This window comes from Catharus ustulatus, chromosome 7 (genome assembly GCF_009819885.2).
Source record: "Catharus ustulatus isolate bCatUst1 chromosome 7, bCatUst1.pri.v2, whole genome shotgun sequence".
Classification (NCBI taxonomy): domain Eukaryota; kingdom Metazoa; phylum Chordata; class Aves; order Passeriformes; family Turdidae; genus Catharus; species Catharus ustulatus.
This window is the reverse complement of record NC_046227.1, coordinates 12379688-12440635: the sequence shown is the minus strand read 5'-3', so window position 1 is coordinate 12440635 and position 60948 is coordinate 12379688. Positions and strand designations below refer to the sequence as shown.

The following is a 60948-nucleotide window of genomic DNA, read 5'->3' as shown; positions in this document are numbered from 1 at the left end:
TACCTCCCAAAACATAAATTAAGGGAAATATTTAACAGTCAATGAGTCAAAACAGTCAAGGAAGGGCAATTGGCTAATACATTATAAAAGAGCAGCAACCATTTGTGGACCACACGCTATTTTGTTTCATTTCTAGACACATCTTGTAGGGATGGTCCGCAATATACAAAATATACAACCTAATGACCACCTGCCTGCTTGCATAGGCCATTTTTATGGTCCTAAATGCAGTCTTTGGAGTCAGGGCCAGTGCCAAATAGGTTCACATACAAGTTATGGCAATACATTATTTAGGTTTTTTTTTTTCCTTTGTAATGAAGACTTTAATCCACTTTGAGCCAAAGAAATCAAATTTATCAATATGACGGAAGGGTGAGCATGAGACCTCCACTTCTCCATGATGATTCACACCGTAGGCCAAAATGGACCTCTAGGTTAGTAACACTTTACACCAATCATCTGGAAATGCCTCACTGCTGTATGTAAAATCCCTTCCTTCACAACTCACATGGTTACATTTTTTCACATAGGAGTGGGCCACAGCATCAACTTGATGAACAGAAAAGCAGGGCTTTGATAATTTCTTTAACAGGCTAATGCTGAATGAAGCCATTGTACTTGGAAGAGGTTCTTGATTTCCTACTCAGAGACTGGAGTAGGATTTTTGGCTTGGGGGGAGGTTTTTGTGTGTAAGATGCTCAATAAACAGGTTTAAATTAAATCGTCTGCAGGTGCTCTTTACAGAAACAAAAGGGTAATGTTTTAAATTGGTTAATAGAAGAACTGCAAGAAAAAGCAACATAATTCACCACTAAATCACTGTGGGTTGTGGCTAATATGCTCACATGATGTGGAAGGAATCCTGTAGTCATGCCTGTGTGGCCAGTCCCAGACTGATATCCAGGTGAAGACAAGGAGTTCTGAAGATCACTTGTTTGTGGAGAAAAGAGAAAAAAGGTTTAAGCTTCCAAACAAGCTTTTAAAGTTTTTTGTTCAAAAAATAAAGAAGAAGTCCTAGCTATGGCAATAAGGTGAGGCTTACAGAGATATTAGGTGCTGTATCTCAGGGGTTTATCCCTTGGCTACTTAGCCATCGTGGCAGCAGCATCCAGAGTCCCTAGTGCATATGTTGTGCAATAGCAAAAAAAAAAAAAAAAAAAAAAAAAAAAAAAAAAAAAATTGAAATAAAAACAACCAACAAAAACAAAACATAATCCTCCGTGAAGTCTACATAAACCATAAACTCAGGCCAAAAAGAGGATGTTTGTGTCACAAGTGTCACTCCACAGTCTACTGCCATTAAGGCCACTGGAATTGACTTAAAAGGATCTCAATAACTCAGTTCTAGGAAGAAGAACCAAAACCAAGACAGGTCAAAGTGTCTGTGAGAAGTCCGATGCACTGAACATTAGGAATTCTCAGAGAAAGAACAAAAAAACCAAGAGGTTAATTTTGGCTACCAAACTGGGATTTGGTTTTCTAGGTCATTGTTTTTCCCCCATCTATTTAAAAAGAAAGTTAGTGCTACAAATATGCAACTTCAAGACGATGTATTCTTCTTCTGAGTTGCACTGAGAAGCAAGTTAGATAAGCCCCTCCTACTGCCGTCCACTGCAGGGAAGCCTCCTCTGTTTTCTTTGATTTCCACTGGCAAAAACGGGAAACAAATCCAAGAGGGATGAAGTACTGTAAGTAATTGTTCTTTTTCACTGACATCACCTCTATACCATCTCCTCGCCTGCATCTTCTCCCATCCAGCTGGGGCAAGGCATAAAAGAAATGATGTAGGTATTGAAGTGTAACTGGGTGTATGACACTGTGAGCATGTGGTCCCTGTACAGAGGATTATACGGGATCAAGTTCTCTTCTCCTGTAAGGTAGCACGTTGTAACTCGAGTTCCACTTTCATCTCACAACACTTAGCCCAGATGACATCCACGCCAAGCTGACTGTTATTTAGATGTGTCTCTTCATGTGGAGGGCGAGGTGATCTGACCTGGAAAAACACCTGCAATATAAAGCAAGCAAGAAATGAAATAACTATAGGATTTTGGAAAATAGGGTTTCTGCTCCTTCCTTGTTATATACAGGAGAAAATCTATATCCCAGTTTAGAGACATTCCTTGCGTTATCCATGGACTGCCACCAAAGCCTGTGTGATTGACCTCTGTGACCACAGATAGGCAACTACCCTGGCTCTTCAGCAGCTAAAGAGACAACTTTTATCCTTTCCCCATTCCTCTCCTTCTCACTTCTTTCACTGAGTCAGATGCCAGGGAAGAGTGCTCATTTATGCATCTATACTATAAAACCAAATTTTTAGTATGCATGTATTTGCATATTAAAAAATAAATAAATCAAATCAGTTTTATTCTAGTACTCAGCAACATCATTTTTTAAAATACCAGCTTTCTCAAGTGCCCACTCCTTGCAAAAAGCACCAAAGAATGATGCTAGTTTTGAAAGGTGAATTCTCATTTCCAACTCCAAACTGGAAGGAAAATTGGTTCAGAGTTTGGAGGCTGACAATCCATCAGGCTTCATATCCCTTTCTCTCAGCTGGGAATCTGGGTGCTAGGTAGTATGTGGATACTGATGAATATTATCTCCCTGAAGGATGTTGACAGAAGATATTATGCCTATTTTGTAAGAGTGACAATTGAAAGACACAGAAGGCAAGTAAGCTGTAAATCACACAGGTGTGGTAAAACCAGGGGGAAAAAAAGAAAGTCAGGACTTGAGCTTTCAACTTCTGTGTTTTATCCATAAAGACTTTTCCATCCCATAAGAAAACATAATGTTTTGTCATTCTGAACATGTAGCTGGATCCTGCTGAAATAGACTCCACACCCATGAGCTATGGGATTGAAAGTACTAATCCATTACATCCACCATCACAGTGTCCTTTAAGATACGTATGGCACCAGAAAGCAAACCACAGGAGTAGCAGGCAGTGCTTCTGGCTGCCTGCCCCACAGCCCTAAGATGGAAACTGTCACAATGGTGGGACTCAGACACACTCAGAAATTAAACTTCTACCAGAAACTTCAAGTTGAGCATTTAAAACCAGGAGTTTTTCAAGTTCTCTGCAAATTCTGGCCACAAAATACTGGCCTATTTATTTTAAAAACATTTACTACAAATATCACACCAACCCCCACATACCTGTGGCTTTTGAGTAAGCTGGTTCTGTAGGCTCCAAGAACACTAGAAAAAGCTACTTACAGAACTGATTTGCCTGGCATGTCTTTTCAGTGCTCCACAGAACTAGAGTATAAAGCAGTCACCAATAATGGTCTGAAGAATATCCAAATGGCTTATTGTGAGAACCAAGATAGCTCACATACGGGTGCGGAGTGTGTTTTTAAAAAAGCAGTAGTTGAGTGTTTTGTAGTTTTCAGAAAGAAGAAGCAGAATAACAAACTGAACAACCCCCCAAAAAAGCCAATACCGATAGAAAAAGAAAAAGAACAGTCAATCTAAATATCCAAAGGATAAACACCCTAAGCAGAGAAAGGCTGAATAAGAGAACTATAAAAAATGAAGCTATTTTAAATAGTTAGGGGACCTTTTCTGTCTTGCTGTAGTGTTCCACAGCACATGTAATTGATCTGCATCTACACAAAAAGATGAGCGATCAAGAGGTACATTTTTAAGACAAAGAAACCTTGAAACAAGACAACTTCCACAAGAAAAGTAATTTACTCATCTTCTGTGAATGAACAATGAGCATAGCTCTGCTCAAGTTATCTCTTCTCTACTGGCAGAGCTTTACAGGGGAGTTAATACTTTCAGAATGCTAAAAACTAAAGACTTCAAAATAGGATGGAGAAGGCATTCCTCCAAGGTCCTACATGAGGCACAGCAAGACACACATGAATCTGACAATGGACACTGGACCTTCAACACAGCAGGCTCTGCACAGCTAGAATTTTCTAGCCCTAGAGTGACAAAATACATCCTTGGACCAACATCTCTCTCATCAATCTTAAACTGAGAAAGCAGCATGCTCTGGCTACAAGGGCTGCCAAAACAAAACAACAGCTTGAGTGGCTGCCAAAAAGACAAGCACCAGCTGGCACTTCAGTCTAGGACTAGTCATAAGACCCCCACCCAAGCACAGCTTTTCCTCTCCAATTGCCTATAGATGCAACCCAGGGAAGTGTATCCTAAGTCACACCACAACCAGATCTATTAAAATTATAGATTCAGTACATTGTTTCACATTAATAACTACCATATTAGCATCTATAATATTTTTATAGGTAATAAAATGGTGCCATATTTACTAGTTTATAGCTAATAAAATGGTACAATACTAATTCTTCACATTCTCCTGCTCACTAATTCAGTTAGTTCTATCTCTTGGTAAGATTGGTGGATGGGGATATTTATTTTCAATTGTAAAACAGTCCATACAAAATTTTTGCAGCTAAATCACACTGTCAATATTGATTACTGGACATGTTTTCTTTCTGGGACTAGAGGTAGCAGTGGAAGATGCTCCTCAGGATAAAGGAAAGCCACTCTGTCAAAGGAAACCACTCTCTTCAAAAATCAAGGAACAGGGGCTTGCTGGTCTCTAGTCCTGCCCATGACACAAGACTTAGCTCTGCACCTCTGGTTCTGCACCTCTTTCAATTCCAAACCAGCTCTTCACATCACACATGGGCCCATCACAGCCTCCTCCATCATCTCTCCCCCAGTCTAGCTCTTCCTAGAAAGAACAGTTTATGCTAGAATAAGACACTCTAATTATAAAAATCATATAGGGATGTGTGATACACGAATTCCCTGCTCCCAAACATGATTCCTTCCTTTCTCTTTTTGCTGTATCTCCTTAGCAACACAATACTGCTTGGCACTGAAGCCTCTGAAGGAGAAAAAGGGAAGGTAAGTACAATAAGAGAATATATTGCTCAGCCATCTTTCCTACCAGCTGTGGATTTTCCACTGTGGGATGTGTTCATTCCAGCTAAGTGCACTGTTAGCTCGGTATCAACAAAGAAACCATGCACACATGTGTACATACTCAGAGAGGAATATGCATCCCAACAGTCTGGCATTAAGCTGCTGTCTCCTAAACACCTATTTATGTAGAATCAGCAAGTGCCACTACCCTGTCAAACTCTTCTGCTTGAAGTGCTGAGGGCTTGCACAGTGTGAGGAACAGCCCTAGTCTGTGTATCTGAAGAGCAAAATTCCTCGGGAATGCTAATAACCAGCATAACAGTAATCTGGAAGGCAATAAGGACATTCCGGGGTGATTCCCACACCACTTTAGCCTATTCTCCTTTCTCTCCTGCTGCCACAAAGCCACACACCATTTGCAGTACATATGATGTTACTCAAAGCAGTGGTAGTTTGCCAGCTATGACTAGCAATGTGATCTGTGGGCTGCATGGTGTTGGGATAGGGCTGGGACAGCAGGAGAAGAGAATTTCATCTTCTTATCTCTTTTGTTATAAAATTGACTTATACACAGAGGACATTAACACTCCTTTGACGTTGGTGGAAGGTGAGAGACACAAGCACATCTCAAAATAGTCTTGGAAGGGAACTGCAGCCAGACCGTATGAACATCCCCCTCTGCTATCGGAATCACCCCTTCCATGCTCTGTTTGCCAAGATACAGCCTTCAGCTCTGAACAACAGGTATAGGATTTGTGCTACATCAGTGTTGTTAAAACAGTTCCAATCAGCTCCTTAAAACCTAACAAGCCAGCATGTCTGAGAGAGTGGCCACAGCTTCTGTCAATAATGGAGAGTGCAATAAAGGGTGGCAGTTCAAATACAGAGAAACTGTTCTCCAGCTGGAACCCTGGGTCAGGAAGGCACATCTTTAAATGTCTGCCTAAATGGCTAAAAGGGAGTTTTAGGTTCATGTTTCAGTGCTTGCTTGAGGTGACCTCTGCAATAGGTGGTAGCAAAGAGCAAAGGAAAGAATGAAAAACAGTAGTATGGCAGAGTGGGGCAAAATAATAGGCACTGTCACTCTAAAAGCTTGCAACATTTAACTGGGGGAATAAGGACAAATCTGCCTCCTATCACCACGCATAGATAGCATGGGCATGGAATCTAACAGTGCACAATTGTCAGCATTCTGAATTTTATTAATAATGTTTTTCCTTCATCTACAGATTCAGCAGAAGAGCAGAAAATGCATTAGATGATTACAGGGATCTATCTCTTGACTGCAGAGACTGAGTTTGCTGCCAAAGAGAAAAGCTAGGTTGAAAGGGATAATACGTAGAGGGAGAATAACAAACACCTAACAAAGGGCCGAAAGAGACCGAGGAGTTGAAAATACTGGCTGTATTTGTTTAGATCTCTGCTAAAAATACTGTTTGTCCTGACACAGAAACCCTGGGGCTGCGTGTATGTGTATGTGTGTGTGTGTGTGTGTGTTTGTGGGGCCACTCAGAGAAAAGAAAAAGGCAATGCCTTACATTTAAAACAGAGAACATAATTGTTCTCGTTCACAGAAGTGCTTAAACAAAAGCAGAACTGCAGAGGTCCCCACTTGGTTTATCCTGTCCCTCATTCTGAGCAAACAAAAGATGATCCAGGGATAAAACAAAAGATAATCCAAGAGGAAGCCCTCCGTGGGGGAAGGGGGACGGGAAGAGGGGAGACAAGGGCAGAAGAGCACTTAAGGAGATGAAGCTCTTGGAAAGGCAGGATGTGAAAATGATCAAATTTCCTTCCCATAAAAGGATGGGGTCCCTTGTTTATGTCCCACACATCCTCTCTCCACGCATATTCTCTGTTAGTCTGGTGTACCCAGAGGCTTCCTAGAGGCTTTATTGTATTACAAAACGTTTCCTTATCACAGTCGAGAACCTTAGTGCTGCATTAAAAAGATGGGTAATTTTCTTAAGCCTCTTTTAAAAATATATATAAATAGGATTAGCTGGATAACATGTTCAGATGCAAGCACATTATTTGATTACTCAATAGTGGATCCAGGTTTCACCCAGGGCACTGCCAATCTTCAGCTGGGGGGGTGAGTGGGGGAGAAGTGCTCATTGTTCGATCCTGTCAGTGCTGTCAAGAGTCATTACAGGGGTAATTGCTTTTGCTCCACCCTGATTTCTTATCAATTGGGATTGGGGATGTGTTCTTTTGGTTTTGTTTCTAAATGGAAAGAACCCAGCACCAAGCTGGATCAAAAACACTCAGCACCAGGCAAGAATGAGCAGATTTTTCAGAGCTGATTGGATCAGTACTGATGGAAGCAGCTAAAGCAGCGAGGACTGCACACACGGATCGCGGTAGGGGCGGCTCTCCTGGGGAGCTGCTGGGTGCTCAGCTCGCACCTCATTTCTGAGTGCCCGGAGCACTGCAGCGGGACAGGCTCCTCAGGAACCGCAGCCCTGCACACCTGTCAGGCTTACAAATCATGAAATGAAGGTGCAGAGTATTTCCCATTTCAAACAGAGGTCAAGAGCGAGATTTCAAACTGCAGGAAAAGATTCACTAATTAGCAGGAATGCGCAGAGATCACCGATTTACACAAAACAACCCCATGAACTTGAACGGTAAAATGTGTCTAAATCACTCTTGCGTTTGTGAAAATGGTGCATTTTGTTGTCTTTTCTTTAGACTGGACTCAGTGCTAAGAGAAGACAATGATCATACAGAAATTAAATGTTTTTTTCCCTAGAGGTTTCCTATAGATTTGGGCCACTTGTGGCACAACAACCACACACTCCCCATTCCTCCTGCCATACACCAATGTTTTTGTGAGGCCCACCCTGCCAAAATTCGGCTGGCCAGCAGTGGTGCTTGGGGTAGTCCTTGAAGCAGAGCAAATAGAGGGAGCTCTGCCTTTGTGAGCACAGCAGGTTTACAGGATCAGGAGACAGAAAGCTGGGGAGATGCTTTGTGGAGAGGTCCATCACTGAAATGGTCAAAGGCCCTCTGGATGTCTTCTCTGCTATAAGAGTATTAACAAGAGCTGCCCTATGAACTGAATCCTGTGCCCACAACAGACACCAGCAGGTTTCAGTCAGACCTACACATGGTCCCACATTTTGTTCTGTGCTATGGGATGGAAACAGCTTAGACTGCTTAGGAAGAACTCCCCATCTGCCAGCCTGCCTGGCCACTGAGGCAGAGAGGACAGGGGCCGAGGAGAGGGTCCCTGCATGATACAGGGATCACGCAGTGGGACAGAAGGGGCCTCTCTGCTGGGAGCCAGGTCTCTTGTCTCTGGGACCTGGTAGCTCCATGCCAGTCACAAAAGTCCACAGGTTTCTTGAACACCACGTTAGGAGCTGCATTACCTGTCACAATGGTTGCATTTAAAGGGCTTTGCACCCGTGTGCTTTCTGTAATGCCTCGTGAGCTCGTCACTCCGTGCAAAACGCCACTCGCACCCTTCCCACGAGCACTTGTAAGGCTTCTCACCTGCAGAGGGGAGGAGAGAACAGTCAGCATGGCAGCAGCATTACTGAGCGAGCACTCAACTTGAAAGTCCCATGTCCTCCCACCCTGCCTCTAACCCATTTGAGTAGGTTAGCCCATCACACAATTCATGGTCAGCCTGGGATGTAAATAACTTAGGAGCTGTGATGTATTGTACTGAGGATAGTTCCAGTCCAGATTTTACCACAGCTAAAATTCTCACACAACCTTATATCTCATTTCTAACAAAACCAGCCAACTGGCCTTTTGAAGAAGCCCTAAGAATGTCCTCAAACACCTAAGCACCTGTGTGGCTGAAGCTTGATTTTCAAACAGCTCTTCAGCTCACTCTAAGCTTGCCAGATACATTAGTGTGGTACTTGAGTGACTGTGCTAACACCTGAACACTGTACAGGTGTGCACCACTCCTGAGCGACTACCATTACTGCATCACATGCTGTTCCCCAATTCTGTTTACCCTTTACCAGCCTCACATCTGTTCCCCTCAAGAATTCATGCCTCCTGCCTCCAAGGACTGCACCTTTTTTACTTGCTTCTGACAATAAAATCTACTCCTGGCACCAAGAAATTATGGAGTGTGAGAGGATACAGTTTTACTTCTTTGAATCTGCCGGTCCTTCAGGCTTCGTGCACTACACCTTCATCAACTATTATTCTGCCCCCAAATATTAACAATACTGCTCAAGGCAGTGAAATGGTGTAGCAGTAAGACAGGAGAGATTCTAGTCTGCTGGTAGCAGTTGGACTCAATAATTGTTGTGGATCCCTTCCAACTCAGGATATTCTATAATTCATGTTCATATCTAACCATCTTCTAATGCACATCAGTCTCTGCAGATCAGTCTGCCATGCTGTAACATCTGTGGAGTCATTAACACCTTCTGATGAACAACCTCAAGTCATAAGTCCCTTTTCCTTACTCAGTGCACATGCATTGGTGTGCATTCAAATATAACATCTCCCCCACAACAAATGCTCCGGTGCATCTCCTACATAAACTCCATGCCACTCTTCCCCATGCAGTCAGTTGAGATAAAATTCACACAAGAAATCACTTTCACTACCAAGCTTCTAAATGGATTATTACTTATTTATTTGTTCTTAAAATTGCTAAGAAGGTAATCTTAAGAAACCCACCACAGGCTACACTGAGGCTGCAATCTGTAAGAACCCTCCAGGCCAGTCACAAAACAATGACTTGACCACAGCAGACAATGCAGAGACACAGGTTGCTATATTTAGTGTGTCTATTCAGAAAGTAGAAGAATGAGATCTGGTTATGGGAGACCTAGGTATATCATGATGATGAACTGGAGAGGCAAAAATAGCAAGAAAAGTGAAAAGGGAAAGAAAATTGCAGCAAAATACATTAAAAAAGCTGTTCTCTGTTTTGTGAGTTTCTGCAGACTTCTTGTTGCACAGGCAGCTCTGCTGCACAGTGGTCATCTGCCCCAGACAGAACAGCAGAATGGACTGAGACCTTAACTGAAGTTGAGCCATTTTACTAGCCTCTGAGAAGTTTCTTTGGCTCAGTAGTTCAATTAAAGGATTCCTTGGGATGAAGTTGCGAACAGGGTGCAGCAGCTGGCAAGACTACACCAAAATATCCATTTATCCCACAGGCTCTGAATGAAGAAAGGACAGCCTGGATGTTCCTGTTGTGAGTCACAGTCCTCCATGGGAAAATGCCCAACAGGACAATGGACTGAGCCAACAATAACACTAGCCCACTTAGAATGCGCCTGCTTGGTCACCTCTGCAGACTCACCTCCTGTTCCTTTATTCTGTGAACAGGATTTCTTCAGGAAAATAAGAAGTTAGAATTTTCTTCTTAGTGAGCAAGGTGCTGTGTCTTGTTTCTGGGCTGGATACTCAACTGTACCTCAAACACTGTCACTAGTGCTGGTCCATGCACTGGAGCTGCAGCTGCAGCAGTCTCCCCCCAGCCCTTTGCACCCTACCTGGCAAACAGCATCTGCTCTCCTCAGAAAAAAATAATTTCCCAGCCCTGGTCCTGTGCTTGTGATGGAGCACCGGATTTGTCTGAACAGTTCATGCAGTATTTTAAAATAAGTTGTCAGTAAACAAGTCTCAATGATAATGCAGTTCCTTGGTTCTCTGACGCTCTCTAGTGCCTACCTTAGAGTGGAGACAGCCAGGCAGAGAAACTGCCTTGCAGCACATTTGCCACACACGCTGCAAAGCAAATGCAGAAGATGACTGCTCAGCCAAATCTGGCAGGTACAGCCAGTCTGAAGGATACAGTCATCTACAGAGCAGAAGGGTGAAGGAAAAGCATCCCAGGCTTTCTGTGAAACCATATAGTCTAATAGGATTGAAGTGAAGTTTGGCTTGTTAAAATTTGTGAAGAGCTTTGAAAATATACAGTGCTATATATAAATTACAAGAGACCAAAAAGCCAAGCATGATTACTGGTAAACCCACAGAATGACACACATCTCTGTAACTTGCTGCAGGGGTTCCTCTCCCAAATGTTCCAGCTCTGGCCTTGCACAGCCCCGAGCTGAGTTTTGTTTTTCCTTTGTAAACCAAGCCCTGTTCAGCAAAATGTCAGACACTACCTCTCAGTGCTCCATGCATGCTGCCATATCGTGCTCCCAGTGCACAAGGTAAATGCAAAGGAGCACGGTGACCTTTAAAGCCATGTCAGATGGCTCCTTGACCCAGAGACCTCAAAGAGGTTCGATTTCCTGCCCTCCTGCAGCTACTCAAGAACACAGGAGGGGAAGGGAAGAGAGAGACCTGCCTGTCTCTGCATGTGAAGACTTAAGAACAAACCGCTCCTTTAATGGCTGCTTTCACCTTACACGAAGATGGAATGGAAGTGTATCTTGCCAAGGTGCACATATGTAGAAAGCATGGGAATAAAAAGGGGGGGAGGGTCCTCCTACCTCACCACTTGCAGTAGCAGGGAGAAAAAATGGAAAGGATCTCTTCCATGTGTTAGGTTGCTTTTCTTTTCTTCAGAGGATTAGTGAGACTAAAAAGATAGATGATGAAATCTTCCTCTGCTGAAGGCAATGGCAAAACTCCTACTCACTTCTACAGGGCCAGGATCTCCCTCTTTTTAAGAAATTAATTATGAGCTGCAAAATCCAATTAAAAATAGGAGCATCATGGAGTTGTGCCACACTTTTTTTCTACTTTCTCAAATTAAAAACCACATTTAAAACTTGTGCCTGCAAGCCACTCCCAGGAAGGAGGCTCTACTCCTTAAGTCACCTTTATTCAATGCAAGGATCTCTGCAGTCCTTAAACAAATCCATAAATCCACATTCAGACAAACTCACTCAATGGAGGAGCCAGTACTAATCCAAAAAGAAGCAAATACCTAGAAACATGTTAAATACTCAGTTCTTTCAGTTCAGAACTTAATCCACACCATGGGGCTGGTTCAGATTCCACACATCCATAAATGCACCTGGAAAGCAGTGCAGATATATTCAAGCAGTGAATTATGCAATTTTCCTAGATGAGCACTTGTGTTTAAAAAAATGTATCATTTGCTTATGGAAAATCTGTTAGTAACATAGAATACTGGCTTTCAGCTGTTTCTGCTTTGTCCCAGGGAGTCAGAGACACTACCTAGGTACTGACTTGTAGTTTCCGTGGGCAGCACGTGCATCGGAGAGCAGCGCAGCGCAGTAAGGAGCGCTGCAGTGAGACAGTGGGTGCACAGGACCCAACATCCACACTGTGTGCATTGGAAGGGTGTTACTTATTTATTTCTGCCTGGCCACAGCCTTGTCCTGTGGCCTGAGCCAGGCCGTAGGTGAAGTATGCCAGCTGTGCACTCACACTGCAGCTCCTAGGACAGGAAAAAAACCCACGTCTACACTGTGCCCAGGCTGAACCAAATAGGGGCAACCAAAGGCTCATCTCAAAAGAGGTCACTTGATCACCAGGAAACACTCAGGTCAGACACATCCTGAGTTGCCTGTTGAGGATCCTGGAGAAGCATCCTGCACACGCCTGCTTGTGCACAGAGCCATGAGCCAAAACCTACTGGTCTGGAAGGGCTGCATCACCAAAACAGTCCTACAGAAATGCTACTAGTCCTTCAGATATGCTTTAGGGTTTCAGTCCATCAAGACTGCACACTTCTGCAAAGCAGTTTCTCTTCACTGTGGCTGTGTGCTGTGTCCATATCTCATTTTAACCTTTTCATGTTCCTGGAGCACATTTTATACCCTTGAGACTGGGATGCTTGGGGAGCAGGTTCTCTGTTTCACTTCTATTTATGGCACCTCACCCAACTGAGTTCTTCTTCTAAAAGTACCCCCAAAGCACATTTCAGTACAGTCTGGTCCAATCTGTTAACTGGAGGACAAAGACCTTTGAAAATTTATGGGAAACATGAAATAGTGAAACTAAAATTATAAGTCATAACGAAAAATCCATCAGACTTTGGCAGCTCTGAAATCGGGTCACTATTTCTTTTGTGACTAAGATGAATGCAAGACTAAATATTAGGCATCTAGTTACAAAAATAAACAAATTATTGGTACAGCTTTCTCCTGAAAGCCAAAAAATTTATCATTTGAAAGTATGAAGAAGCCAAGCAAACCATGCCATTTACACTACTGTGGCAAACACACACAGGCTTCCAACAAAGCATGAAGGATAGAGCTGGGCTGGTTCTACAATGATCACCACACTGGTGTTTGGAACTCCTCCCTCCATTTTCCAGCCTCGGGCATTCTTGGGGAGTTCCGTCTCATACAGCTTTAGATATTGAAAGCCATCATCTGACACTGCCACCTACAGCATTATTTTTCAAGTTAATGGAGGCAAAGGCATGGGTGGACAGTGCCACATCATACCCAGGCAGATTGGAATTGGAGGTGAATTTCTCTACTTTGATGGTGCAGGGGGGCAGGCAAGCAGCTCAGCTGCATGCACCTGTCTTTGCTCTCCAGGTACAAAATAGAGACCATCACGCTTTTGCTCCAACACATATTTAAATTGTGAACACTGTACAAACCTTCACAATATTTCCTCACAAAACACAGCAATGGGGATGTTGTCTCTTCTCAAGACCCAGAAACCCCCTGCCCGTGCCACCTACATCCCACAGGCACCCCTAGGTCCCAGACATATTTCTCTTGTCCAAGAAGTAAGGCAGTGTTTGCTAAGTCATCTCAGAGAGGCTGTTTCAGCAGAGTGATTAGACACATTAGGTTACAGGACACAGAGGTACCTACTCAAGATCAGCTGAGGACATGATCACAAAATTACAGCACACAATGGGCCATTATACTTCTTATAGCTGAATTGTTTACTGCCAGTTCCAAGGGTTAAAAAGTCATAAGTGCCCTCTTCTACAGAAATAATGAGATTTTAATGAAGAAAACAATAATATTCAGACATCATTTGCCTTCTGCTTTGTAGATAACCTAGGGCCATGGTTTTAAACCTCTCTTTGCAGCCCTGTAGGCTAGAAACATTTATTTTGAAATACAGAGGAAAAAAATTTGCTCTCTATTCCCTGAATTTCAACAGCAGGGACTTTAATAAGAAAACCCTCCAGATTTTGGGGTGTGCACAATAAGATCACAGAGTTCCAGTGTGATGGGGTGAAACCATCCAAGTCATTAGAAAAATGTTCATTAGGCTCAGGTTTCACCCTGTATCTTCATGGAATTGAAAGCAAAGATATTATGATTACCCATCCATATCTATTTCCTTACCCCTCTCCAGCACTCTCCTGCAGGGCACTTAGTAAAACAATCAAGTGTTCAACCTCCCAGTTCTGCAGTGAACTTCAGAGGAGAATCACAGTCAAAATCCTTGCTGATACTTCTCTGTGCTAAAATGTGGTAGTGTCATGGGAGTCCTTTAGTCCCTTGACACTCCTTTTTGATTTAGCCAAAAATGTTTGAAGAAACTGAGGCAATTTCTGTCTATATGCATATTTGGAAGGCCATTCAAAGCAGACATTCATTGCACTATGTTTGAAGAGCTCCTTAATATTACACAGCTACACAAAGCTAGCATGCGAAAGTGTGCTTAAGAAAATAACAGAAAAAAAAAAACCCAGCATGTGTTCTAATCCACTGAGAATTTTTTATATATAGTTTCAAAATCCAAGAAAAAGTTGTCTGAAAGAAACATGAATATTCCCTTCCTTTTTATAATCTGCAATTTAAAAATAACATTTAAAATAAAACTAGTTCTAAAGTCCCAATGTCTAAAAATATGTATTGAAAGACAGTTTCAGCTACACTTGTTTCAAGACTGATGTTTCCAGAGAACTAGACAAACTGTAAAATTACAACTGAAAAAAAGAATTAAATGCAAGATTTCTTGCTTGTATTTTTCCTATAAGGAAGCTCTGGGGGTCTGAGCCATATGAAGAAATGTGTGAAGACTCAAGTAGTGCTTTTAAGAGTGTTCTAATAACTTTCCTTGCTACCGTAAGAGTGTTTTAATAATTTTTCTTGCTACCCTTCCTGAAAAATCCTTTTGGGAACTACTGTTCCTGGGCTGGTGAGTGGGAGCATGCCTTTGCAGGAACAGCAGTGTCACTGCAGGGTGAGCCCAGGCATCCTTCCGAGGCCAGTGCCTGTGGGGTTGCTGCTGCTGGAGACACAAATCACTCAGAAGTGCCAGAAGCTGGTGTGGTTGTGGGGCAGAAGCAGCCCCCAGAGCACCTCACAGAGAAATGCCAGGCAGGCATTCCTAGCTGCTCTGCAGTTTGTGATGAAAGTCTGCCTCAGCACAATGAGATGCCTAATGTGGAACTTCACATTACCAGTATTTTATATTTATGTAGCACTCTTCATCTCCAAGGGTCCCTGAGAGCTTTACAAGCTACATACATGGCATACCAATGAAGCCAAGCCATAATTCTTTTAATTAGCTGAACATCAGCACATGGCACAACAGAAAATGTTACTGGTCACTCCTCTCTTCCTATGTAAAGTGCTATATGAGATTTAATAGAAACATGTCTCAGAAGGACATTTGGGTTTAAGGACCTCTGAAAAATGAAATCTAACACTTCTCAACACCAGTGCCTGTCTTCCCTCATTACATATACAGGCTTTGTCAAATATGAGACACAGAAGAGGAGCTGCCCCAGACCCACTCCCCAGTTTCACATCAGATTCAGCATGTTACCATCACATGGCTCAGGCAGCTGCTCTGCTAGTGAGGCTACAAAAAGCTGGTGAGCAGCTGCAGTCCAGAGCTCAACAACATCAGACTCTTTTTAAGATTAATAAGTTCATTTCTTAAGCAAAAAGGAAGAACAGGCTATTTAATACACACATCCTCTGGAGATCAATGCTAATATCTAAGCGTATGTGCAACCCATCAAGCAGTAAAACTAATTACAAAAATCAATTTCAGATACTTTTCTGAGCCTTTCATTCCTCAATATACTCCTAATTGATTTTTGTTGGAGACTAGAAAGCCTAATTAATATTTTTATTATTTAAAAGGAATGCAAAGGAGGGGGCAATGGTCAGTGCTTAACTGGCCCACCAATGTTTTCTACACAAAAAAAAGAGAAAAAAAAATTTAAATTGGCATTTTATTCAGTTTTGCCACCTGCTGGAAAAAATGGAAAAGCCTTTGAAAGGGTGACAAAGCACAAGAGAAAAGCTGGCAGAAGACAGTATGGGGCAGAAGAGGAATGTGACAGGATTGTGAAATACACAATGTGAGAAGGTTGTACCTATTTTTAGAAGGGCAGGGATGATCAAGTGTAAAAGCAGTACATTTCCATGAATGATGTACTGCTCCTTTCATCCAAAAAGGTCAGCAGTGCCCTTATAGAGAGGTGACTCTGATCATATCTATATTAGAGATGGGGGAAAAGAGGTTAAGAAGCAGACCCAATGTCCAATCAGTCTTTCTACAAACTTCAAAGCTCCGGATTAGTTCCTAAGGGCCTTGCCAAGGCTTGTCTACCAAGCCAGCAGCAGTCTTCAGCATGTAGCCATTCAGGACACAAAAAGAAACCAATTTTTGCAGCATTATGTCTTACGCACACACAAGCACCTAACACATCCACAAAGCCCACTTGCCTAGCTGAAAAGCAGAGAAAAGCAAAGCATGTAGCAACATTCAAAGAAATGGAAATGTTCCATTTTCTGCTCAAGAGGCTGCATTTAACAAGCATACATTGCCCTCCATACTGAGCCCTGAAGGAGGGGAGGAATGCCAGGCTTTATCTCTTTGGGTCTGTGCAAGACTCCCATTGAGAGTGATAAAGCCTTTGCAACGTGCTCCCCGTTCAAACCCCGCTCCACAGCTCCTCTTGGAAGGAACTCCTGGATGGTGGGTGGGGAGCAGGGCTGGGGAACAGATGCTGGTGCCAGCCTGAGCACACAAGCCCAGCTTCTGCCCCATGAATTGCTGGCACATCCTCCCCTGGGCCGGGCCCTGGGGACAGCAGCAGAGCAGTGGGGACAGGCGAGCACCCGGCAGCAACAGCAGCACCAAAAGTACCCAATGAAACCTCCAGAATGCGAGTGTGGAGGAAAATGAAAAAAAAATGAGAGGAAGGGAGAAGGGAGAAGGGAGAAGGGAGAAGGGAGAAGGGAGAAGGGAGAAGGGAGAAGGGAGAAGGGAGAAGGGAGAAGGGAGAAGGGAGAAGGGAGAAGGGAGAAGGGAGAAGGGAGAAGGGAGAAGGGAGAAGGGAGAAGGGAGAAGGGAGAAGGGAGAAGGGAGAAGGGAGAAGGGAGAAGGGAGAAGGGAGAAGGGAGAAGGGAGAAGGGAGAAGGGAGAAGGGAGAAGGGAGAAGGGAGAAGGGAGAAGGGAGAAGGGAGAAGGGAGAAGGAAAGGAAAGGAAAGGAAAGGAAAGGAAAGGAAAGGAAAGGAAAGGAAAGGAAAGGAAAGGAAAGGAAAGGAAAGGAAAGGAAAGGAAAGGAAAGGAAAGGAAAGGAAAGGAAAGGAAAGGAAAGGAAAGGAAAGGAAAGGAAAGGAAAGGAAAGGAAAGGAAAGGAAAGGAAAGGAAAGGGCTGGAGTTGCTTGGCAACGGGCGGCAGAAGCAGCTGTGCAGCAGGTCGGGCTGGTACCCAGGCGGCGGGGCCGGCCCATTAGCACTCCGCATCTCATGCATTTCGTGCCGGGGTCTCCTAGTAACAGCCTGTGCACGCCGGGCTGTTGCGCTTCCCCTCCTCTCCTCCTGTTTCTCCCGATCACACGAGGCATCGCTGTTTGCCCTAATTACACATTCTCTGCTGCTTCAAGCTGCCATTACTTCAGTCCCCAGAGGAGCAGCAAGAAATTTTTAAAAATGTCCTCTAATAAGGGCTTCTAGTTTCAGATTCTGTGGAGCTCCGCAAGCTCCAAGATGCAAAGCAAGGTAGCAGCAGCAGAAGGAACAGATGAAAAAGGAAAAAATTTCAGCAGCTCACTGGCTCAGATTTTTCCAGCACTCTGAAACATGTTCTCTTCCCTTTGTTTTTTGTAAGGTATCTAAGAGGGTGGACAATGAGATAGCCTTTAAAGGACATGGTGCATATTTGCATAATCCAGAGCAGTGTATTGAAGATGTGTTCCTTGGAAACCTATAGTTTAGGTCAAGAGTTTCTGAGAAATTCCAGACTATATATAAAGGCAGATAGGCCAGGAAAAATATGAGATGCATGTATCATGGAGCGTGTTCAGAAATGAAAAAAAATTAAGAGTAACATACTTCGCCTTTCCAGATGCTAACATTTTAAATGGTTTTGCTCTATATTTTTGCTAATGAATGTAAGGTTTGCTTACTCCAACTATTGCAGTGCTGATGTTTTTCAGCATTTACCATCTTCTCCCTTTAGTTGCTAGAAAATCAGAAAAAAGATGATTAAAAAATGATGCAAACAGGCAGAGACAGCACAGGAATAAGACAAGAGGGGAAAAGAACATACATTCCTTCTGATTTCCCATTTTTGTCAACAACAAAAATGGAAAAAGATCCAGGATCTCAATCATTCAGATACTGAATTTGATTTGGAGATAGATGCAAAAGGGAAATCATGTGCTTGGGCTTAAAGAACACACTGGCAAGTTCTCTCACTAAAGGCTGCCCTGGTGCCAAGGCAGAGCTACTCACATGCTGGCAGGCATGTTTGAAGGAGATCCCACTCTTCTTGGTGCTTTCTCTGTCCTTGGGCACAGCTGGCAGGCTGCACCCAGCAGCAGGCGAGCTCCTTGCTGCTCCACACTGAGCAGGGCTCAGTAAAAAGGCCTTGGCAACGCTGCTGGGCAAACCTTGGTGAACCAACCAGACTAATCTCCAGAGCACAAGGCAGCAAGTAAAGGTAATTAACTTTACCAGCCAGGAAGTTTCCCCATCTGGATTTCGTAAAAAGCACAAAGGATTATCTGTCCTTAGCTCTATGTGGGTTACATGCAACCAGTTGGAAACCACCCAGATCAGTCACACTGCCAGGTGAGTGTAAGTAACCAAAGGAGAACACAAATGTATTATAACATTCCATTGCTGGGTGACACTGTGTCTTCAGGGAGAAAAATCAGAAAACAAAGAGGTTTTCTGTATGAAACATGTTTACTAACACACATTCAAAGCCAAACAAAGCCCAAGAAAAAGCCACCTTTGGGATTCTACGGGTCTCACAAAGAATTAATGATAAAATATCACTCATATGGAAGTCAGTTTACAATGGATTATAGCTTAATCCATTCAAGTTAATTTTTACTCAGATAATCACAGATAGAAGTCTTCTATTATTTTCAACTACATGGGCCAAGTTTTTAGCTAAACTTGTTACACTGTGCACAGTTCTTTTCTCCCTGACTCTCTCCAACACATATGCTCCAATTTCTAAAATAACAAACAATAACCATACTGGAAAAAAACCCAAATGTGGAAAATTTCACTCTGAAGAAGGAAAGGCTTTGCAAACTTTACAGGTGACCAACAAGATGTACAAATGGAAGTTTATATTAAGTAAGCTATTAAGACCTCTCTCTGTGTGGTGAGAGTCCAGATGTACAGAAGGAAGGAATAAATCCCCACTAAGCCTCTGAATGTGCATGGCCATACAGTTGAGTACACCTTTCTTTCAGAACTCAGCTTGGCATCAGCTTTTATCTTGAAACTCATGTTTGTCATCATTACCTTAGCTAGCATGCCTGCAAATGTTTTTTCAGCATTCAGTTTTTTCAGCCACAATTTTCAGTTCTGAGTTTCAAAAGCCAGACATCTTCAGGAACAAATCTACCTAACATAACATTTGTGTGCTTATCTGCAAATGGGGACTTTGGGGATTGCAAACTGGCCTGCAGTGTTCTAAAGACTTTGATTCTTATTAAGCCTTCTTATCGTGTCTAAAGCTGACCAGTGGAAAGATTTTGGTTGTGCAGTCATTGTCCTGAAAAGGTGGCTTCACCCACTGTGAAAGAAGTTGATCCACACAAAGAGTTGAGGTATTTGTTTACAGTTCTGTGCAGAAAGGGGTGCTGGGTGGCAAATCCACAAAGGTGAGTGTAGATGTGTTACCTGTTGCTTTAGTGAGAATCTGAATCACCACGTGTTACAAAGGGAGTAAGCCTCTTTGAAATTTTATACAGTAGATTGTATTCAACTGACATTGTGGTGGTAAAAGGTGATTAAACACATGTGAAAGGTAATGGTATGTTGAGAATGAGCTGTTACTCCTCTTACAGGTCAGTTGTCCAAGACCCTGCTCAAGAGGGGTTAAGATTTTTTGTCACAATGCATGAATTTTTTGCTTTCCTTTTAGCATGGGTTGCCACTTTGCTGTCAAGAGGGTTTTGTGTGGAAACATACCATGGCTGCCCAGCTGGGGCACAGCACTGAGTGCAGTTTGGATGGAGTCTGGGCACAGCTCACAGTACAAATCCTGTGCCACTCCACTGCTGAGCTCAGTGCCTGCCAGCAGGCATAGCAGTGGGACAAGCCTTAAAAATCCATCTACCCAGTTCCTTCCCAGCTCCATTCTGGTGTTCATTCCCTGCTGGACAGGCAGAAAACAAGTTGTGACATCACAGAGCCCTGTGTGACAGCAGTCCATGATGTCACACTGCCAACATGTGCAAGCACATGGAGACTGGCAGCCTGGAATGTCACAGTCTGAACTCTGACCAACATGGCAGGCCGAGGCAGCTCACGTGCCAAGATGTCACCCCTGCAAAAGACCGGGATCAGGCTCATCCTGGTGGTCCTCCTGACCATGGTGCTCCACAGGCTGTCTCTGGCATTCATTGCTGCCACGTGTACGGCTGAAGAATGGAGCAGCAGCCTCGACCCTTGCAATCCCCGGGACTGGGTACGGTTCAGGATGGACATCATTCCCGAGGATCCAAAGAAACCTCCTGTTGTCACCAAGAGCATGACTGCGGAAAGGACCAGGACCACTGGCCTTTGCAATGCCCAGGACTGGACCAGGGAGAGGCTGGACATCGCTCCTCAGTGACTGAAGCAATCACCCATTATCCCAGAGTGCAGCCTCTAGCCTGCCCTATCCTTTGTGGCAGTTTTGGAACCACCTTGCCCCTCGATATGACCTGGTTACTCTGTACAACGTGTGGGGCTGCTCAGCATGGCTTGTATTGCCTTTTGCATCTGCGGAAATGTGAAGAAACCTCAGGGACAGGGAAGGTGATGGATGTCCTCATCTCCAGTAGGGACAGACTGTGGGGAAAAGAGCACCTTGAGATGGTCCAAATTGTTCTACAAGGTGGAGGCCAAAACCAGCCTGCCACGCAGGGCCATGAGGCTTTTCTACCACCTCCACATGAAAGAGCCCTTCTAAACCAAGGAATCAAAGACATTTGACAAAACAATCAAGATAAGACTGGATTACAAGGAAAAAACAATGCCAACTCATCAAACTAGGGAAAGGGTAATTTTGGCAGAGGGAGATTATGACCATCGACTCACAGTGCACTGTTTCAAGAACTCAAAAGAAGAAGTAGACTGAGCAAAAGAAAACAAATAATTTAACCAAAAGAAGATGGAATAATAATTAATGAATTAATAATACGAACTGTGACTTGTAGCCAAGTTATAATGCCATTAAAGTCATAATGTCATTGATGCCTTTGTTCCTGTCAAATGTTCTGTGGGACTGGCAAGACCAATTGGCAGCGCAGGGGTAAACCCATGTAGGCTGCTGAATTGTGGCAAGACATTGCTACAGGCAGAGAAGCTGGTTGTAAAAGTACACCACGTAGATGTCCACATACCCAAGAGTTGGCTACTGAAGAATATTGCAACAACAAACAGGTGGATCAGGCTGCCAAGATGAAAGTGTATCAGATGGATCAGGACTGGCAACATAAAGGTGAATTATTTTTGGCTTGGTGGGTCCACGATGACTCAGGTCATCAGGGAAGAGATGCAACATCATGGGCTCATGATCAAGGAGTGGACCTAACCACAGATGGTATTTTCCAGGTCATCCCTAACTGTGAAACACGTGCTGCAATCAAGCAGGCTAAGTGTAGTGTAAGGCCCTTGTGATAAGGGGACAATGGTTGAAATGTAAGTATGGGGAGGCCTGGCAGATCCATTATATCACACTCCCACAAACCCACCAAGCCAGGCACTACATGCTGACAATGGTGGACACAACTGAATAGCTGGAGATGTACACCACTGCCCAGAGCACCATCCTGGGCACCAAAAAGCAAGTCCTGTGGTGACATGGAACCTGACTCAGACAATGGAACTTATTTCAAAAACTGCCTCACAGATACCTGGGTTAGAGAGCACGGGACTGAATGGATGTCTCACATTCCCTATCCCTATCAGGCCAGTCTCCCTGCCTGCAGCTCCTCTTTGCTATAAGGTGGGCACTGATTATGCCATTGTGCCCATGATTGTATTTGGGACCCCACCACCCTTGGCAAAAGCATGGACACCTCTGCTATCTTTAGGTCAGCTTCCACGAAGCCTTGTAGTTCATCTGCTCCTGCTTTCAAGTTGCTGCAGCTGGTATGTAGTTATGTGGGACTGTGTCCACATGGGGTGTGAAAGACAGGCTCTGGATTAGGACAGGCGCACCCAGGCTGCCCAGATATGACCCAGACTCAAACACACACACTGCACTTAGGAAAAGCCTTTAACCCAGCACTGCTTTTAAGATGAGAGGCAGTGCACTTGGCTTTTCCTGCCCCAGAGTACTTCAGGTCTCCCAGTCATGCCCACCTCAGCCTAAAACAGCAGGTCTGAGCACACATCTTCAATTCAACCCTGGCATGACTTCAAATACTTTAGAAATGACAGTGCTTTTGGACAAATGGACAAGAAAATAATAGCTTCTTGTTGTTAACTTGCCAATTCTATCCAGTGTGGGACAGCAGCAACACTAAGGGAAATGGGCAAACGACAAATTGGTGGGTTTTTCTTTGAGTCTCTTTTTGTGATCTCTGTCATTTGCCCCCTGGCTGGGTGCTTCACAGGGGCTCGGGAGTGGATGGATGGGTATAGGAAAACACTAAATTACAAACTCAAGAAGGCTCCTCTGTGCCTTACCAAGGCAGACTGCCGTAACACTTGGAGGCACCTGCACTTGCCCTCTTGCAGCTACTGAATAGGCAGAAAGCATCTAGGTCTACCTTGTGCCAGAAATCTTTTCTAATGGCAAACAAACAAACAAATAACACCTATTTACATTTTCAAACCCAAACAAGAAGATTGTTCCATCCTATTGATTTGGCAAATGATGGAGCAGAAACAGGACTGAGAATTCAAGTATTGACCACCAAGCTATGGATGAACATCACTGGTGTTTTAAATGGCAAGGGCTGCTTTTGGCAGGGGCCATCCTCCTGCTGCCTGGGTGGTTCTCAAAGATCATTTTCTAAGTCTAAGCTCTTGCTGTAATCATTAAGTGAGGCTCTGACTCTCCACAATGAAATCACAACACTCCCCTTCAAACTGGCCAAATGGCTAAAAGGCTTCAAGATCAGAAAGTTATAAGGAGCTCAGGATTAAGCTGGCTTATTTTAATCAGCTTTGATATAAACTTGTTACGTTTTTACACAAAAAACTTTTTAGAAGTCCAACATCACAACAAAAAAACAGATTTCCAAATTGGCTAAGTAACTGTACTCCCCAAAAAATGCAGCCCTGAATGAAGGTCTTCCACATACTCTTCCTCCTTCAATTCCCTGTCTCTCATTTCCAGCAGGGTATCCATCTGTTGCTTCAGCTGCTGCCATTTGAATTTCAGGATCCTCCATGTCCCTCCATGTCCCCTTGGCAGGTTTCAGTCCTGAGCACAGAGCTGTGGAGTCGCCACAAAGCTATGCGTCTCTTTATAACAAAACGTCTTGGGCTTTGGCTTTAATTTCTCCTATGCCACCAATGCTGCTCTCCCAAATGCTTTTCCCTAAATCATTATTCAGTCTTGCATCGTGCAGAATTGGTGCTGTGCTTGGCAAATTGCTTTTTCCTTCTCTTCATTTGCTTTCTATTCACAGATGCTACTACACTAAAACAATAGAGCAATAGAGCAGCTTCCCATTCATGTGCTATCACTGACACAGTCTTTATTTTCTCTGTTATTCCTTTACTTTGTATCAATCTTCTTTACCTATCATCCAGCCTACTCTCCTGAACTTTATCCCCTCCACTAATTTCCAGATATTTTCTCTTTCATCTCCAACACTTGGGGAAAGTTCTTCTCTATTATTTTATATGCCATCTCAAAAACCTTCTGTTGGTTAATGCTCTTTCTAATCTCTCACGTGTCTCATCTTTTTCATGCAAATGTAGTACTTTCTTTTCCTGCAGGGTGGATTTGTTTGTTTTAGTTGCTCTCATCCAGCATTTTGGATTAAAGAACTATGTAATTTAAAATAAGATGTCCTGACAATGTGAAACACACCCCACTTGAAGAACTGCTATCTTAAGATCCTATGTAGACTAGTAACACCTATTTACATGAGTATTTCCTACTTGTTCAGCCCTTAGAAACCTAAATATAGATGTGAGGTGCCCAACTGTTGTTCCTCAAACTTGAGCAAACTCCATAAGGCTAATTTTTTTTATCACTGCCCCAATCTTAAGGATTTCCTGGCCGGTTTTTATGTGATGCATCATCTGTGGTCAGAAAGTATCCCCGCCATCTTATACCTTCCCCTGCATGTAACTGCAAGGAAGGCTGATAGGAATGGTTTTGTCAGGAGATAGAAATCTCCAGCAGTCTTTGATCTGGAAGACACAGTCATATCCTATGACTAATCTTTCCATAGGTCACAGGCCAGCTCACCCTTAGACTTACTTGCATTCAGACACTCTCCAGCAATATCCTGTTTTCTAATTTAGGAAGTACTGATGATTATACATGGAGTTTGGCTCATTGGAATTCCTCCCATCTCCACTCTCCATTACACTGACAATTCATCTCCATGCATGTGTGAAGGCAGGATGAAAATTTTCTTCTCTCCAAAGAGAGAAAATGCCATTGTTTGCACTGATAACTGCTCCACGAATGTGAGAAAATGTGCTAGGGTCGAATTACCATGCCAGTCCTGGTTGCTCCATCTTTAGATGTTTTTACCTCACCTTCACATTGGCAATGTGGTTTTTCCAAACCTACAGCTTGCCTTTTGCTCCTGTGTACAAGCTCAGCTGCTGTTTCTTCCCTGAGGGGCTTCTTTGCAGTCTGACAGTCAGTCCCACCACTGCTCTTAGCTCCTTTACACACCCTTAACTTTAGATGCCCCAGCTTGCTTTGAGTTCAGTCAAATATTTTCATTTCCCTTTCCATACAGACAGTGTTTTTCCCTTTCCCTTCCAGATTAAATTCTCTCCCACACAGATGATTGTTTTTCCCTCTCCAAAGGTCATCCAGAAGGTGGTTTCATAACCAGTTCAACCACTGATAGGCCTTATAGTGCTGTCCTGATTCTCCTGCAGATGAGATGTGGGACAGTAATGTGGAAGATGCACCAAGTGTAATGTGGGGTCTGATGGGCCCTGGGCTTCCTGGCAAAGTAAAACCCCAAGAGAGGATTCCAAATCTAGCAAGCTGCTATCAGCCTGCACTGCCTGCAGCCCAGCCTGGCTCATCGCGCAGCAGCGGGGAACAGCAGCCAGCGTCTGTCTGGTCAGCCTTACATACGAACGAAAGGAATGCAGCCTCCTTCCGCTGCCTCCCACCCCCCACCCGCTCCCCAGCCCATGGTTTCTTGTTTTCATGCACTGCAGTAAATCTCTTTGATCCAGCAAGTGGACTTTGCACGTGCAAGCTGAGTGACCAGCCCACATCTGCCTCTCTGCCTGCGAACCCCACACTGGGAGCTCTTTGTCTGTTGGGGCACTCACACCCGTTTACAGAGCCCACACTGGCAGACTGCTCTCACATGACACACTACCAAACCACCAGCCAAAGGAAAATATCTTGCAATCATTTCAGACCCTCTGGCTCAACCACTGACTTAGCCAAGTGGCCAGTAGCCATTGGCACTGCTGGGTGCATTCGCAACCCACAGCACACTAAGTTCAGGCATGAAAAAAACAAAGCACCCATGGAGAAAAGGGTTCCTCGTCCCATGCCCTGAAGGCTGCATGGGAAACAGCCCTGACATTTATAATTCAGTCCCAAATATCCATAGCTACTCCTCTCTGTCCTATCTTTTTACCAGAGGCAGGAGCTCCCTGTGGGGAACCCCGCTGAAGAGGTCAGTGTGAACACATTAAACGTCTTGATTATACCAGCTCTCATTTAAGGCTTCCAATGGTCAGTGAGTTTTTAGGGAACAGAGCATTTAAGCAGTATGAAGGGGTCTGAATGACTTTGTGCTCCAGACTCAAATAAGCTGTTAAGGTAAACCTATCACACTCCTTCCCTCCATTTACTCAGGTTGTTCCCAGGATGTAAATGTCACAGGTATTTAGACAACCTGTTTTCCACAGACAAAAATGAGAGACAGGTTTCCTGCTCCCAGCTTCTTCATCAAAGATGTGTTTTAACAACAAGACTGCATTCAGACCTCATCACATGCTTTCTACAAAGCTGCGCTAAGCTAGGACATGGCAGGGTGGTTTCACAGTTCTTAGGACAGGAGAAATCATCATTCCAGGTTTGTAGTCCCTCTTGGCTTTTTGCCTTTCTGCTTTCCTAACAACCTATGCCATCTTCTCAGGACATGGTGAATGGAAACAGAAACACTCCCATAATTTGGTGCTTTTTAAACCACTGACGGTTTAATATCAAAGGAGTAGCTGATCCCACCAGGTGAGGTGCTGGGATTGGGAGGGCTCTGCATCCAGGCAGCTGCAGTCTCATCATCTCATAAAGGTTTTCCTTATTGCCCAGCAAAGGCAGACGTGCCTTTCTCACCATGTCAAGCACTGCTGTGGACAGGTAGGCTCAGCACATCATGGCACTATGTACAATCCAAGGCTATTCAACAGAAAGATCACACGGCCAGTGAGAAACTTTTCTCACCACGGATTAATTGTAAAATGTACAATTTTGCACAGTAATGTTAGAGGAGAAAGGTTTTGGCCTCAGAAAATTCAACCAGGCCTAAGGCTGGGTTCAAAAGCATGCAAACTCTCAGAAGATTTTGACACCAAAGGGTAAAGGTGCTGAGAGATTAGCAGTTTTTGCAAGTGCTCCTCATGACTCCTTGTCCATATCCCTATTTGCATAATAGCTCCAGGAAACCTTCACAAGTTCACCCTTTCCAGGCTATCACGTCATATCCCTGACTAACTTCAGGAAAAGCTGTGTAAGACCCATCACCTCAACATCCTGAGTATGAACATGGGGGTCATATCTGAACAGACAAGATCACAAGATCATTGGGTCAACAGCTCTCACCCTCTTCATTTGTGCTTTCATGGACGCTCCATCATCTGCTGGAAGGCCTTGGCTGGGATGTCCCACTGGCCAGCCCCAGAAGGGACAAGCCCTCACAGCAGCATTGGCGCTACAAGGAACCAACATTCTGACCATACTGATACTGATTTTAAAATTATTGTACTACTTTCACTGGCTTTCAAATCACTGAATCACAGGTGAGGTCACTTCTGGCAAGGTGGCTATCCCCAGTAAAAGCACTAGAAAGCCCATATAAAAAGATCAATGTCTTTTATGCCTTACTATGATTTATACTTCAGACCATGTAACTTTTACAGTGCTGCCTAGTATGTGATGGATGCAGCTCTCTTAACAACCCACATATTTATCTGATTTACTGCATTGGTCCAATGTGTTATTTTCTGCCTTGTAAGAAAAACCTTGCTTCTAGGAATCTGCCTGCATGATAAGATCGTGAACTAAATGTGCAGTTGTTGTAAGAGACCACACATTTTACAGTAAAATTGAGAAAACTGATTATAGCAATCCCTCTGGAAACAAGAATAATCACATGATAAGACAGTGCTAATGGGAATTTATCATCTCTCATCACGTGTGAAGCTTAGAACAAAGCAGCAACGTGTGTGAACTGCATAGCTATTAATGCCAATGAACACCAGCTGAAAAGCTTCTGGGGACTATGAAGAAATGAGAGGGAACCTGAACAGCCATCCTAAGCCAATTCGGTATGCTTCAACCAGCTTACACACAGATATATAACATTTGTAAATGTTACCCAAAATAAGAGCCTCACATCTATCCATACATCCTATTCCCTCTCCACCCACACTATTTCATTCAAACTCCGTGTCATTCTTTTCTCACTATAATTTAGCACTGAAGAAGTCCAAGATCATGAGTAGCTGAAGGGTATGTGCCTCTGCATGCCTACCCGTCTGCATCTACACACGCTGCCTCATGCACAGATTATTCCTAAACAGTGTATCTAAGATCTGAAACACATTTCTCTTTCTCCCATACAAAAGGCACCAAAAACCTACCCACGCTATTTTCTATTTGAAGAAAGTAACACTTAACTAAACTTTACATTTTTTAAGTTGTCTTGGGGAAGTGAGTGCCAAAAACCCAAAGTGATATGCACATAGTTTTAACATGATGATACATCTACATCCCTTAGGTATCCTAAAATTACTCTGCATGAAGCCCCACAAGACATATGAAACCCCAACAGGTTAATGGTCGATGGTGAATTCCTCTGTTCTACTGAATAATGAGTACATTCGCTGGCCTACCATATTTTCCACTGCCCTGTTTCATAGACAGAAGCTTGGACTTTCAGAAGAGATTTTTTTTTCCTTTTCTAAATGAGAATAAAAGGAGATGGTTACACGTAGGTGGCAGGAGGACAAGATGAGAGAAGCATCCTACATAAGTACCTGTATGAGTCCTCTGGTGAGCCTTTAAGTGGGAGCTCTTTGTGTAAACTTTCCGGCACCCATTAAATTGACAGCGATGAACCCTCTTCTTGTTTTCTGGGGATGCTTCTGTCCCTGTACCTCCTTGCTCACTGTCACTTTGCCCGCCTTTTATTGTCCCCGCAGTCGCTGTTGCTACACCCACTTTCACAGAGCTGAGTGAAGTTTTCTTGGCTACCAGTTTCAACGTCACTGTGCCATCCACTGCTGAGAGAGTCTGTGGGGTTTTGACGAGGTGGCGGCTGAGCTCCGGAGAGGAAGGGGGGGTTAATGAGGTTACTGCATTGAGCTGGGCCTGGTTGACGGCCGTGTAGCCTTCTGTGGAAGAGCTGGTGGACTGCGAGCTGAGGCACGTCTCAGACAGCAGTTTGTCACGGGAGAGGATAATGTCCATGCTGGCGCTTTTGTCACATGTACTCGTCTCCACTGGTAGAAGGATGGGGTCCAGCCGTTGAATATTGTCCTCTGCATCTGGGGATGAGGAGGCATGAAGGAAGCAGTCCAAATCCTCACCAAAGGTCTCAGAGATCTTCCGCGGTTCAGTCTGAAGGTATCGCTCCAACTCCAGGCATGTCTGCAGAAGGGGAAGGGAGAGGGGAGGGAGAGAAACTGCTATTAGAGAGAGATTACAGCACAGCTGCCACCGAGGGCAGGAGAACATGGTCCAGCGGCATTCCAGGACAGCACTCATCAACATCACCTTCTCGTGAGATGCTCACACACTGGGAGACATGAAGATTTGGCACTTGTTTGAGGCTGCTCAGAGACAGCCTGGGAATTCCCACATATGGCAGCAGGTATTATACAAGAAGTGAAGATACAACAACCAGAAAGCATCTACTACACTTTCATTAAAGTCTGTACATTGTTCCATGGGTACCAGGGCCTTCCCAACTTTAGGTATCATCGGTCCAACAGTCACTTCCTATGAAACTATCCTAATAGACTCATCATTTGGCCATGTACAAACAAAAAGTCACCTCTCCAAATAACTGCTTCCTCTTCCTTCACAAACATTAACTTTCTCTCCAAATTTAACTCAGTGTAGCTGGCTGGGGCCCAATCTTCCTTAAACAGCACAATTCTGAAGCGTGGCATTTTAAGATAGGAGGTAGAAAAGCTTCCAGTGAAACCACAACTTGTTTAAAGGGCCTGAGAAAAGGAAAGATGACAGATAAAAAAAGGAGCTACTGTCAGTTTTAGAGGGAATTTTGGCACATTAAAAGTAGGTGAGGTTGCAGAGAGGCTGCCACATAAAAATGTGCTCCTACACCTCCACAGCAGTGATCATCAGCACAAGAATGGGATGAGCCTCTTATGGGCATGTGCTGTATTATGAAGTGCCCTGAGCTTGCCCCAATAAAGCCTTCAGCCACCAAAGCACTGCCCCAGTGTCCTCCACAGCCAACATTATAAACTTTTATTGTTTATAGAGAACCGTTTGCTGTAGTTTCAGGAGCTTTTAATGGAGTTTATTAGCACTGTTTTTCATTTCTTGAAGCTTGAAACGGTAGCTGGTTTAATGCCACCATTGTGATTTCACAGGGCTTGGAGAAAGAGACATTCTAACTAATACATGCTAGAAACCTCTAAAAACTATTCCTCAGAGAACACTTCTACCAATATTAAGAAAGGGGTTGTAGTAAAAAATTTTTAATCTATGGGAGCTGGTGACCCAACTACATCTCAATCTGGAGAGTGCAGCATCTGATCAAGAAATAAAAGCTTCCTATGACCAGAGGTGAGACAGAGACTTGCTGCTTTCTGAGTATAAAGGTCCATCAACAGGAATGTAAGGAGACCCCACTCACAGCTCTCTAGGAACTGCCAGGTAATTTGAGATTATTACTTTCAAAGCGCCCAGGAAGCAGCACTGTTGGTTGCAGATACAATGTGGTGGGATGATTTTCAAGTTCACAACAAAATCTGCCACACAGTTGTTTCTTTTTAAAATAATAGCTGATTATAGATCTGAGCTGTAGACATGGACAAAAAGCAACAGAACAGAATATATGCAGATGAGACATGCTATACTTCAGCATGTATGTTATATTCAGAGGTATGAGGCTGTCTGCACACAGGCCTGGGGGTGGGACACTTATCAACTGTACCTGCCTTAAGAAACCTTTCCATTTTCTTTATTATAAAGTGCATTTATGGGACTATGAGAAACAGCTTTATCTGGGAATCTGGTCTCTCCCCAGATAAATCCTAATGGGTTTTGGGAGAAGCTTTCCAACATGCCACATAGTTTTTCAGTAACAACCCCCACCACCAGGAGAGTTCTCCACATCATGTAATTTGGGCTTTCTGGTCTTCTTCCAATGGGGCACTTAGCCTTCATCCAATGGGGCAGAAACAGGTTTAGAGGCCCAATAAATAAAAGGCTTCCAAAGGAAAGAGCAAGCATAATGATAAATTAGGGGTAGAAAGGGGGAGGGCAGCAGCAGGGAGGAGAGATGAGGACTCAAGGCCATTAAATCTGATGACAGTGACATGAAATTTCAATTGCTGTGGGATCAGAAAGCTGCATGCCAGCTCTGGGCAGCCCATGGAGGGGAGGCGAGCAGGAGGTGCTGCTCCTTTAAGGCATCACTACCCCATGACAACAATAGTGGGCCTGACAGTTTTTCCAGCTTCACTATTAATTTTCCATAAAGAGCAGTTTCTCGATGAGCCCTTTTCAGGCAAAGCCTGATGCTTCACAAACCTGTAATTATTCCTGGCTCCCCCCTCCCGCAGCCACTGCACCTGTGCCATTTCAAGACACCAGCTGGTCATGTCTTGCCTTCTGCCTCTGAAATCCAAAACCAGTGGATCAAGCCCATCTCCCTATAGAAGGGGGGAGAAAAACAACTCAAAGAAACAATGTAATGCAGTCCCTCCCACCCACCCCCCTCAGCCTCTCCACCAAGTCAATAGCAGGGAAGAGCCTAGCAACGCTGAGCCAGAAAAGCCCTGCACCTAATCTGCATGGCAGACAAAGCCTGGCGAGGGGCTATGGCCACAGCCCTTCCCTTACCTCCTGCCAGGGCCCTACCTGCTGCTGCACTTTTTTTTTGGTGGCAGAAACAAAGCATCTTTCCCCATATGCACTTCCCAGCTTGTGCCAAGTACCTTATGCGACCTTCTCTCCTTGTGGTCCAAATCTCCCGGGGGTGAGGGTTTAGGAACCAGCCTGCTTTCTTCACTCCTTGCCCTGGCATGACAATTTTTAGGCCACACCACCTTGTCTTGAGCTCTGACCTGGAGAAACCAGTCAGGCTGAGACCACCAAGGTCCCTTCTCCAGGCTGGTGAACCACTAGAAGGGGCAGGAAAGTTCTTTGGTCTCCATTCCCACAAAGCTATTTGCCACTGAGCACATGAAAAACTACTGGAGATTTTTTTGTTCTTTTGTTTTTTGTGGGAGAAGCAGGATATTGACCACTGTCTACAGAGATATAAACCCAAACTGCTGAATTCAGATGATGGTGAATCCCTATAGATCTCCTACTTCCACTAGTAGCCTGGTAAGAAAATAGTTCAAGAATATATCAGACAGGAATGAGCTGTTCTTGTTCTGCTCTTATCAAAGTCCTGCTGGACTTCCAGCTTCTCCTCACCACTCATGCAACAGAGGAAGCTTTGTGGAATAGATGGAGTACAACACACCCGACATGAAGCCCCAGCACCCTTCAGTTGCTACATTGCAGGCAACATGGTGAGTATTAAACTTTCTTAACCAGTGTCTGTAGGATACTCAGCAATAAAGACTTTTAAAACTGCAAAGGGAAGAAGAAGATGATTCCCTTCAGGAACAAAAGAAGATCTGTAAGACTGCTGTTGGCTGTCAATCCAGTTCCACTGGCTAGGGAACTGATTAATGAGGGTCATTCTCCTTGCACCTTGCTCCTCAGTTTAACCAGTTAAAAGAAATGATGATTCAAGGCTGACAAATAATAGGATGTGATTTTGTGAGAACCCACGTACTTGAAGTAAGCCAGATAGAAAAGGACAACAGTCTGGCACATGGACAATCCTGTCAAGGCCTTCCTCTGATTTGTCAGTTTCAAATACAATTGCAAAAAGCCTCACTTCCCCAGCAGAGGAACCTTTCCATCACCTGCAAGAAATGCTGTGTGTTCCCCCCAGTAACTCAAAACATCTCTTTGTTGCCCATATAAAACGTATCATCCAAGTCTGAGGCATGTGTAGGGGCAGAATGCACACCATGACACTTCCATGTGCAGTACCAGATCCTTCAGACAGTACAGGACCTACTTCTTTTTAGTCCTTTCAGAGTTTGCAGTAGCACTGGTCCAGGAAAATTCAGTGTTCAGTACGTTTGTCAATTGAGAAAGGTATGACCTGCAATCTAGTTGGATTCTTACCTCTAAAGCTCATTTACTAAAAGTAAAGATTATTTATGAAACACATTGAGTATGCTCACCACTATGAAACAGAACACAAGAGAAATCCAGAGTGTGACTCTGACAGCAGAGATGTGACACGTGTGTACTATTTTCAGCAGAGCTTAGTATTCACCTACCTCTACAGTCAGCAGAAATCAAGATAGTTTAGCCACTAATTGCAACAAGACAAACCTCAGACTCTGCAATCCCGCCCAGACTTGCAGATACTTGATTGGTTCTGAGTCTATATTTTAAGGTGTCTATCAGCTATCCAGGATAAAGTTGACCCAAATAATTCAAAACCAGACATGAAGGAGCTGCAATCGCCATGGTATGTGACTTCATCTCTCTCCCCAGTAGGAACCAGAAGGAAGGCTCTACCTGGGACCACCACCAGCGTCCAAGTGCCAAGCCTCAAGGCAGTGTATCTCCCCTTCAGAGAATGGCAGGGGAAAGACATGCCCGAAGGCTAGGAGCCTTTGCAGGAACACAAGTTTGGCATCTAGGTTTGGATCCAGATAGCTCTGGAAAACCTAATTCCACCTGATGAACCAAAACAGAATCCTAGTTCTCAGGGTATAAAATCTAAACTTGCTCCAATAAAATACAAAGAATTAGTCTTGGTTGACAGCCATGTTATGTATTGGATTTTCACCCATACATACAGGGTTTTGAAAAATAACAGGTTGCTTGAGAAGCACCCATCCATGTTGTGAAGTCTTTAAAGCACTCAAACTTCTGGGCACTTTGCACAGGTAAAGACAGGACAATATGGTAACAGTAAAGCTCTGCCAAGGGTAAAAAAAAAATGCCCAAACGCTTAAAATAATTTGAGGACAGAACATCAGGGAAGGCACTTTATCAATATGTTCATTGGCTTCCTCTGTTTTATTGATGGTGAAGTATTTTCTAATATCTTTATTCTGAATTTTTCTAGCAGATCATCAGAAGTTCTTATCTGGAAGTGCTAGTTACTTCTAAGTGCCATTTTACTGCAGATATAATTGGACATCAAGCACTGAACTTGGAAGTTATCCAAAACCTAATTAGGAAGTTGGATACTTAGATCAGGCTGTGACAGAAAATGAAAATGTTGAATGTGGCTGACAAGCAGGTCTGATCTACCAGGTCTGTTTACAATACTTGAAAGGATTCTCTTTGTAATTTACACAAGCAAAGCAGAATTGCACATGCAATAGTGAAGGTCAAATTTCAACTTTCAAGACCCCATTGCTTTCCACTGGCATGTAAAAAAGGGGGCTCATCTCTAAAAAATGGTGAAAATCTCAAGACTGCATTGGAGAAGAAACTGCCTTCAACAGAAGACAACCCAAAACAGCAACAGTAAAGTCAGTGCCATTTAACTCAGAGTAAACAGTGGCACCAGGTCCAGTGCCCAGTATCAGTGTTTCATTGTGCAGCAAAACAGCAAAAGCTCTGAGCAACAGTGGCACTTGCATTGCTGATTCCACAGGCAGAAATTGAACTGGATGTTGTGGGGTAGCCCTGAAGATCAGAGGAATAGAAGATTGAAAACTTACCTGCCTCCCCTGAAATCCCATGCTATTTTTTATCCTTAACCCTAAAACAAGATTTGAACGATGGATCTTCTTCCCACTGCCAAAAGCCTTCATTACTTCCTGAACAACAACAACAAAGCCCAATACTCTTGCCCATCTATTCCAAGATTGTCATCTGTTCCCACCCAGCTGCCAAAACCTCCAGCTTTTCCTCTTGGCAACTTCTACCGGGCAGTTGCTAGTCGTGAAAAAGCTGCAGCACATCAGAAGCTTAACATTTGGGACAGAATAAAATAAACAGAGCTTTAGTATTAAAATAAGTAGTTCTGCAAAATACACTTGGGAAAAATGGAAAATGGCAGCCTGAAATGAATGTATGTACGAAAAAGTTTCAGGTGATAGCAAATAATCTCTATTGCAAAGGTTTTAAGACAAAACTAGTCAGGAGCCAGCACATCTTGTGTTATATAGTTCATTGAAAAAAAAACAGAGAGCTAAAACCTCTTTTCAGATACAACAATAAGATACTTATTGACAGCTAACTTGTGGTAAGTATTTGTATGCATGTTCCTAATCCCTTGTATATATGAAGGAAATCACATTAACTGGGTTCTCAACAAACAGGCTTTTGCCAAGTGCAAAAAGCAGGCACAGGCAACAAAGAAAGCATCATGTGATATGTAAAGCCTTGTTTTCCTGTGGTAACTTCACCTTATGCCTGAGGCACCAGCCCAGTCGTCCCTAACACTGTCTGAATGGGTCACACCGGCCACCAGTCTGCAGTGGACAAGTCTATTAAGTCTTAACTCCCCTACACAGGACTAAAGTCTCTGTTTGCTAATTTCTTCAATACAATAATGGCCTGTGCCCATTCTCCCTCTTGGTCTGAGCCCAAAGAATGAACCATTAGGAAGTGTATTTAGCCAAACCAGCCCATTCACTGTTATTCATGCACAACAGCACCCTCAATAAACTCTCCTACCATGACCCAGATGGCTTTCTCCCTGCATCTTCTCCTCTTATATGTCTTCCAAGTATTAGAAATGCTGAAATCAGAAGCCTCAACTGAATTCAGCAGAGACAATTTTAAAGTAAAAATGTGGATATAAAGGACAGAATCACTACTTTCATACAAACATTATTCATTTTCCTTTTGCTCTGGGGCATGATGTAACAATGGTTATCAAAGATTTTAATCAGACTCCAAAGACCGAAAGATCAAAATCAACTTTACCAAAAATTACCAGTTTTCACCAGCAGAAATGGGTGTAACAAATGTCACAAATAGAAAAAAGGTCTGAACCCATAACTGTATCCATGGAGTCAAAATCAGGCTTTGTTCCCTAACTTGGTCATAATGAAATACATCTTTATCTAACAAATATTCTGTTGAACGGAGCCAAATTTCTTCAGTAAAAATCTGTGGTATTTGGGCCTTAAGCACAGAGAATATCACTGCACTGGTTATGAGACACTGAACAAAGGACTGCAGCTAAGCGTGGCTGAATTTGATAGGCATCTAGATAGAAAAAAAAAAAGGATGAAAGAAATCTGCAAACACTGAACCAGGGCTTTGGAGGGCTTTTGTTGGGTTTTTTTGGACCATTTAATAAAGACAGAAAAAATATCTGCGACCAGTCACAACAACAAAAAATAGCATCAATGTCAGCAAAGGATTAAGGATAGCCAAATCAGGAATTCAAAAGTGCAAGCAGTCCATTGTGCTAGTATCAAAATATGATAAAAGCCATGTGTGCCTGTACACCAACACATACCCTGCATGCTGCCATACAGTCAAGACAGCAAGACCATTTGAAAAATTATATATAAAGTAAGGGTGTTTCAAAATGTTTCTGAAGAGAGCATTTATTTATATAATAACCTTGGATGGCTTTGAGTGAGCTGGCTAGTGGCCCTCACTGCAAACTTTTCTCCAAACTTGATCAAGCCTGTATTTAACCTGTTGTTGTCCAGTTTGGAAGCAGCTTTGGTTTAGCATTAAAAACAGCAAAAAAGCACAATTAGCTCCTTGAATTGTCAGCCCTAGTTCCCACTGAAATCAAAGGATCAGGTTCAAAGCATGCCCCAGAGTGTGGTAAACTTCTCACAGGAAATGGATACGCAAGAGCAAATGCTGACGACTGTGGAATGTACAAAGCAGAGCAATATTTTAGGTCTCGAACCTCGATTAAGATTCATCCTTAGAAAGTATTGCAGGGGGGTTACACAGCAGAATTGGATTCCTTCTAATTACTCTGGTTAGGTTCATGAATGAAAAAATGTATTCTTTAGAGACATTTTATTAACATCCAGAGATATCAACATTTCTGACTCAGCAGCTGACACAAACGTACACAGCAGTTGCGTTCACGCTCTCTCAGGTAACAACATATTCATAAGCACAGTCTGTCACAATTAGCTTATTAAACCAAACCTAGAGAAGAGATGTGATCAATATACTCAATATATAGAACATTTCCTAAGAGTCCTGGGTTGTGAGTCATCTCATCTGCTCTGACCTAAAAATATTTTGAATAAGAGGATGTATAACACTGAATTCCAAACCCAAAACATGCAATTCCTCATACTGACTTTGCACGATCAACATTTTTGTGCCGGGACTACTGTATCTACCCTGTACATGACGCCCATTCATTATCACATCTCAGGGCTCAAAAAATCTTTTGTATGTTCCCTTTTGTATTATTTTTGGCTGTGGGGAGGAAGAGGTGGGGACCCGTCTGGGAAACAGGAAGCAGGAGGGGAATGTGTTGTAGAATAAGGGCAGAACAAAAAAGAATAAAAGAGCATTTATACCATTTCTAAATGATAATAAACATATAGGACCAAAGCCTGCCTCTAGCCATGTGGGGAGCAGCGAGCTCTTTGGCAGAAGTTTAGACTTTATTGGGAGCACAGCAACTGTCCAAGTGCATTTACAAAAAGCCATTTGCTGCTTTTTTCTTTGATTTCTTTTTAATCACGTGGGCAATTTTTTATCTTACAAGAGCAAGAAGATGCGTGTGCTACTGTGATAAATATGCCAATCTGGGCAAGGAAAAGAAGACAACAGACTTGAGTTTTGCTGTTGCACAAAAAAAAAAAAAAAAAAAAATTCAGACTAGAAACAAAGTGATGGGAAGCACAACCGGATTCTCAGTTGGGGTAAATCAGCACAGAGCAGCCCTGATTTCATGGTTCCTGTTTACATCAGCTGGGGACCTTGCCAATATTCAAAATCCATGAAATGCTGCTCTTGATTAGCACCACTTAACTCTGTGGCTTACATTAAACAGAATTCGACATGTTTTTTGATGGCTGGAGATGGTTATTTTCTATTACAAATCTGGTCTACTTTATTAGAGACAGTGTGACCTAAATGGAAAAATAGGAAAAATTTCAAAACAACAACTCTCAGACATCCTGATACTTGGATTTGTTTCTTTTCCCTATCTCTCTTTTTTTAAAGTTTAGTTCATCTATATGAGGTATTCACAAACTGGTTTCTTCTTCTACACCAGTTTTCATCATCTGTGCACAGAAACAACAGCCTCCATGTTTGAATGTCCCACTGCAGGTAAATGTGCATCTCACTTTAAAGCCAGGTGCCTTCCAAAGGATGCTACAGTCAAAGGTGTTCTCACTTTGCTTTTCATTTCGACACTCTTCTGCCAAGGCTTTTGTTCCAAAACCCTTAGCCATCAGGGATGTTGCTCAGCCTCAAAATCTCACAGGCAGTGGACTCAGGCTGTTACGCACCCTGATAAAAGCAGCATGGTCCTCTTTAACAGCAATCTGTGAGAGCACATTGGTTAAGAGCCTGCCATTATTGGCTCAAATGCTCAGCAGCAACCCAGGAAGGTGTACATAGGCATCTGAGATCTGTATCCCCAAAATGCATCAGATCCAAAAAAAGAGAGATGATCTGGCACAGCCATTTGTGGAGGTCATTAGCAGCACAAGGCGCGCTGTCAGAACTGGACAAGGCACTGCTCACTCCCTGTGGAAGGATCACAGATCAGCCTCATGGCAGCTCCCAGCAGGCCGTACGGTACTGGCTGGGATATGGCACATGGCACGGGAAGCCAGGAGATCCTGTTAAGAGCCCTGCCATTTGTTGACTTGAGAAAGCTCAGCAGGTCAGACCCTAGCTGCTCGGAGTCAGCACACCTCTGTGAGCCAATTGACACAACCACAGTTCGCACACTGGCTCACTTTCTTCAGTCTGTTGACTGTGGACACCCACCCAGTTGTTATGATTTTAATATGCTGCAATATGAAAGTGCTATTTCAGGACAAAGTTATTAATAGCAAAGCAGCCAGAAAATAGTCTAGAAGGAATGCAATGTTTTGGCATTCCTGGAAGATAGGATGACTTCCCAGCATCCAAGAAACCACCAGGGTTAATTCAAGATGTTTCTATGCACAAGCCTGTCTTTTGTCACTATATGATAAGCCATCATGACATACTTTCATAGGACCTGCACACTGCAACAGTCCACAGAGACTACAATGCAGAAAGGCCAAAAAGGTGGTACTTTGTTACTCTAAGTAGGCTGCTGAAAAGAGGAGGCTGGGTGCTGTGACAAAGCATGAGTACGAACAGGTTAGGAGAAGCTCTACTCTTCCTGAAGGGTAAGAATGGGACAGAACCTGTTTAAGCCCTTCTCAGAAACCTGTCTGCCTCCAGGACCTCAGAGAGGCTCTGATTTTAAACCTCTCTTCCCCCATCAGCACTCCCTCCTTCCCTTGTTTATTCATACTGCTTTTCCTCAGCAACACTTTTTACTTGGGGCAGGAGCTTCATAGTCAAGGCAAGTCACTGTCCCTTCTCAGGTTCTCTTTTAAACCTTCTATTCCTCCTAATAATATATCCTTGGAAATGTATTGGAGAATACTGTGGAAAACACCAGACTCTGACTTGTTTGTGTTGGTACCTTTTCCCCTACCATTAATTGTGAGGGTTCCCAAATTAATTCCAGGAGCATCACTGAGCACAACACTCAGCAGCACCTTGCAGAGATGCTGACATGCCTACCACAGGTAGGCACCTCTCCACTGGCAAGGCTCTTGGCATCCCTTCTGCCTGCACCCACACTGCTGAGAGGCTCTCTGCGAGGCTTTCAGCTTTCCAGCCCCATCCTTAAGTATCCTCCTTGCACAAACCGAATGAAATTCAACATTGCATCTTTCCCGAAGAGGAAAAGGCCCAAACAATGATGCCAGGAACTGGAAGATGTTCATGTTCATGTTCACAGCACTATAGTATTGCCCACTAAACCACCCAGCTCACTACTGAAAATGCAGTCCCCCACCACACTCCAAAAAGGAAACAAACAAAATCCACTTACTAACAAGGAAAAGAAGAAACATACTGCAGTCATTATAAGCCCAACAGTGGACATGTTATCTGGAATATTTCCAGCTCAGACATTTAAAAAATGCAGCTAGTTTACCTTAAGTGGCCTATTTTCCCCAGTTTCCCTTTTCCAGTCTACTTAAGTCCATACAGCATCTCCCAAGATAAGCCTGCCTTTGTGGGTTGGCTTTATATCACTCCTTCCCTCTATTGTCTTTCTGAGATGTGATGGAAGTCTCCAATGTCACGGCTTGGAAAACTACAGCCAGGTTCCTTGGCATGGTTTGCAGGAAGGGGATGGGAGGGAACTGAGGAAGGACAGCCTCTCCAGCCGCAGGAGAGGGGTCCTCTCATGGTACAGCCAATCCTTCCTGGCATTTTGTTTATCATTAACACTGTTTAACTAAAGTTGTTTATTAGTAGCCATCAAAGGTGGAGTCTGCAGCCAGCTCTTGTTGTCCCAAACACTGCAGATCTCTGTCACCATGCTTTGGTACAATCTCTGCAATTGCAAACATAAACATTATGTTCCTCCAAGTACAAATTACAGCTTTCAGGAACTGCAATTTTATTTTGGTTATAAACACACAAAGGTACCCTTTATGGTGGGAGAGGAGCCACATATGAGACCACAGGCTGAGTCTTTGCTTTGCAGGAACATTCCTGGGAGTACTCTGCTGCTTCACCGCCAGCCAGCTCTGCTTCCCAAGTGCTTAGCTTCCCAAGCTCTATGGTATCAGTGCTCAAGGGAAAGCCCAAATGCCTTGTGGTGGCCTAGGCTGCTGGAGGGAGCTGCTTCAGATCCTGCAGTCCAGGAATTGGGACTCAGAGAGAGACAGAAACACACTCAAACAGTGCTTCTTTAGCTGTAGCCAGCACTACTGGCAGCCTGTGCATTCAGGATAATTTTCCAGCACAACTTGTGACCTGGTTGTCAGTCTGAGCCCCCGCAGGATACACCACAGCAATTCTGAACACGTGGGCTCTGCTCAGAGCACCTTGAGGTGCTCTGACCGTCATCACAGTAAGCTTCAAGGGATTTCCTCTGTTTCAAGTGTCTCTAACCCTTCCCTGCTCTGCAGATGTCCCATCACTACCTAGCACCAAGCTCTCGACACCTGTCAAAGAAGTGTGATTATCAAATTGCTCCTCCAAGCCCCTGAGTACCCCTAGGCATTTCAGTCCTCCTGTCAAGCCTGCTAATGTGTCCCTTCTCTGCCACGAGTAATGATGCATTCCTGGAAGCAAAAACTGCATTTAAAGTCCTCTTTACATGTGAGCTAAGAGCTTTCTCTGCCTCATACCATTTTTACTCATAAATATAATATCAAGGTGATCGTGTTCTTCTCAGACAACTCAGAGTGTTCTGTAAGTAAAACCTGCAATTGGCAATTTATCAGATGGAAAAATAAAAGCCACATTCGGTTTCTCCCTACACTTAAAAATGACCACGTGCAGTCTCTGAAGCACTCTGATCTTTTTAACAAGGTCATGAATATCAGCTGAGGGCACGGGAGGAGAAACAAAACCATCCTGTACATGTTTTCCTTTCTGTGCTGCTTTCTTACTGAGGTTTTGCTCACTTTCTAAGCAAAGAGGAAGCCTCTGCTGTTCCAGTAACCCCGTGTTTATCCACATTCCAGCAACCAGTGGCTGCTCCTCAGGCTCTCTCCAAGGGCAAACAACTGGACCTTGCCACAATACAATTTTGAACTTCAGCCACATCCAGCTGTGAGTGGGAGTGAGGTGGGAGCCCTGTGAGAAGCAGTGATAGAGGCATGGGTGATGGGACACCATGAAATCTTTTGAAAATGTTGCTCCTGCAGGCTTAGACAAAAAGCCCAGCACACTCTTTGCCTAGTGAAAGGCCTGGAAAATGCACTTTAGAAGGCATAGCCTTAGGAGTCAGAATAAATCCTCCCAGATGTCCCTGGTGACAAAGCAGCCCAATGTGATCAATACAGCAGCATTATTAACACTGCGCTGCCTTACATGAGGATAGTCATATGTTCTTGCCTCTGCTGAGAGTGGGGGAAGGGGTGCAAACTCCTACAACAATTCACAGGGGAAACGTCTCTCTCAAAATCATTAAGCCTGCACAAAGAATCTCTTACCCATTTTCATGGAGGCTGCTTTTTTGGGAACTGCTTTTTTTGCTTTTCTGCTTCACTAATACTGATCAAGCTCGGGTGGAATCCTAGAAATTGTATGTGCTTTATAATTTTCTCAAAAAGAAGTTTTGTTTTTAACAACTTAGGATCTCTATCTTCAGGCTTTTGTTTCTGCAGCCATGAATACCCTCCATTGTGGGGGCTGGGTATAGACACATAAATGCAGGTGGTTAACAACAGAAGGTAGGACTTAATGGTTTGCAATTTTTAAAAAAATATTATGAGAATTAGCAATTAAGTGCCATTTGGATTCCAGCAGAAATATTAGTAGCAAAAAGGCATGTCTCTATATACATAGATATACACATATATCTTGCTGCTGCTCCTGAGCCCCAGCCAGAGTCACAGCCTTTCTGTATCTGGCTCTTGACAAACACATTTACAGACAGTTCTGGTAATTCGGGAATGGCAAGAGAATGGGATGATGAAGAAAAACAGTCCTAGCCTATCACCTGCTTAACCACAGCCAACAAATCTGAGAATTTTGTAAAAACTAGGTCCAGTGTGAGCCTGGTGACAAGTTTGCAGAAAGCTAGCTACATGCCAGGTGACTCTGACTGGGAGAAAAGATATCAGAGAAGCTAAAGGCTAAGTGGTAGTAATTGCATGTGAGGAAGAATAATAATAATAATAAACAAAATAATAGTAATTACTAATAATTTTAAAACAATGAGAAAGCCCTTACCAACAAAGAGAGGTGTCACCCACTGCTGGGAAAAAACCTACCACAGAAATGGTGCATCTGCACCAGCCACCTTTCTCTAGCGCTCGTCTGGGACAACACATTGTCAAAACCAGAAAACTACAGACTTGCTCCCTCTCCACTGGGAAGAAATCTTGCAGTTCTTTCCCTCTGACACCTCTCCACCAAAAAACACTGAGACCATCAAATCCAAACCCTGTACCAAGAAGGTTAAAAATGCTGAACTTGAGCACACCAGGCCCACCTCCACATTGTGTCTGGTAAGTGTTTCTCACCAGAGAAGTGTGGTGCTGCTGCAGAGCTGCTGGCACAACGTTCTTCCAGAAAGGGGTGCTGCAGAAGTGTCTAGACAGACTAAAATTAAAAAGAACAAATTATATGACACTGCCCACTGTCTGCACAGCAGGGCCAGATTCTCAGAGGGAGGAGTAAATAGCTGGTGCCATAATCGTAGCTAGTGGAGTCAATTTACACTGAGCAAGGATCTGGCCCAGAAAAATATTCCTGTAAACTTTGCAGCCAAAAATTCCTCTCCTAGACCACATTCCACCAGTCAAACTGCCAGTGAAGACAATTGCAGAAATAATTTAATTAAAATGGAGATCAGGGAGCTGGTATCCTTTTCAAGCTCTGCTCTTGACTTCCTCTCTCCAACAACTGAGAGCTTGGGTGTCCCAGTTTCCCAGACTGTAAAATCGGCATGCTACAGCTTCTCTGCTTTCTGAGGACAATGGCTGTGAAGCATCCTATCTGTTCAAAGCCCAACCATCAAATCAAACAGATATCTGAATGCTCTAAACCTCCAGGTCTTGGATGAAAGGGCAAGTATTTTTCTCTGCTGAAACAGCTCTGTCGTTGCTCTTGGAAAATTTGATCTTCAAAAAGGCAACTTGCAAGTTTTGCTTCCAAGACTGTAGGTGTCAGGTTCTCCAACTTATTGGGGTACTACTAAGGATTTTTACTGCTACAGACTGCTCAAACTTGCCAGCACAGTTCTGGTGCTGAAGAAAGAGCTAAGCAGAGAGTACTGCTTTCCCACCATTTCATCATTCATATTTTGTCTCTGAACTTCAACTTTTGTTCTGATTAGCATCTGAGAGGACAGTGAATTTTCTGCATATTCAACTCTTTCAGGAAGTCATTAGATGAAAAAATACACCCAGGATGCAGACCAGTGCAATCACATGATCAAGTCATAAGGATGGTGCCACGTGATGTCTCATTGCAGCAGGTCCTTTGTTTTCACTCCTCAATTTCTGTTAAAACATTTGACTTTTTATATGCTTGTCTGCAGAATCATTAGCAATGGCACATGGTTTAGGACCTGTTTTTTTACAGTCCTCATGTCTCACACAAAAATCTCTCACAGATACCAACAACTTAAGAGCTTTTTGAATAAAGGGGAAGTAGTTGACAGTTTCTGAGAGAAGTTTTCACAGAGGCAGAACCAAGCAAGAACCCAGAGAGCCCAATTGCCTGCAGCCAGCTGTTTGCCTCACTGCTATTTGATGAGGCCCCACTGTTTTTTATAACCCCAGCAGACCCTGCATGGAGCCAGCAGCTTCCCTCAGCACAGCAAGGAAAGGGAATCACCCATCTTCTGAAACGCCAGGAAAATATTTCTTTGTCCTGCAAGCAGCCCAAGTTGACTCAAAGGGGCAGAGATGGTTAAGGAGCACAGTGGATAAACACAGCAGGAAGGCCCAGAGTCCAGGGTGTCCCAATAAGCAAATGGAGAGCACCTCACAGCCCAGAGCAGCTGAGGTTTGTGTGTTCCCCTTCTATCTCTGGCTCAGGCAGGCTCCTCTGCCTTTTGTGAGGGGCTTTGGCAAATCCTCTTTTAAGGTGCATGGCCAGGGTGCAGGGAGCCACACTGCTCAAGGGCAATACAGTGGATAGTGGCAGAGTGGGGGGAACTCCAGAGGGACGACAGTGGGACCCCACTACAGATCACACAGCATTTCAGACAGGCTGCTCCCTGCCCACATTGGAGCAACTCCCTTTCTGAAGAGCTGTGCAGCCCATGGAAGGACCTCTGCAGGCTGGAGGGGTGGGCAGCGAAGAACAATCAGAATTTCACCAAAGGCAAATGCAGGGTCCTGCACCTGGGAAAAACAACCCCATGCACCAGCACAGACTGGAACTGACCTGCTGGCGCAGCTCTGTGGAAAAGGACGTGGGAGTCCTGGTGGGCAGTATGTTGTCCATGAGCCATCAGTTTTCCCCTGTGGCCCAGAAGGCCAATGGGATCCTGGGGTGCCCTAGGAAGAGCATTGCCAGCAGGTCAGGGAGCTGATCCTGCCCCTCTGCTCAGCCCTGGTGAGGCACATCTGGAGTGCTGTGTCCAGTTCTGTGCTCCTCAGCACAAGAGAGACACAGAGCTCCTGGAGCAAGTCCAGAGGATGGCAACAAAGATGATTAAAGAACTGGAGCATCTCTGTTATGAGGAAAGGCTGAGGGAGCCCAAGGTTGTGGAGTCTCCCTCACTGCAGATATTCAAGAACCCCCTGGACACAATCCTGTGCTATGTGCTCCAGGATGACCCTGGATTAAACCAGATGACAGACTGTTGTCCTTTCCAACCTGACCCACTCTGTGATTCTGTGAAGAGAAGGGTGCAGGTGTGCTGGGTGGGCACCCAAATTCAAGGGGCCTTTAGTCTTCAACTGTGGCCCAGGTTAAACTCTGTTTCACATCCATCAACCGTGAAGTCAGTGGTGTTTAACTAACTAACCAACATACAGATACTTTTTCCCAAACGAAGGTAAACCATGCAGTTAGCAGCTTTTCCCAATACTAATACCATCCCACTGTTACATTTGTGCTTTTAACCTCTTTGAAATGCTGAGATCTTTCATGACTCACTGTCAAAAGCCAGCACTTAGAACCAGCTACCATCAAGTCAAGTCATCAACACCAATTTGACTTCATCCCATTTAAAGTCTGTTTCACTAAACAAACAAACACAAATTTGGCATCGTTTTTTTGTTTCCCTTTACTCTGATGGATCACAGCCCTTGTTATAAAAACATGCTTAATAAAAACAAATTGGAAAACTAAGGAAACTCATAAAAAGCTCTGATTGTGAAGAAAAGCAGGAAAAAGGGCTTAAAGAGGAAATGCTACATTTTTCTGTGATGCCAACAGAAAGACGCAGTTTATAAAGAAAACCACATAGTGGCAGGAAATAAATCCTTGAGACTGAATTTGGAAAAACACTAATTAATGCATTTACAGAAGAAACAGCAACACAACATGCACATCTAACACAAAGCAGAGATCTAGTAAGGCTGACAAGAGTCCTAAAACAGGTAAGACACAGAGAAGACCAATATAGTTTTGAGGACACATTCTAAGCATCTGATACACAGAAAAACTGGAGGGAACAGAGAGATGGAAAGTATGACAAAACTCCAAGGGACATGCACCTTTATTACTATCTGTCACGTCTGTTCTGCAGTCAGAGTTGTAATCTCCAGTCAATGAGCAGGGGTCTCATTTCACATTGAGATAAAAAAATCCATGAAATAGGTAATATGGATGAAGATGGGGAAAAGCATCACAGCTTTGTGCAACTATGAACACGGTGAATCCAAACAAAGCAACAGACTTGCTCATGGAGAACAGAGAATATGGAAGGGAGAAGACTTGGGCACCAAAAGACGACAGTCTGTTATTCCTCCCCTAAATTAGGTTTTAGCTAATTTAGGCTTCCAAAGAATACAAGGCTTCACACCAGGTGGATTTCAAAGGACACTGGAAAGCACAACTGAGGTATATATTAAGAAATGGCACCTGGCAGAATTTCATGATCTAACAGTGCCAATTTCCAGAATTTGCTTGTTTGTTTCTGGGCCAGATCTGCTTATATGCAGTTTATTGCTGCTGAATGAAGACAGAGACCAAAAATGCTTTTCATCATGTGCAACCTGTTCTTGAATCTCATTTGCCTTCAAAATTAGCCAGTAAAACCCACTTGCTGAACGCAAGTGACCCTTCTCTAACCCTAGAGACCAAGCTGCAGTGCAAATGTGTGCTTTTCCCCCATGACATAACATAACGTGGCACAACACAACACAGACTCACGCTGGATTCCAGCCAAAGGAGGAGGAAGACCCCACTTCCATGAACCTGGTGTCTCCTCTGAGATGCATTTCCAATCTGACACACAGTGCACATGACAGATTCTCAAAATGAAACGTGTCTGGCCATCCACATGTGCACACAGAGGGACCCTTCCTGACTCACATTTATACTACAGCATTTCAACATCATTAAAACACAGCAAAAAGGTCTCAAAGAGGATTTGTGTACAGAAGTGGATTTTAATGTGAAAAAAGGCCACTCTGATCATTTAGTCTCACCTCTGGATGACATAATTCACCAAAGTGCACAAAGAGCTCCCTTGAACACTCATTTATAGCCGCTTTCAGATTGGTTTCCACTGTTAGACATGAAAGTCTGAGGGTCAGTCAGAATGGGAACCTTCCTTCTATCCATGCATTGAGACTTTCAAGAGACCTCTCTCACCTGTCATCATTACACAGATGGGTATGACTGTCCTGGGGAAAGCTGTGCCTACACCAGACATTATCCAACCTTGCACTGTTGGGGAGGCCACATTTAGCTCTTAGAAACATCTTCTGGCTCCTTCCCACACCCACATTTTCTTCATTTATAAAACCAGTGAAAACAAATCATGCTTCACCCTTAGTTTTATAGAGGGCAGCTCAGGACCTCTCATTCCTTCACAGAAAGAAAATTTCTTTCTGTACAGTTTCCATTATTTATTAGCTGAAGGTCGGGGGAGAAATGGTATTTATAGGATGCCTAAGGCCATGCTCACTATAAAACAGAGTAAGTCAATATAGCTACAGCACAACTTAGTGGCCTGTTGTGCAACATTTAAAAAATGTACTCTCTCATTACAGCACTCGAGCATATCTCCTCCCCAACAGCAGTGAAAATACATTTATGAGAGCTATAGAGCAGCAAGATTGTTTTAATCAAATCATTAACACGGGTGTGCTGTTTTCTGCCCACATCCTGATATTTAGTCCACATCCTGACAAGATCTGGGATTTGTATAGACTATTCTCCTGAAAGGTGTCAAGTGACTTCGTGGACATTGGGCCAGTGTAAATTCACTGTAACTTTGGCAGATCTGCACTCACTGACTGATCTGAAATCCCCAATGTGATGTGGATACTACTCTTTCCACTAACAAAGAGAAAAACCATTCAGAACTGAATGCCAAAGGTCTCCTTGACCTTTTCCACTTAAAGAAATGTAAATGAGACAGAAATTCCCATCTTACACCATATTGGAACATCACCTGACCAGAGATGCAGCTTGCTCAAACAAAACTGACTGAATGGCATATGGCATAGCTTTCACTGCATGAAATAATTCTCACAAGATAGTCTCAGTGAGGAGAAGCCTTCAACCTAGAGCATCCACTCACAGGGGATGCAGCTAGGGCACTCAGAATCACATACACTAGAGGTATTTGGGAATAAGAAACTACCCATGCCTTGCTTCCCTTGCTCTCCTTCAAATGTATTCTCGTAAGAAATGCACTTCTCATGTGAGAAAAAGAAATCCCAGTGCAGCCTTTGTATAGCTCTGTGCACCTACTGGCATTTCTCCTCAGCACTCAGAAACAATGCTGGGAAGTCACCCAGACAGTCACCTGTCTACCAAGTCTCTCACACCAGAAAGTAACTCCACGCTGGAAATCTGTTCTCCCTCTAACTACTGGGTTTATTCATGTTTTAAACAAACACCCAGAACTCAGAAAGCCCAAGACAATTTAGGCACACTCAGTAAACAGTATTTAAACCTGGCACCCTGAAACTTCTTTGCCACCATCCAAGAAAGATTACTAAAGGAATCACTCCCAGAAAACAGCAAACTGTCCTGAGTGAACAGAAAATCAAGGCTGCCTGAAGTGAAAGCATGAGTTTTGCAGTCAACTCAGAAGTACAGTGTGGTGCCAAGGCCCTCATACTATCTTTTAGAGCCCCAAATCACCCCAGATGCTGAGGGGGTTTTATTTAAGCACACAGCTTCAAACAGGAGGCACTGGAGACAGGTATTTTAGCCTGTGTCTGGAAGGTTTCAACCTGTCATCAATGTAACAAGCACCAAAGTTCCCACTGACCTTAACTGACTTGTTCCCTCTAAAAAAGCTCCTTAGGTGAAGCCAGGTTCTTCTGTTTTCAAACACAGGAGAGAAGTACCAGTAAGAGAAGTCTAGTGTTTCCCTGCACTAGAAAGTAGGAAACTACTCCAGGCAGCATCCACTTACCCTGAAAGAAAAGCACCTTACAAGCTCTTTCACTGGTTCACATCGCTTAAAGCAGTCTAGCTTGTCCTCCAAGATACTGGAGACCTCCAAAACTCCTAAATGCTTTCTTCCTCTGGTCTGACCAGAGAGAAACATGACTTACTCTCCCTATTTGACTTAACCCCTGCTGCTTCTTCACAGGTTTTTTAGAACCCCAACTCTCAAGAGACTTCTGCTTACATCAGAACCATCTTTCTCAGCACCAAAGCCAAGCTCCCAGTTTTCTCAACTGTGCAGGAAAGCCTATTGACATAATTCAACACTAGCCAGAGAGATCAAAACCCAAGAACAAACAGAAGAAACACGTACCTTGGTAAGAATCTGAGGTACAGCAACCTTCAGATGATCACAACCACTATGGGGTGCTGGCATAGCTTATGAACAATTGGGGAAACCCCAGCTGTGACACCACCAGAATGAACTGGGACAGCAGCATCAGGTGGAGCCAGAAAAGAGCTATTTTACCCAAACTGACTATTCTCAGTTCAGTCCAGTGCTTTTTGCTTTTCCCTTATTACCTTAAAATGCAGACAAATTTAAAAATAAAAACAAGAGACACTGAAGTTCATCCCCATCTGATCTAGACACTAATGAGGGAGGCTTTTTCCACTGGCACCGATTTTCCATTGTGCAGCAAATGCAGCCTGTCCACTGTCCACGTGTCAGAAACAAAGCCACTTCTGGCCTGATGCTTTCCATATGGAACACTAGATCCCATCTTTCTTCTTCCCTCTGCCTTCCTCCTTTCCATACTTAATTACTCACAAAGCAGCTGTAGTAGGTTGCAGATGAGTGGAATGTTTTCTTCAGAGCAGCACAAATTTTCCAGACAGACTGGGAAGACCAAAAGAAAGAAAAGAAAAAACAAAACCCCAACAAGAACTGTTTAGTACTTTTCACCAGCCTGAAGCAGGCAGCAAGCTCTGCAGGGCTGGCACACTTCAAACCACTGCACAGCCACAGCAAAAGAGCAAAGCTTCTGAGCCACTCAGCCCACCCTGTGCCCAGGAATATGGGGCATCTCAGATCCAGAATCCAGCAGTAAGCCGGAGGTGCCAAGCAGGGCAAGTGCACTGACTCCAAGCCAGCACAGCACCTCACAAGCAGCAGCCAAGCAAAGGAGAGAGCAGCAACTGCAAGGAGACAAGGGATGCACGTGACTGCACTGCTTTTGTGCATCTTGTGTATCAACAGGTCTTGCCAGGCCCTTCCCTGAAGAAGGGAGAGCAGGCACCCAAGTAGGAGACCAGAAGTATCCAGACACTGCTCATGCCATCAGGTAGTGTTGTGGATGCAGTTCTCCACAGATGCAACAGTCACAGGATGCAGAGAATTTGGATACCTTTGACTAGCCAAATTGCTAATAGTTGGGAAAAAATAATCAACTTTTAGGGACGCAAGACCTGAAATGAAAAGCTAAAGTTGACAACAAAGTGGAAGATGTCTGCCAAATGAAGTATCTCACACTGAAAAGTGCCAGGCCCTCAGGAAATTCTAGGAACTACAATTTGTTGAAAGATTTCTACCAAATGTTCTCAGAAAAGAAATACACTATTGTCCAGTCTTTTACTGGAATATATATTCACTTTGGAGTCAACATGTTGTCCACTGAAATGTCACACATCCAAGATGTAATCTCTAAGGGCAAAAATCAAGCAACACAGTGACTCAAATCTGGTCTCACACCTAAGTACTGTGATGTGCATTTTGGGTGTAAAAAGCAAGCGGACAGGAGCACCTCTCACCCCCCTTGTACTCTGCCACCCAATGAACAATTTTCACCATGGCCTTTGATCACTGGAACCTTTGTTTTCCATCCAGCCCTGGTGGAAAACAAAGGCAGGCGATTAAAGGCAGTCCCGTACTTCACCCCCACCAGCACAGAGCAATTCAGCACAATGTTGATTCCTCTCCTGGGCTGGAGCAAAGGCAAGTCAGCAGAAACTGCAAATGTTCAAAACCCAAGAACTTTCCTTATGTTTGGAAGTGGACTTTGCCCACTCGAGAGTCAGGATTAAAACCAAATGCATGACACCATAGTAGCCTATTAGTAGTGAAAGTGTTTTTAGAATCGAATTTACTTCTCCTGACACATGCCTTTTTCCTCACTGCACAATTTAAATACTTATTTTCACTGTGATTCCCAGTCACTTCACTTGTACCAGAAGAATGCTGCAGTGACAGAGCTGCAAAGGCAGGTGGGCCAAATGATCCTGTACAAAAACCACAAACCCTGTTTCCAGGGCTTTTTGGATTATCTAGGTAGAGATAGTTCCATTGATTGCAGTTTCTGTCAGAATATGCTACCTTTGAAAGGTCCTTCATGGTCAGACACCAACCCTATGTCAACATCCCTTTAAAACTCACCTTCTGAGGGTACAGGTTTAAGGACAGGATTTGTAAATCAAGACTCTAATTGGAATGTCTCAGAAGAGCTTCTCACAAGCCAGCGTCCTTCTCCCTCACATCCTTTCCCGTAAATCATACCGTCTCCCAAGTCTGCCTGTGTCACTGTCTACTTCTCTATCCCTTGCAGAGTAGGAGCTGCTGACCTCATGTATGATTTAAACTCCAGCTTTGCACTCAGGTCCACAATGTTGGGAAATAACAAGAGGATTAAGACATGTGACGCATTGCCAGTAAGCACCATGTTCAAAACCAGTATGGCACTTCAGTAAGTATGGTTGGTGGGCCTTGAGCAAGCATAAATGACACAAATGCCTCTGCACAAACGACCCAGGCTCTTTGGTGCGTGTGGTACACACACTGCACACCTCTTAACAGTTCTCCAAAAAGCAACACTTGTAATGAATACACAGTTGCACTGAGTGGAAATGCTTTGGACTGGAAAGGATTCTTCACATGCAAGAACAGGGAGTGGATTGGTATCTGCTTCAAAAGGATTAACAACATCAGAGCAGCTTAATAAATCAGAGTTAAACCTTTAAAAGAAAAAAAATTAAATGCCTTCTGCCCAACCTTCTTACACTCAACTCCAACCCCTACAAAAACTTGAGAAGGGTCAAATCAGTGCCATGCACAGGTTGTCACAAACACAACCTAGACCTCTGCAAAGGGACATTTAAACTTACCTTTCAAAATCTTCTCTTGATTTTTTATAATGGCAACACCACCACACCCCTGCCGAGGGCTTCTCTGCACAGGAGCTGTCCTGGCGGCTGGTGTGGCAGGATCTGGGCCCACAGCTCCAGAGGGGCTGGCTGCCATGTCCCCCACCATGGTCCCTGCACAACCCTCCCCTCTCCAGCCACTGTGCCCAAGCACCACAAACCCAGAACAGGAATCCCCACAGCAGCAGATCAGAACACAAGAGCTGCCAATGCATCTTGTAACTGAAGAACTGAACAGCAAAGGTTTGGTGTCCTGATTAAATCCAAGATGTTTAACTATCTTTGAGCATAAACATGAACTCACAGGCAGATTACTCTCCCAGGCAGCCTAACAACCTGAGCAGCCAAGCAATCCTCCTCACCAGCTGCTGCCAGAGCAGGAATGGTAAACACAGCCTGGTGACCAAAGCAATACATGAGTTTTTTCTGAGGTACACACCTATAAATGCCACAGTACTTTCATTTTCTTAATGCTGCTGGAATCAAGTAAGAGTTAGAAATCCTAGGTTGTTTGGAATTTTTTAATAATAAAAGACAACAAAACAAATCTTCAGTGACTCAAATACAAAGAAAGTATAAAGAATATCAAATTTTAAAAATAAAAGGTCTCTGACCTTAAAGACAAGTGTCTTGGGAACCAGGAACAACTTTTTAACTCATAGTGGCAATGTTGGAAGGAGGCTCATTTCCTGGCAGGTTTGTTATGTTTGCTTGCTACAGAATCCACTGAACTCTGTACTTGGAGTGAATCCACACTAATTTTGACCAAGGCAGAAGCACCCATAGTACAAAAGGGACATGTGGGAGAAGAAATTCAGTAACTGAGGTGAGCGATTTTTGCAACCTCAGTCTAAAAGACACCACAAAAATGGCACTCCCAGCTCCTGAGCACTGCCAGGAGTTCGGAAGTGATGGGGACATTGTAGATGTAGGGAATACACAGGAGGCACTTTAGAGTCCAGGGAAACAGAAAGAGGAACTCAGCACTACTCTTGAAAACACCTTTATTAACTCTCAAAAATTCAGGTTTAGCATCAAGAAAGAAAACCACCATCAATTACAATGTCTGGGCATAACTTTTAGTGAGGTTTTGAGCATGATGATCAAAAGTCTACAATTTTTCTTCTCCTCTGCAGAATGTGACAAACTTGATGGGAGATGAGGTGTACTACTAACCCACTGCTTAATGTACTAAAGAGCAGTATTTTTAAGTCAGTGAGCAAAATCCCTTTGTTTCATTAGGACAACTGCAATCAAGGTCGTTCACATGCAGCTACAAAGAGAAGCAGCTTCCTTCTTGCTTCCCTATAATGTTTCCCAACTCAGAATGGAGAAACAACACGCTGGATGTTTCTCAGTGGAGAACCATTTGACAAAGCCTCAAAAAATCCCCCAACAATATCCAGAAGATACCATTTGCCTCAACCCTGGAGAGCTTAAGTATGAAATTACTATCTGGAACTGAAAATATTCTGCCATTTCTACATGGAAGTATCAGACTACAGACTAGCTATGTATGATTTTCATGTAGCCTATTCTAATCTATACACTGCCTATTCAGTAGGACATACAGAAATGGGCTTGTGGGAGGGCAGATTTAAGTATCCCAAACAAGTAAGAGAAAATATTTTCTAGCTGAGTACCCACATTATGATTGTGCATTGCTTAAAGGTATTTACCCCATTTCAAAATTACTTGATACAAGTCATTCACATAATCTGCTATTTTAAGACCTGTAATGTGGATTGCAGGACTCTATGCTTTCAGAATGCCAAGAAATAATCACTTTTCACAACAGATTCTATAATTAAGCAATTGTGCAACAATAGAGACAGCAGTTTCAAGTTTGTCTTTGCTCTCTTTGTCCATCTCTTTCTGTAAGGTGACAGGAGCATGCATTCAGCACGTGGAGCAAGCAGAAGGACTGCAGGTATAAATGAAGCAGCTTCAGAGTCTGAAATACACTGCATTACACATGTGGCTGTTCTTGGAAGTCAACCATTTCTGAAAGTTATTCTCAAGAGGCATGATGTACTATAAGCACTTAAGAAATGTGTTACACTGTGACTGGAACCAAGATGAAATAGCAATATTAAAAGAGATGGTTTAGTTTATGTAGTGGCCAACTATGCCATTAAACTAGAACAATGGAGACGATGGGGAGGCAGGAATGTTCTTCAGTGTGATTTATTCCTTTCCAGTAGGAGTGGAAATTTTTCCTATAGGCCTGAAAATGACCCCGTCTGCCAAGCAAAAGCCAGCATTAAGATATAAGAATTCTGCTAGATTAGTCACCTTGGGATACTCTGCTCTCACACAGCACAGGCATCTCAAAGCCCTCTTCCAAGATGAGTCAAAGCTCAGCCTTCTGAGCTCCAGAAAAACCATTAGGCCTTAGCAGTCACTTCAGGAAGAGGGAAACTGAGGCTTGAAAAATTTATTAAAAACAGGCAAAGAAGGCTATATGAAAGGATCAACAGAAAAACAAAGGCTTCCTCAATCCTTTGCTTTACAGGAAATGTGCATCTTTCTTGAAAGGATCATTGTTTGCTGCAGCTGAGAGCAGCTGGGTCAGCCAAGGCAAAAGGAAATGTTATCAGGCAATAGCTATCAGCAAACAATATAATGCCATTTCCACTTCTGCCAGCCAATTAGACCTGTGCAGCCTGCTGACAGATGTGGGAAAGGCTATCTCCTCCAGAATAAACCAGGGTTTGGCACGAAAGCCCTGCTGGTTTTATACAGTTGCATCAGCTACACATGACGACTCTGTGCATCCACCTGTCTTTGTGCTCCCATATTCTGACATTATGGGAACTCCCATGCTAGAGACTGCCCTGTGCTCCCCATGAATATGAAGACAGCCCTAAAACGTCTCCTGATCAGACCCCTTTCACAATAGGACAGTGAGTTCTGAGTCCACCAAGGGGCCTAAGGAGAAGGACAATAGGGATGTTTAAAATGTCACCCTAGGAAGAGGCATATCTGATTACAAAAGATGCCTTCTGCACCCTGATCTTTCAGTGATGCCCTAAATGACATTCTGAAGGCAGGGAGAGTGAAGCCCCATGTCCACCCGTGCTAAATTCTCAGCCCCACTCTCCCCCTCTCTGCAGCCTGGCACACAAAGTGGGACCATGTGCAGCTGCACAGGCTATGCTCCTCAGAGTTATCTCCCTCAAAAACAGCCTCCTACCCACTTCCTTCCTCTGCAGAGTAATGAGCGCTCTTCAGCCTCGTGCTGCCTCTCCCAGCAGTCTGCTTCCAATCTCAGGGATGCCACATGAGACAGCCACCCCACAGCAATGGCATATGTGGCCAGAGGTCCTTCTGCAGCAGCGCAGCAGCCACGCAGGTGCTGATATCTCCCCCCGCCCTGGTCCTGAACTGCAGAGTCAGCTCACAGGGACAGAGAGAACTAGGACGGTTCTATCAGTCAGGATGAAGCACCAGGCAGAAACACGAGGTACCAGCCAGCTGACTTAGAGAAAACAACTCATTTCCCAATCCACACAGCCCACCTCTTCCTTTAATCCCTCTTCAGTGCCACAGAGGCACTGCTGGAAAAGCTAAACCAAGTTCTCTCTCCTGATGAAATTGTGCTATTGATTACCCGTTAAATTCTGACGTCCCCACTCCAAGAAAAATCCTCCTGACCTCAAAAGTGTTTTACCTGAAAGAGTACACCCAAAGCTCAGAGAGGAGCTCAGCTTTTGTTGCCTAAAAATCAAGCTCTCCCTTCCCAAAATGTTTTAAAAAAACATCAAACACATCACAGGTTCATTTCCAGCTTCCACTTCAGGTATTTCCAATTCCACAATGCAAACTACATCCAGGGTGGAATAAGGGTTTCTTTGTTTGCATTTTGCCTTCTAAAACAGAAACCTACACAAAAGGAGACTATTTGTTCCTACACAAAATCTGTGTTTGTTTGGTACATATTGCTGGGTTGCATTCATTCAACTCCAACACTAATTGTCAAAAGCACAGATACCAAACTTGCTCACGTTCCTCTTGCAGTGGGAAGGAAAAACTGGAGATCAGCTGACTGTGTGCAACCATTTAGCAACCTGCCTAAGCTGTCAGTGCCCTCTGTGAGTAATGGGTGTTTCACAATCTGAAATACGAGCAACTGGCCCAGCTGTATATTCCTCAGCCAGCAGCTACCAGACTGTTTTCCAGGCTCAGGAGAAAAGGAAGACAAGACTGTGACAATGCTTTCACTCCAAGGCATGCTCTGATTTTCAGTGGGGCAGGTGCATCTTTCATAGTATCACAATAAGCATCATTTCTCAGAGCAGGACCTGGCACTGACTACCCTCTGCACATCACGCACCAGTAGCTGCTAATCACAAAACTGGAGCTCACAAAGTGATAAAGAAGCTTGCTCTTAACCCACACATCTATTTTCCCCCTTAATCCTTGCCTTTTTAAGAGACTGAAGAAATCTCCTGGGGTGCTGCTTTACTGCTGGGAAAAGCACTTCCCTGGAACCTCTGTGGCATCACTGGAGCAGAGGCAAGACTCGTTCAAGTGTTTTTACTCAAAATTAAAGCTGCTGTTTCCCACTTATGACACATCCCATAGGGATCAGTCACTACCCTGTCAGCTGTCTTCCCTGAGTCTCAACTATAGCCTTTAGTTTTAAAGGGTACTTTAGAAACACACACATTCTTTGTCTCAAAGTTGCTACAGTTTGCCTAAAAGAAGTAAATCCCCAAGACCTGATTACGCTGCAAGTGATTTAGAAGAATTAAATTGGGGTCTCTGTGTCAGTGGGTCTGCCAAGCTTGTGAACAGCGTGGTCTCTGCACAGCCAGCTTCAGCTACTCCCACCACTGACACATCAGTTTTGCTGCCTGTTGTTTGCAAGGAGAGTACAAGCAGCAACAGGGGAACAAACCGTAAATACAGGATGCATTATGAAATATTGGGCACTGGTTGCAGGATTTGAGAGGAAATAAGGGAAAACGTAGCAAATTATTTTCAGCTTCTCTTTTTAAGCATACGTGGAGAATCAATGGGGTTTAACCGGGAGCATGACTTCAAATTCTGCAATGGTTACAGTGGGATTGGGTAGGTACATGCTACTACTGTATAAAACAAACTGCTGCTTTTCCACGCATAAAAGAAGGCAGAAGGAGATGGAGTATCACTCACAGCACTGCCTGAAGCATGCTGGCTATGTCAACACACTATGTCGCTTTGGACTGTTTGGACTGCTAGTAATGCAGTCCGATCCAACAATGATGCTATGAAATATTTTTAAAAATTAAATTATATTAACCTCTTCAGTTTAATTAGCATGTTAAAAATATAAAAGGAAAGATGTGACCATCATGGATGTGTGCACTGAATATTAATAACAAAAAGCATCCCCTCCCCCTTGGAGGATAAAGCAAAGTTGGTTCGGTCATTTTGCAAAATAAACCCTGAATGTGTTCACCTTGTAGCTGACAATAAACCTCTGCTTTTTGTGTGCACATATTCATGAAGCCAAAATGATTTTACTATGGTAAACCTTTGAAGATCCAGCCCCGGTCCAGCTGGCTGACAATGCTACAGCCCGAGTACTCCACAGAAGCTCTGCCATCCACATTTCTACCCATACCCACTTCTAAGGAAAAATATAATGAACACCCCAAAACTGTCACTTACTGGAGACCTAACACAGGCCACCCTTACACTAGCCAAGGCTCAGGTGAAGGCTGGCAAGATGAAATCCAGTGGCTCGTTATTCTTGCACCGATAGTGCCACGGGTCCGTGCGCTGCAATAGCACCACATGTCATCCCAGCCACACTCCACTATTTCTACCCACCAGCAGATGTTTTCTTTTTCTTTTAAAGAGACACCAGTTTCCAGAATTTCACCTGGTGTGTCACCTCCAACAGAAGGTTTCACATCGAGAAACAAGGCTCCCTCACAACATTTGGTCGTAAATAGAAATTCTGTCTTTTTCCCTCAGTATCCCAGCTGATAAATATTTATAGTTAACTGGGTTCATAGTGTATTTTATACAGCTCTTCTCTGTAACCTACTCTTCCCCTTGGTCTTGTATTCATGCTACCAGTCATCATTTTAATGCATTTATAATACTTGATTTCTATCTTTATCCTTTTTCTGTCTGCATATTAACCCTACAGTGCCTCCAAACACATTGGTTTACTGGAATCAGCCTAAGGCGTCATTGTTTCAAGACAGCAAGAAGTGTGCGTTTCTACTCATCTTCTAAGAAAAAAAGGGAAAAAAAAGAAAAATAAGTCTCATTCCTAGTTACTGAACTTAGCCTTAAAGCTTTTGCTAGTGCTTCCAGACACCTGCCCACCCTCCATCTCCGACTTAAGCTACGATTTTTATTGACATATACTAATTACCTGAAAATAAGAATGATCTATTCCATTTCCACCAGCTGCCAGTTGTCAGCACTGGCTAGAAGTGAGCAGGCTTGTTTAAAAGAACAAAACAAAAAAAAAAAAATCCAAGCTCAAAAATAAAATAAATAGTAGTCATCATAAAAACAAAACCCTAAAGAACGCCACCGGATCTCAGGTACTCTCGGGCGTGCTGAGAAAGACTGAAGGCAGACAGATTTGAATGGACTGCTCAGTTTGTCACGGTAAAAAATACAGATTTAAAGATCTACCCACAAGGAAAAAAAAGAAGAACCACCAAAAAAACCCAACCCTGAATTAAAGAACAAAAATAAAATAAAGCCAGAAATGCAGCCTCAATGCATCGACTGTCTGCACTTAAGAGATTTACAGGAGTAATTTAAATGATTCACCTGCTGCCAGTTTTCCTCCAAGGATGGCAAAGCTGAGAAGTAGCCGGTGTCGTGGACAAGCTGGAGTTCCTGGAATATACTATAACTAGCCAAGACATCCATGCTGCTGCTGAGCAAGACCCTTTCTTTCTGCTTTTGTGTGTGTTTGTTTGCTCGGGTGGGGGGTTGTTTTTGGTCATAAAAAAAAAAAAAAAAAAAGGAGGAGGAAAATCAACCAATGATAGATCCAGCGTCCCTTTGGCTTTGTTTTGTTTCAGTCACACTTTAAAAAAAGAGAGAGAGAGAAAGAGGATCAGCGCGGAGGGACGGCGAGGTTCGGGGGCCGGGCCGAGGAGGACGAGCGGCGCCGGCGCGCACCGAGCACCCCGCGGCCGCCGCACCGGGGCACGTCCCCGCCGCGCTCCGCGCAGCCCCGCGCCGCGGCCATGCGCGCTCGCGACCGCCTTCCCCGCCGCCCCCTCCCCTCTTTATTTTCGGGACACCACATCCCACATCCCGCCCCCCCCTCACGCCGCTTCCCTCCCCGCTTCCCTCTCACCCTCCCTCAGCAAGCCCGGCCCGGCCCCCCCGCGCGCGCAGCCGCGCGGCCCCACTCAGGCAGCGCGTGGCCATGTAGGGTAAACGGCGGGGCGGGAGGGGCGGGCCCGCCGCGCGCCTGAACACGCTGCGGCCCAATGGCGGCGCCGCTCGGGGCGCGGGGGGCGGGGCCGGAGCGCCGGCGCCGGCGGCGATTGGCCGGCAGCGCTGCTCCCGCCCCTTCCCCGCGGCTCGCGAGGCGGCGCGCGGCGAGCTATTTTTAGGGCGCTATATAAGAGGGCGGCGAGGCGCGCGGCGGTGGCAGAGCGCGGCGCTGAGGGGCGGCGCGGGGTCTGTGTACCTGCGCTCGGGCTGTGGGTGCCGGACGAGCCGCGGCCCGGCCTGAGGCTGCCCCGCAGGCGGTGCCTGCCGGATCCCTCTGCCTTTCCCACACTGTGTGCACCCCTCTGCCTCCCCCCAGCCTCGAGTCCCCGCGGCTCAGGATGGCCAGACTAGTCGCAGGTGGCCCGGGAGAGATGTGCAGCTTATTGAGGGTGTTGGAAGGAGTAGGAGTGGGAATACACCCCAAGCAGGAGCCGCCAGCATCAGGAGCACGTGTACGGTGCCTGTGTGGTCAGACCACGGGGAGCCCGGCTTCTGAGTGCTGATGCAGCCAGGCCGTCCCCAGAAATGCACGTGTGCTCACTAAGGCATCTATCACGGCGTTTAATGAGGCTGAGATGTGAGCCGAGCCCTCTCTGAGTGCTGGTTTGGGTTGGCTAATGAGCTGTTTGACCTTAAATGGTTAGTGTGGTGCAGAGCTTCCCCAAAATCGCTCTGGCACCGGGCACAGTTGCATTTCTGCTTTTGGAAGGATTGCAGAACTGAGTGTGCTCATTTGAAGATGATGGGGGTGGGGAGGGGCTTCCAGTAATAGAAGAAATATGTTCTCTTTGTTGCTCTCAAATTCAGGGGGCCCTGTGGTCCCATCGGTGGCATTGCCAGGACTGTATCTGGCCACCAGGCTGCAGGATGAATGTCCTTCTGCAGCCCCTTGATGGTGGGTTGTCACCACTGTGAGTTGGACTGGGCACCAGGGCAAGCAGATGCTGCCAGGGATTGCTAAACTATCTCCTTGTCGAGCAGTTGCATCACACTTTCCTTGCCATGACTAAGATGTCTCTTCTCGCTGTTCTGTTCCTTTTGCACCTGGATGAGCGTGCCAGGGCCAGGCCTCAGCTGGTGTTAACTGGTGCAATGCCACTAGCACAGACACATTTCTTTCCAGATGTCCCAGTCCAGAGTGATGTGAAAGTATGAGACTGCAGAA

The 60948-nt window shown here is 44.2% G+C and overlaps 1 protein-coding gene across 1 annotated transcript; it reads right to left on the bottom strand.

Annotated features, from left to right (window-relative positions):
• Positions 1 to 1153: 1153 nt before the first annotated feature.
• On the bottom strand, positions 1154 to 59660 carry KLF7 (Kruppel like factor 7). The gene is made up of 5 exons (XM_033064884.1): positions 59641 to 59660; positions 59103 to 59364; positions 28652 to 29264; positions 8289 to 8412; positions 1154 to 2008 (listed from the first exon to the last, which is right to left on the bottom strand). Exons 2-5 carry the CDS (start codon positions 59202 to 59204, stop codon positions 1957 to 1959), a joined length of 891 nt encoding a protein of 296 aa, XP_032920775.1. The 5' UTR covers positions 59205 to 59364; positions 59641 to 59660; the 3' UTR covers positions 1154 to 1956.
• Between the last annotated feature and the right edge of the window lie 1288 nt (positions 59661 to 60948).

What these genes read in the sequence shown, in the direction of transcription:
- KLF7 (XM_033064884.1), bottom strand. Translation starts at nt 59,204, where the DNA reads ATGGATGTCTTGGCTAGTTATAGTATATTCCAGGAACTCCAGCTTGTC. An exon ending in TGGAGGAAAACTGGCAGCAG is followed by an intron (nt 29,265 to 59,102) that starts GTGAATCATTTA and finishes CCCCTTCTGCAG; the next exon opens with ACATGCCTGGAGTTGGAGCG. An exon ending in TCACCAGAGGACTCATACAG is followed by an intron (nt 8,413 to 28,651) that starts GTACTTATGTAG and finishes TCCCCTCTGCAG; the next exon opens with GTGAGAAGCCTTACAAGTGC.